Source organism: Panthera uncia, chromosome B4 (assembly GCF_023721935.1).
Source record: "Panthera uncia isolate 11264 chromosome B4, Puncia_PCG_1.0, whole genome shotgun sequence".
NCBI lineage: Eukaryota > Metazoa > Chordata > Mammalia > Carnivora > Felidae > Panthera > Panthera uncia.
This window is the reverse complement of record NC_064809.1, coordinates 61938031-62010119: the sequence shown is the minus strand read 5'-3', so window position 1 is coordinate 62010119 and position 72089 is coordinate 61938031. Positions and strand designations below refer to the sequence as shown.

The window sequence follows — 72089 nt, the reverse complement described above, 5'->3', positions numbered from 1 at the left end:
TGAAAAACAATAGGATGAGACTACCTAAGAAGGGGGCCTACGGACTGAGATCAGAGGAACTCCTTACACTTAATTGTTTGGTACAAGCCAATGTGTTAACAGTGGAGACTGAAAAGCTACCACCAGGCAGTGGCAGAAACACCAAGAGCGTAGTGCCACAGATTCCAAAAAGAGAATGTCAGAAGGAGCCACTGGTCACATGTATGAGTGGCTGAGAAGTCCAGTAGGATGAGGATGGAAATGTGTATTGGCAAACAGAAGGACTTTTGATGGACCTCATAGAGAGTTTCCCCAATGGAGCCTTGAGGGCATAAGCTAGACTGGATGGGATGAAAAGTGAATGGGAGGTGGGCAATGGAGTCAGCATGGGTAGACAATGCTTTCAAAATCTGTATTTACTGTGGGGAGTAGAACAATGGGACAGAAACTCTAAAGGGAATGTGAGGTCGAGAAGGGCAGATTTAAAGATGGGAGTTACTGCCACATATGTGACTACAGATGGGGATAATTTCAATTGAGTAAGGGAATAAGATACAAGAGACTGAAGAGGACACACTCTCCTCCAGGGCTAAGGGGGGCAACATCTACCTCCAGTTTCACTCTACTTTTATTGCTGATCCACAACCTTCCCTCTTCACTGACTCCTTCAGATTGACATAAGAATGCTTCACTTGCATTAATATTTTTCATTTTCTTTATTTAAACTGTGAGTCAGGATCTTCAAAGGAGACAGCATATCTTTACATTCATTCCATTGCACGTTGATTTTATAGTTTAGCTCCTTGGAAAGTATTTCCATCTTTCTTAGGTACTATATTGATAAAAAATGTTCTGTCCCAATGTACCAACTCTATTCCATAGGTGATTGCCTAAGTGGCATGATTGGAATAACCTAGTAAAGTTTATTCTTGCCCCAGAGTATCACTCAGTAAGAATTAATAATAATTAATTTAAGGATAGGACTTACCTTTAAAAAGCGTCTTAATTTCATAGATATTACCTCATTTAATCTTCATAAGAGTTGTAAGGTAGGTTTTGTTATCTCCATTTAGAAATGAAGAAACTGACACTATGAGATGTTAAGTGATTTGCAAGATTTCAGAGTTAATAAATGGCAGATCTTGGGTAGTCTACATCCAAAGTTTTAAGAAAAGCTCTAGTTGGATCTTTACATATATAGACCTTTACATACATGAGACCTATATAGATCTCATGGACCTTGAGATTGATGTAGAAGGTGAGATAATCCACAGATGTTCTGGCCACATTCCTCGGCCCTGAGCCACTAGGAGCAGGAGTAGGGAGGGAAAATGGAAGCAAGAAAGCACAAATCTAAAGTTCAGCTGGCTCAGTCAGAAGAGCCTGTGACTCTTGATCTCAGGGTTTTGAGTTCAAGCCCCATGTTGGGTGTAGGGATTACGTAAATAAATAAATTATTATTATTTTTTAATCTGCTCTGAAAGGCACTTTCACGTGCCCTGAATTCATCACTTGGGAATCTTTCATGGATCAACTGTCATTTCACATAATTCAGCTCATGTCCTCACAAGTCAAAATGAGACTGAGAAACAACTTGGTTCCTGTGGACAATCAGACTGAACTCATGCATTTATTAACTGCAATTAACCAGGACAGGCTTATGTTATTCCTCTTCTTGTTCCAGCACATAGGGCGGAGGGTAGAATAAAAATCTTCTGCAACTTAATTTTCTGAGAATGGTGTTTGAAGTTGGGATGAGATAATGGATACGAAATCTCCTTGAAAATGATACCACAACATTGCTGCGTGATGCAGTCTTGGTGGTGTTGGAAGGGATCTGGCAGCTCATTGTACGATCTCAGTGTTAGGACCTTGTGAGCCAGTGACTCTGTCTCCTACAGAAGGTGACAGGGATGTTGTGGCTCCTGCATCCCCCGGCTGCAGAGCTCCACTTGCCAAATGACCCACTCCTCTTCCACCACACCAAGAAGATTCAAACAGAAGTCGGTAAAAACAGCCCGGAGGCCCAAGTTGATTCTTCCTTGTTTGTAGTAAGTGAACAAATGTTTGGGGAAATGTCCACTGTGTAGGTAAGCTGTAGGAAGACTCCACACTTAGTGATAGGTAAACCAAGAAGAGGCGTTCCTTTCGCAGGAAATTGCCCTGGTAAACTAGACAAATGAAGGTTTGTAATGCAGCTTGATTAAAGGATCAATATTGGATTCAAAAGGAGCAGAGTACAATCTCATTTCCATCACTTACTAGCTGTGAGACTTTAACTTCATTTCTCTTAAGTTTATTTTGCTCGGTGATAAGATGGGTATGATAATAATAATGCTTAGCTCACGGGGATAAGTAAAGAGATAAAGCAGATGAAAGGAATGATGTAGATGAAAGGTGCCTGGGGCCTTCCGTAATGGGGGCTAATATCAAACATTAATTCCCTCCCTCCTTCACCCCTAGTTTAGCCACCATCTACAGGTGCAATTTAAACACCCTGAGGAAAGGTTGAGGAATCAAGTGAGGTGTTGAAAACAGTTTCTCCAGAGCGGATAAAGCGTGCTGGTCTGGAGACCTGGGACGTAGTGGGTGTACTGGGGGCTTGGTGCCCTTGGGGCTGTAGAAAGCCAGATGCTTGCTGGTTTAGTAAGGTTTAGACTAGAGGCCATGAAGCTTGTGTCACCAATCATTTCTGACACATTAAATAAAGTCTGTCATATTGGCTTCTAAGTTCAAGGTTTTAATTCACCTTGGAGGGCAAAGCATTTTGCAGCTCGATTCATTGCCTAGTCGTGTTCTCTTTCCTGAACTCATGTGCTTCTCATTTCTCGGAACCAGTTTATCAAGACTAAAGACTAATGCCTGTGCTGTTAGCTCCTCTGGAGAAAACAAAACCATTAACGATAGTTAACATATTAATTGCAGAAAGAGCTTCTTTAAGTTTCTGTTGGCAACAAGTTACCGGTCTAATAGAGTAAGTGAAGTGCATCCAGACTCAATTGAAAACCTGGCCAGGCAGGATTTTTAATCTTCATACTTCAGGTTTTCGTTATTACAGTTGCCAAAACGCCAAGCTTGTAATTTACAAGTAGTACCCATGTGTCACTTAGAAAGAAACCCAAACCTAAAAATAGAAATGAAACTCAGGAAAACACCAACCCAGATAAATAAATCTTCTGTCAAATGTAGAAAGCTTGTAGACCTGTGCTCAAGGTTACACCAATTGTTTAAATTTCAATGGATTAAAGCAAGTGCATTGACCAGTCGGCATGGTGATGCCCAGGGGAACGTGACAATTTTTTTCATGTTTCAGAAAATCTTTTCACATCATTTCTTGCTTTTTTTTCTTCTGTCTGATTATTCAGTTCTTCAGTAACAGACTCTTTTTCTATAACAACCAGGTTAATACTTCTATTGGGACTTAATTTTACCTAAAGCATTGCACATACAGGACCAAGGCCATTGACCATCCCCATGTAGACCTTTGTTACCTTGCCACACATTGCATCCCTAACCCCAGCTAGTCGTTGGAAATGTGTGTGCCATTGTTAAGGATAGGACAGAAGTGAGATGTATAGTTGGTAACCATTGACTCCAAGCCTAAAATTTTGGACTTCTTTTACTCCCATACCCCAGCCAGTAACCAAATCCTGCTAATATTTTCTTAATCTTTTTTTTTTTTTTTTTTGATATTATCCATCCTTCCTTTCTCTGGTGTGATGGTTAGTTTTATGTGTCAACTTGGCTAGGCTGTGGTACCCAGTTATTTAATCAAACACTAATCTAAGTTTGTGTTGCCGTGAAGATATTTTGTAGATGTGGTTAACCTCTACAATCAGTTGACTTAAGTAAAGATTATCTTTGATAATGTGGGTGGACTTCATCCAATCAGGTTAATTAAAAAAAATTTTTTTTTGATGTTTATTTTTGAGAGAGAGAGAGAGTGTGTAAGTGGGGGGAAGGACAGAGAGAGAGGGAGACACAGAATCTGAAGCAGGCCCCAGGCTCTGAGCTGACAGCACTCTCATGAACCACAAGATCATGACCTGAGCTGAAGCTGGACACTTAACTGACTGAGTCACACAGGCACCCCTTATCTAATCACTTGAAAGTGTAGGAGAGGGAAAGAATTTTCCCAACCCTCTTAGGGCTTGTATATAGGAGCTGCAAATTAAACTGACAAAAGACAGGTGAACAGGAGGGAAAAAATGGGGTTTAATTACCCACTCAATGTGCATATAGCACAATGATGAGACCTCATTGATGAGTAATTCATAGGAGTGGTTAGAATTTGGGGCTTATATACCATGATGGGGGTGAAGAGGATTGGGAGAAAGGCACTTATGGGGAAAAAAAAAATGACTTTTTGGAAAGATAAATGTGTTTTCAGAAGAATAAACAGGAGATAAGAAAGTTTGTGATAATGTTTGTCTCTACAGGTATGAGTAGTCTTTCTGTCTCCTTCAGGGCCATAAAAAATCTCCTCTGTACAAGGGGTTTGTGGTAGGTTTTTATTCACATTTTCCCTTCTGGGAATAGATCTGCCCTGAAGAGAAATTCATGGTAGCTTTTTATTTCCCAAAAGTTGCTGGTGTTAGGGGGAACTCTGAGAAAGCTTTTTCTTTGTCTCTCGAATCTCAAGTATCTTCAGCTTATGATCATCTTTATACCAACTCTAGGATTCCAAATGGGTCCCCACAGAAGACTGTAAGAGCAAAAACTAAAGTTTCCCAGAAAGGAAGTAATTCTGCCTCAAGACTGCAGTGTCAACCACCACATAAGTTCTGAGTCTCCAGCCTGCCTGCCCTACAAACTTCAGACTTGTCAGCCCCGCACGTGCTGGGCCAGTGCCTTAAAATAACTATCTGTCTCCTTCTCTGTAGGTACATAAGTGAGAGAGAGAGAGAGAGGGAAAGAGAGAGGTCTCAGTCCTCTGTCGCTATCATTTCTATCATCTATCTATCTATCTTTCTATTTATCTATCATCTGTATCTCATCTCCTATTGCTTCTGTTTCTATGAAGAACCCTGAAAGATACACATTGCCACTATCCTTAGTCAAAGACTATTGGAAACTTATCTAGTCTCTGTATTTGAAGTGTTTCTCTGCTCCAAGTCTTACAAATCAACTTTAAGTTCCTCTTCCTTTGGCTACTCCCCAAAGCCTGCAGGACATGGCCCAACTCACAAAGGAGGTAATCTAGTCACTCAGCATTTTGGTGCACCCTACCGATCCAGCCTCATTTCCCAGCATGATCTTTTGTTCTAGAAAGCTAGTTTTCTGGTTCCTGAGTGTGCTGTGGACATTGTCATCCTCTCCCTATCTCCATTTTTTATCACCTATTGTCCCATCCCCTCATCTTTGCTTGTACATATCCTACCATTCTTCTAAGGGCCAGATTTTCTGGCAAATCTTTCACGGCTTGTATTAGTTTCCACTTGCTCTTGTAATAAATTACCGCAAACACAGTGGCTTAAAACAACACAGATTTATTCTTTTCTAGATCTGGAGGTCAGAAGTGAAAAATCAGTTTCTCTGGGCTAAGATCAAGGTGTCAACAGGGCTTATTCTTTCTGGAGGCTCTGAGGGGGAATCTATTAACTTGCCTTTTTCACCTTCTTGTGGCCACTTATATTCCTCGGTTTGTGGTCCCTTCTTCCATCTTCAAAGTGCATCACTCCAAGCTCTGCTTCTGTCATTGTCACATGGCCTTCTCACTCTCTCTTATAGTAAAATCTCCTTCTGCCTCTGTCTTATGAGGACACTTGTGATGACACATAGGGCCCAACCAGATAACCCAGAATAATCACTCTGTCTTTTTTTTTTTTTTTTTAAAGTAAACTCTATTACCAATGTGGGGCCTGAACTCATAACCCCGAGATCAAGAGCCACATGCTTCACTGACTGAACTAGCCAGGCACCCCTAATCTCTCATCTTAAAGTCCATAATTTAATCTCATCTACAAAGTTCCTTTGGCCATATATAGTATCATTCACAGGTTCTTTGGCATAGGTTATCTCTGAGGACCATTATTCAGCCTATCTATCCTTTCTACTTCCTTAACTCCAGCCAACATGGCTGACTGTTGCTGTCTCTCCAACATCCTCCACTTCTTTGTATCCCTGTTTTCTCTCCCATCTAGCCTAGTAACTTATTGTCTCTAGAACTCCTGAATCCTGCCACAAGGGGAAAATTAGGCAACTACAGATCATCACCACTACCAACTTATGATGTCCCAACTCAGCTGAATCCTCAATCTCCTCAACAACCCTTTGAAAGCACTCTCTCCACTCCACCCAGTGATGGCTCCCTCACCATTCTTCTCAATCTACTCAAGTACAGGAATTTGGCTCTTACACAGACTAACTGGCTTCCATTTCATGGAGAGAAATCAAGGTCATTAAACAACAGATACTCGATTTCACCTATTCCTAAACATGTGGCTTCGTTTTCCAGCGTGGCTTCAACCATTCCACAAGTCTCAGAGAATGAGATATCATTCTCCTGCTGCAGACTCACTCATCCACCTTTGCTCCTGATTCAAGTCCCTGTTGTTTTCCCCAGGACCTTACTTTATCAGACATCCTCTCTCTTTATCTCCAGGTTCTTCTTCTCAACTCACTGGTCCTTGGATGTTAGCCTATGAGCATGATCAAGTTATTCACACACCAGAACAGAACAAAACAAAACAAAGCATATAAACAAAAAGCTTCCCTTGACTTTTCATCCCCCTCTAGCTTCTACTCCTCTTTCCCCTTTTCAGATCAGATCTGATTATCTTATGCTCTAAACCTGTTCATTTCCCAGTTCTTGTGACCATCATTCAAATTAGAAACAGGGGACTTATTCTAGACTTTGAGCTCTCCTTCATATACATCCAGTCAATAACCAAGTACTTGTTTTCCCTCCTTGGAATCTCCCAAATCTATCCTTTTTTTGTTCATTCCTATCCAATTATGGCCCTTACTGAATGTTGCCTAAACTACAGTGTTAAAAGCTTAAGTGATCAGCCTGCCTCCAGTCTTATTTCTTTTAATCCATCCTCCACACTGCACCTAGAATTGGATACTTAAAAACATAAATCTAATCATGTCACTCCCCTGCTTAAATGCTTTTAATGGTTCCCATTGCCTACAGCCTAAGTCCAAACTGTTTATTAACATGGCTCACAGGCCCTCCATAACCTGACCAGACTTATTCCCCATAAATCCCAATCATGCACGTGACGCTGTAATAATTCTGCGTGTTCCTTCAACATGGCATGCTTTTTTCCACTTATGGGCTTTTGCTTGTGCTGGTTCTGCAGTGTGGAAAGCCCTGCCCATGTTTGCTCACCTGTCAACCTCATATCCATCCTTCCAGATCCACTCAAGCAACATGCTTTCTCTGAATACCAGACTGGACTAAATGCTCCAGCCTTGTGTGCCCTTAGGACCTTGCACATACTTTATCATGTTATGCTGAAATCTATTAACCTATCTGTTTCCTTACAAACTCCTTAACTTGAGGGCACAGACCATCTGAACTCATATAGTAATAACAGCAAGTATATGTCATGTAATATTGAACTTGTATTACTTTATTTTGAGTGGGTATTTACTTTTTATGTCGCTGTTATGTCTCCCTTACGGGGCTGGAAGCCCATTAAGAGTAGGAAGTATATTGTATAACATTGTGTACCCTTATCATATAGCAGATTATATGCATGAAGGTATTTATTAATGATTATTATGGTGAACGTGATGAAAAATAACTCAAGCATACACTTTGTTGATTGTGGGTCAGCTCTATCATCCCTGTGTAATAACAACAGCCCATTTCTGGCCAAATCTAATTACAACAAATTCCAACAAGATTTCTAAATCCTTATACTGATAGTTAATATAATACATGTAGATTTTTGTTGTTGTTGTTGTTGTTGTTGTTGTCGTTGTTGTAATTATAAAACTGTCTGGCTAAGAGGCAGACATATTAACAAAAATAGTTTCCCTTAGTGGGCAATTCCTCAGGTGAGGAACACCATATTTTATGAGGCATATGTAGTCAGTCCTGTTTGACCACATTCCTGGTGTAGTCCCCTTAAGTCCTTTTCCCCATCCCAGATAAATTCATCCTTTTTCAAATCACTCCCAGCACTAGCTAGTCCTCTTTTGCTATCTTATAAATTCAAGGGAATTTGGGGGAGCCAAGGCAAATTCTTTATTTTTCCACCACAGTACAATCAGTTTTATTCAAGCGTGATATGGATCAAATGAGGATGTCTTTCAAAGGAAAAGAAAGAGCAAAGCCATCATAAAGGGGCAATATGTAACCTGAGGGAATGACCTAAAAGCCTGTTGTCTTCACTCCTTATGGCTGTTTTGGCTGTTTTTGTGTTAACATCTAGGGTGTGTTTGAGCACACCTCTCTGCCCCAATTGTTTTACCTTTTTTCCTCATATTACACTACGTCCCTTGAGCTTATGCTACCTGATTCTTGCAGTGTCCTCTCTTCACCCAACCACTTGGAGTTGTCTTCTGGTAAAGACAGCTCTGATTCTACATTTGGATTTAAAAAAATCATTAACGATTATGAGTAATTTGACAAATATTTATTGGATATCTGTTTTTCACAAGGCACTATGAACATTCAAAGATGAATCAGGTGTGGCTGAGCATAGCAGTCCTCAACTCTTGGTGTGAATCAGAATGACCGATGCAGGTTTTAAAACATGCAGTTAACCAGATATCAACTCTAGAAATTCTGATTCCATTGGTTAGTGGTATGAACATTTTTTAAAAGTTCATAGGTATGTCGATACCGACGTTAGACAAAGACACTATAAGTAAAGAAAACTACAGCGAAGCATCCCTTATGAACATTGATGCAAAAATTCTCAACAAAACTCTAGAAAACTAAATTCAGCAGCATATTCAAAAGTATTATGCACCATGACGTAGTGGGGTTTATTCCTGGAATGCAAGAATGGTTCAAAATCATTTTAAAAAACAAAACAAAGGGGTACCTGGGTGGCTCAGTCAGTTGAGCATCTGACTTCCACTCAGGCCATGATCTCACGGTTCATATGTTCAAGCCCCACATTGGCCTCACTGCTGTTGGCACAGAGCCTGCTTGGGATCCTCTGTTCCCCTCTCTCTTTGCCCCTCTCCCACTCACACACTGTATCTCAAAAATAAACAAACATTTATTTAAAATAAATAAAGGGACGCCTGGGTGGCTCAGTTGGTTAGGCGACCAACTTTGGCTCAGGTCATGATCTTGCCATTCGTGGGTTTGAGCCCCATATCAGGCTCTGCACTGACAGTGTGGAGCTGGGAGCCTGCTTCAGATTCTGTGTCTCCCTCTGTCTCTGCCCCTCCCCTGCTTGCGCACGCTCTCATGCTCTCATTCTCTCTCGCTCTCTCAAAAATAAATAAATATTAACATTTTTAAAAGTTATAAATAAATAGCAAAACAAAACAAAACACATGATTATCTCAATTGATGCAGAAAAAGCATTTTGATAAAGTTCAACTGTTTTTTTAATGATAAAACACTCAACAAACTAGGAATAGAAGGAAATTACCTCAACATAATGACAGCCATATGTGAAAAACCCACAGTGAGCATCATACTCGATACAAAAGACTGAATGTTTTTCCTCTAAGATCAGGAACAAGGCAAGGATGCCCCACTTTTGCCATTTCCATTCAACATGGCACGGGAAGATCTAGCTAGAGTGAATAGGCAAGAAAAATAAAAAAACATCCAAATTGGAAAGGGAAGAAGTATAATTATCTCTATTTGTAGATACAGGGAAGAAAAAGATTTCCCTTGGCCCTCCTAGGGTTCCTAGCTACATTTGAAAATTGAATGAACAAAGATTAAGGGGAGAAAGCATACAAATTTATTTGTTATGCAACATGAGAGCTTTCATAAGAAGACCCCAAAAAACAGTTAAATCTGAATATTTTATGCTAAGTTTGATGAAGAATGGACAATCATGAAGAAATACGATAGGTCAAAGAATACAAGGTGAGTGTAGTAAACTTAGCAAGGTCTGCTTGTTCAGATTCTTCTTAGCATCTCTTTATCTTTGGAAATAAGGATGTTCCTTTCCTCTGGTAATAGGAATGGCATCTCTCACATGAGAGTTTTATGATCTCTTTCAGGGGAGAAGGATGGGAAGGAGTGACCTTCCTGCTTCTGCCATTCTATCAAATTCCTTTAGCTTGAAATATTCAATATGCCAAAGTGCCATATTTGGGGCAGTGGGCCTTAAATTTCATCATAGATTATATGATCTTATGTGTAGAAAAGTCTCCACAAAAAGAGTTATTTATTAGTTAGAGCTAATAAATGAACTCAGCAAAGCAGCAGTATACAAAGTCAACCTGCAAAAATCAGTTGCATTTCTATACACTAACAATATACAATCTGAAAAGGAAATTACAAAAATACTTCCACTTATAATAGCATCAAAAAGAATAAAATACTTATCAAGGCACCTATGTGGCTCAGTTGGTTAAGTGTCATACTTCAGCTCAGATCATGATCTCACAGTTTGTGAGTCTGAGCCCTGTATTGGGCTCTCTGCTATCAGCATAGAGCCTGCCTCTGATCCTCTGTCTCCCTCTCTCTGCCCCTCCCCTGCTTGTACATGCATGTGCTTTTTCTTTCTCTTAAAAAAATCAACGCTAAAAAAAATAATAAAGTACTCATGAACTAAGTTAATCAGTGGAGTGAAAGACCTGTAATAAAAACTGCAAAACATTGTTGAAAGAAATTAAAGAAGATATAAATAAATAGAAATACATCCCATGTTCATGGATTGGAAGACCTAATATTGTTAAGATGTCAATACTACCAAAGTGATCTACAAATTCAATGCAATCCCGACTAAAATCCCAATTTTTCAGAAATAGAAAAACCCATCCTAAAACTCATCTGAAATCATAAAGGACCCCAAATAGTTAAAACAATCTTGAAACCTTGAAAGCTGAAGGACCCAAATTTCCTGATTCCAAAATTTACTACAAGGTTACGGTAATCAAAACAGTGTAGTACTGGCATAAAGACAGACATATAGACCAGTGAAATAGAAATGACAGCACAGAAATGAACCCTCACGTATTTGGTCAACTGATTTTTGACAAGAGTGTCAAGACCATTCAATAGGAAAATGACAACCTTTACAACAAATGGTGCTGGGAAAACTAGATATCCACATGCAAAAGAATTAAGTTGGACCCTTTCCTAACACCATATGCAGAAAACTCAAAATGGATCAAAAATTTAAATTTAAGAGGCGCCTGGGTGGCTCAGTCAGTTGAGCATCCGACTTCAGCTCAGGTCATGATCTCGCAGTCCGTGAGTTTGAGCCCCGCGTCAGGTCCTGTGCTGACAGCTCAGAACTTGGAGCCTGCTTCGGATTCTGTGTCTCCCTCTCTCTGCCCCACCCCTGCTCATGCTCTGTCTCTCTCACTGTCAAAAATGAATAAATGTTAAAAGAAATGTTTTTTTAATTTAAATTTAAGACCTAAACCTACAAAACTCTTAGGAAGAAAACATAGGGCAAATCTTCATGACATTGGGTTTAGCAATGGTTTCTTGGCTATGACAATGAAGGCATAGGCAACAAAAGAAGACATAGGCAAATTGGACTTCATAAAAAATTAAAACATTTTCTGTATCAAAAGACAATATCAACAGAGTAAAAAGGCAACCTTGAGAATAGGAGAAAATATATGCAAATCATGTATCTGATAAAGGAGTAATATAATATATAAGGAATTTCTAAAACTCAGCAACAAAAAACAACCTGATTCTAAAGAATTTAAATAGCTATTTTTCCAAAGAAGATACACAGGTGGTCAATAAGCACGTGAAAAGATGCTCAGTTTCAGGGGCGCCTGGGTGGCTCAGTCGGTTAAGCATCGGACTTCAGCTCAGGTCACGATCTCCCGGTCCGCGAGTTCGAGCCCCGCGTCAAGCTCTGTGCTGACAGCTCAGAGCCTGGAGCTTGCTTCCGATTCTGTGTCTCCCTCTCTCTCTGCCCCTCCCCCGTTCATGCTGTGTCTCTCTCTGTGTCAAAAATAAATAAACGTTAAAAAAAAAATTAAAAAAAAAAGAAAAGATGCTCAGTTTCACTAATCTTCAGGAAAATGCAAATCAAAACTACAATGAGATACCAACTCACATCCATTACAATGGCTACTATCAAAAAGGCAGAAAATAACAAATGTTGGTTAAGATGTGGAGAAATTGGAAATCTCATGCACTGTTGTTGAGATTGTAAAATAATATAGTTGGATAATAGTATAGTCGTTCCTCAAAAAATTAAAAACAGAATTACCATATGATTTAGCAATTCTACTTTTGGGTATATACCCCCCAAAATTGAAAATGGGATCTTTTTTTTTTTAAGTTTTATTTATTTATTTTGAGAGAGAGTGAGAGATAGAAGAGAGAGAGAAAATGAGTGGGGGAAGGCAAAGAGAGGAGAGAGAATTCCAAGCCAGCTCCACACCAGCAGTACAGAGCTCCACTTGGGGCTTGAACTCACAAACTGTGAGATCATGATCTGAGCTGAAACCAAGAGTTGAATACTTACCCTACTGAGCCACCCAGGTGCCCGGAAAACAGGGTCTTGAAGAGATAGTTGTACACCATCTTCATAGCAGCACTATTCACAATTGCTAAAACACAAAGCAACCCAAATATCTGTTGGTAAGCTAAATGAGGTATATACATACAATAGAATATTGTTCAGCCTTACAAAGGAAGAAAAATTTCACATATTCTACAACATGAATGAACTTTGAGGGTATTACACATGTTAAATAAGGCAGTCACAAAAAGATAAATACTGTATGATTCTACTTACATGAGATACCTAGAGTAGTCAAAATCATAGAGACAGAAAATAGAATGGTGGTTCCCAGGGGCTGGGGGGAGGGGAGAATGGACAGTTATTTGTCAATGGGTCGAGTTTCAGTTTTACAACACGAAAAGAGTTACAGAGATTGATAGTGATGATTTGTACAACATAATAAAGGTATTTATTATCGTTCAATTGTACACTTACAAGCATTAAGATAACACTCGTTATGGTATATGTATTTTACCACAATAAAAATATTGGAAAAAAGAACTTCACAGGTGATTTTCATGCCCTCCAAGGACTAAAACTATTAGACTTAATTCTCATCATATAGAGATCCAAGCTGCACACGAATCACTGAAATATAAAGCAGAAATTGATGTGTGTCTTAAGATGTACTGACAACATATTAGAGGAATTGAGAGGAGGAAAATACTATTTTCTGTTAATGGAATCAGGGCAAAGTCCATAGAAGAGAACAGGACAATGAATCTGGAATTCGAACTCAAAAGACCTGGTTTCCTTGCACCTCCCCACTTACTATGACATGTGACACTGATTAAGCCTCATAACTGCTCAGGCCCATTTTTTCATAAGTAAATGAGGAGGACTGACATCTATGTCACAGGATTATCACGAAGACTTTAAACAATGAAGAGAGATGAAACATGCACAAAGAGTGATACTAGATCAGAGGTGGCAATCAATAAATGATAATTATGTCTGAACCTGAGCTGGCATTGAGTCAGGCCTTGAAGGATGGGTAGGATTTAAACATTCAGAGATGAGGGGGGAAGAGAATTTGGATAGAAAAAATAAAGAGCATTTATGGCCTGTATGGTTTTATAGCTATTTATATGCACACATCATAAAAAATATTTTGGAAGCTTTAAAGCCAAACAGGATATGGCTCTTGAGTTCAAGAAGCTAACAGTTACCTCAGTAATTTGTCAAACTAATATAGGCACTTTTTCTTTTTTCTTTTTTTAATTTTTAATGTTTATTTTTGAGAGAGAGACAGAGACAGAGAGACAGAGTGCAAGTGGGGGAGAGGCAGAGAGAGAGGGAGACACAGAATCCAAAGCAGACTGAGCAGTCAGCACAGAGCCCGATGTAGGGCTCAAACCCATGAACTGCAAAATCATGACCTGAGCCCAAGTCAGATGCTTAACCGACTGAGCCATCCAGGGATCCCAACACTTTTTCTTTTTATATTCCTAATGTGCTACATGTGTTTTAATAGGTGTTTTTCTACCTTAAAATTTTACATTATAAAAGTAATTGATGCTCATAAAAGTCTAAAAAGGAAAAAGTTATATAAAAATAATATAAAATAAAAAATACATAAAATAAAAATCACTCCTCCCACTTTCTTTCTAATTTCTGTCTTCAGAGGTAACTGTGATTAACATTGTGGTATGTCTCCAATCATTTATTATGCATGTACAAACACATGACATCTATATCTATAAATGTCTCTATATATGTACATGTATATACATATACACTCTATATATTCTTTTTTGGTCTTCAAATGAAATCATACTTAGCCTACTGTTCTGGAAATTTCTTTTTATCCACATAACAGAGTGTTAATATCTTTCTATGCCAGTATGTATAAAGCAATCTCATTCTATGTAATAGCAGCATAGAATTCCATTTTATGAACGTTCCCTCATTAATTTAACCAGTCCTCTATTGATGCATTTGGATTATTTCCATTGCAAATAATACTGGACTGAATAACTTTTTTTTTTAATGTTTATTTAATTTTGAGAGAGAAAGAGACAGAGAGAAAGGGACAGAGCATGAATAGGGGAGGGTCAGAAAGAGAGGGAGACACAGAATCAGAAGCAGGCTTCAGGCTCCAAGCTGTCAGCACAGAACCCGTCGCAGCCCAAACCCATGAACCTTAAGATCACAACCTGAATCTCATGGTTCATGAGTTCAAGGCCCTCGGAGGCTCTGTGCTGACGGCTCCAAGACTGGAGCCTGCTTCAGATTCTGTGTCTCCCTCTTTCTCTGCCCCTCCCCCACTCACACTCTGTCTCTCTCTGTCTCAAAAATAAATTCACATTTAAAAATTAAAAAAAAAAAGAGCTGGATACCCAACAAACTGGGCCACCCAGGCACCCCTGCATTCTATTCATTTTTTTTATTTTTTATTTTTTAAAGTTTTTATTTATCTTTGAGACAGAGACAGAGCATGAGCAGGGGAAGGGCAGAGAGAGAGGGAGACACAGAATCTGAAGCAAGCTCCAGGCTCTGAGCTGTCAGCACAGAGCCCTACGCGGGGCTCGAACTCACAGACTGTGAGATCATGACCTGAGCTGAAGTCGGATGCTTAACTGACCGAGCCACCCAGTCGCCCCTCTATTTATTTTTTTAATTTTATTTGAGATACAGAGAGAGAAACAGCAGTGGAGGGGCACAGAGAGAGGGAGAGAGAAAGAATTCCAAGCAGGCTCCATACTGTCAGTGCTGAGCCAGATGCGGGACTCAAACGCACAAATCATGAGATCACGACCTGAGCCAAAACCAAGAGTCAGACGCTTAACAGAGCCACCCAGGCACCCCAAGAATTCAAATTCTTAAAAATATATATTAAAATTTTTAAAATTAACTATAAGCAAAATATTAAATTCTTCTAGACTCCTGGATATTTTGTTCCCAAAGCTCTTAGAAATGGCAACCCAGCATGTTTCTCCGACTTTCTGTACCATGTGTCTGCTTTCTCTCTTGACTGTTGATGATGTGGCATGCTGACCTTCAGTAATGATTTAAATTATTAGAACAGAGGTTTTCCCAGGAAGTGGACTCTATGGCAGGAGGATCAATTTCTTATTGACATTTAGAAAAACAAATTTTCATAGAAGAAAAATATATTGATTAAACTGATTACAATCTAATCATGTAGGATTTGTCTCTTGAATACTTTTGGCATGCAACTGCTTCTAACTCAGTGTAGGTACTTCCAAATCCATAGGGCTTAAACCATGATTTCTCTTCGTCTCCAATACCTGACACCTGCTTTTTCCTTTAACAGGATTCATGTATGACTTTTATTCAATCACAGACATGACTCTTATAATCATGTCTTTCCCCACCACCCCAAGTACCATCTCTAAGAACTTATTCCTGATGTTGCCACTGGTTCAGTACTCTTTCCACTCTCCAATTCTCCATCTTAATCCTGATGATAATTCAACTTTACTTCCTCAAAGACACTTTTTCTCACTTCCAGTTTAGATCAGATTCTCTTGCCATACATGAGTAGGCTCACAGTACTTTTTTTTCTTTTATTTCTCACAGTTCATAATTATATTTGTGTGGTTATTTGGAAAGGCTGCCTCCCACATTCCATGAGCGACAGTTTCTGGTTTCTGCATTAGCTTATCATTTTATTGTCAGAGACTGATATTTAGTAGAGACTCAGTATTTGTTGAATGAATGAATGAATGAATGAAGTCCAAGCTCAAATCCCATCCTCTCCAAAAAGACATTCCTAACCTCTTCAGCCACAGTGATAAATCCCTCTCATGATTTTGAGGCACTTATTGATGGTACCACTCATTTTCCCCATGAAATCATAGATTCATAGAGTTCTATAGGAATTTAGAGGTAGCAATCTTTATATTGTAAATAATGCAATTCATTGAAATAAAATTTTTGCTTTTATTTTTGTGAATACCATCATTAGTGATGGAGGGTTGACTTCTGAAATATTTTGAACAATCTTTGGATTATTTGTATGTGTAGAAATTGTTTCTCATGTTTAGCACAAATCTGTTTTGTGATTTTCACAACAAATTTGGTTCCTAGGCATAAACAAATGAGACCATTCGTTCTTCTAAAGATGGTCCTTCAGATAGTCAAAGATTGCTCTCTTGCACAATCAAAACACAACTCCTCCTTCAATTATTGCTATTATGCTGTGGTTTTCAGCCTCTTTCATCATCCTGATTTATTCTCTTATGAATTTATTCGAGTTTGTCAATGTCCTTCTTAAAATAAAATTAATTTTGTTACCAGTAATTTTATTTTTTTAAAGTTTGCTATTCAAATGTCATGAGATAGTATAAGACTTTAAAATTTCTATACATTTAGAGGTTCCTTTTTCTAAAAATAAATTTGTGACAATTCGTTTCTTTAAGTTCAAAAATTTGAAAAGCTTATTTTAATTAAGTAATAGACACCTTTTCCTAGAAGCTGTCAAATGGTTGTTGGAAGATTGCTTAGATCACATAACCAATTCTATTCTTATAGCTTAAAATTATCTGACTTGCTCTGACCACTTGCTAGTTGAACTTAAAAAGGCTTTAAACAAGTAAGTAACCAAATACTGTGCTTGTTTTGGTGTGAGGAAAAAATTTAGTCCTATGGCTATTATCTGCTAAGGAACCAAACCCAAGGTTTAATAATAATAATCAGCTCTTTCCTGCGCTCAACAAAATGTTTTGATGTGGTTGGTACCAGCCTCTGATGAGGGTATTAGCCTCCATTTAAAAAACAATCATTAGTTGGAGTTAGCATTAGAAACGTTACTAAATTGCTGATAATATCCATCATTACCAGGTAAAAATTGACATTTTCAGTCCCTTACATATGATTTATCATCAATGCAAAGAATATTATAAGAAATTGTAAAGTTGCTCAATAGTTAAGTCTCAAAAGAAGGCAATAAATATTACCAAAGAAAAAGTAGCAAATAGAATGATACAGAAATAAGTCAGAAGAGGTAAGGAGGGCTTGAGCTCCTCTACTTCTGAAATGGTTTTACTATCTGGCACATAGTTATGATCTTTAAATGTTTGCTAAATGAATAAAAATGTTCAGGCACTAGGGATAATTCTACGGTGGGGACAATATACTATAAGGAGGGTGGTTGGCTTAACCAGAGTATCTAGTAACTTATTTTCAATTTCAATTTTTCTATATTTTCAGTTTCATTATTTTTGAGAACTCAGTGTGAGTTTAACATAGCACTATAGTCATTAAAAAAATACTCAAATACTTTTAACATTGTGTAATTCAATCTAGTATAATCCAAATTTATGTATTATATTTTTCACTAGTTACCTTTAATATAAAAAAAAGAAGGAAGAGAAAAAGTTTTAAACGTTCAACGATGGGATGTTCTTTGAATAAATTGCGCTAGAGCCATATGTACAAATTTGTAGAAATTAATTTATTGACGTAAAAAGATGTTCATGATACTGAGTAAAGAAGAGCTAGTTACAAATAATATTTAAGGAATAACAACAAAATACACAAGAGTGAGAGACTGGAAGGGGATACAGTAACATGTCAGACAGCTCTGGGTAGTGGTTTTTTATTTCTTTTCCTTTTTCTCTTCCTTCCTTTCCTCATTTCTCTCCTTTCCTTCCTTCCTTCCTTCCTTCCTTCCTTCCTTCCTTCCCTCTTTCCTTCCTTTCCTTTCCTTTCCTTTCCTTTCCTTTCCTTCCTCCTGCTCTCTCTTTCTTTCTTTTGAAAAAATCACTTGGGCTATTTATATAACAGTATTTTAAAGTAGCCCATAAATGAGCTCTTGGCCCAGGATAGAGACAGCCATAACAACATGTTCAAGTAACAAAATGAACAAAAGAACCTTTGGAATGCACCTGGTTGTTAAAAAATAACATGTTCTTTTTTTTTTTTTTTTTTTTTTAAAGATTCTAAGAAACTCAACTTTTTCTTTAAGGACTTTTTTGCTACCTTTCCTACAAAAACTACCAGATTACTTCTTGACCTCTACTTTGAGACCTCTACTTTGAGGAAGTCTTGCGGTACAATATTGACTTAGTAGCTCTGACGCTTACAGGTACTTTTTTATCTGAACATTATATCCTAAATACTGTAATTCCTGTATTGCTTACATATTTAAATCTATTCCATTCCTGAATTACAGTATATATTCTTTACATAAACTTTCAAGAGAAAAGGCATTCATGATACAATTTTATATTATCTATCTGTCTATATAAAATATATAGATATATCCTATAAGCAATAATTGAAGTTTGAAAAATATTATCACACTTGCAATTTTCATACTTGCAAAAAGCATGTGCTAATTTGAAATTATTTTCAGAAGATCTGTCATAAACCAAATAAGTACGTGAGACAACCCAGGACAACTTCCTAAAATTTTCTTCAAAACGAAGGTAGGTGTTTACGTTGCGGGTCCAACTTGTTACCAATGAAAGCCTAGCAACAGCTAGTAAGCCTACTCCATTTTATTTATTATGATAGGAACAGGCATCATAGACATCATATTAATTGAGGTGAGCACTATAACTTCCAAACTCATTTTAGGTTAAATACAAAAATTCTACACTAAAGTAAAGCTGTTTTGATTTGAGCTAAATCTATAATAAATTTGGAAATGTCCATGTATTTAATACTTTACAAGCAATTATTCAGAGTCCATTATCTGCTGTGCTCTGTTTTAGGCATTGGAGTACAAAAATGAATATAATATAAAATTCTTGCCCTGAGGGAGCTCACATTTTAGTGAGGGTGTTGTTTTTTTCTCTTTTGCAGGTATTTAATATATGGTTTTCATATACAGATACAGAAATATTGTGTTACAGGACCCAAAGAAAAAGAAGAAACATTAGTTGCAGACTTTAGAAGTGGGTTTGTCTTGCATGTATTATGAATTGGTTGTTGAATTAAATTAGTGGTTCAGAAGTATCTATTTAAATCCATATTGTTGACATTACAGTGAAAGCAGTGAAACTTGTCAGCAGATGATTAAGTTTTATGGTTGATGTCCACACTTTTGTAGCTTGGGAACAATATCAAGTTTCTGGGAAAAACATCCTTCCTCTCTCCCCACCCTCCCTCTATCATATTAAATCAGGGTCTCAGCCTATTGTTGTTAGTTGTGTTCTCCAAATAAAGATGTATCAAAATCATTCTTTTTTCATTTTCCACTTTATATGAGAAGAGTTACTTCAGGTTTTTTTTTTTTTTCTTTCCTCCTGGGACAGGAAGCGTTTAGATTGTTGGTTTATTATATATTCCACCAGGGAAAATCTGCACTTCCTTGGCTACTTTTTCCATTCCCAAGACCACCAGTTAGCGGTATTATTTCTGGTTGAATGGAACACCCTTTACAAGCAGCTGGAGGAGGTGTGCATGTTCCTAGATTACTGGCTTTCCACTGACTAGTCTTTTAGGAAAGCTACACTGTTCCCACGGAAATTAACAACCATTCAACTCTTAAGGCCAAAGTTGGGGGGGGGGGGGGGGGAAATTGGATCGTTATGGGTTGGGTTACTGCTTGAGGAGGGCAGGCGGGAGTTTGTGAATGGATAAAATGTCAAAATGGGACTTTATTAAACGACTCATTAAAACTGCACGAAAAATGAGCCTCCTCTGGTCCCAAAGGATTTAAAAAAAAAAAAAAAGCTTCAAAAACCCAACTTCAAACAAAATTTAGGAAATGTAGGAGGCATAAATTCCGTCTGGGTGCTTGCAAGACCACCTCCCCTGTCGCCTCAAGCCAAAAACTGGGCATAGGTGTGAGAATTTTGCAAAAACAGCTTCCAAAACTATTTTTCGATGCGAAATGGTGCGCCCCAAGAACTTCAGGGTGGAAAGCAAGTCAAGCAGCCGAACGTTCTCCCTAGACTGCTAACCTTTCCGCCTTTCCCACCCCGCCACTCCCCCTTCGCCGCAGCCTCCAGCCAGGGGGCGTTTGTTTACGTGACGTCAGCCGTAGTAAGCAGTCCCCGCCCCCGTTTCCCTCTGGCCGCCTCGTTTCCCGCGCCGCGGCGCTTCTCCCCTTAAAAGGACAATAGAGGCCCCGGGAGCGCGCGCGGCCGCCGGGCCTTCTCCCCTCCCAGCCCTCAACGCGCGCGCGCCCGTATGCAAATAAGTTCGATTCAGGAGAATTTTGTACCAGGAGACGCGCGTGCGCAGAGAGAAAGCGGAATCTACACCTTCCCGGCCAGCGGTAGCAACTGCAGAACTGCAGGAGACAATCTTTCTAGACAAGGCAGTTGAGGAGGAGGGAGCGATTAGAAGGGGGGGGGGGCTGGCTTGGCGTGCACTCCAGACCTCGGGAACGTTATTGTGCGTGGAACGGCTGATTTTGGAAGGTGAGTGACTCTAACCATTACTCTGGTGCAAAACTGTCTCACGAGGCTTTGATTTCAGAGTGTTGTTTTTTTTTTCTCTTTTCACCTCCCCCCCACCCCCCAGTCCTTCCACACACACACACACACACACACATACACACGCACGCACAGGAAGTTTTGTCTTGGAGATGGCATTGCTGGGAGCAATGTTCTCGTGATCTTCAGACCCCGGGTTCTTTTGTATACACGTTTAGTTTGCCTTTTCTAATGGGGTAGGGTAGTGGAAGCAAACCGAAAGTCTTGGGGTGGGGGAAGTGAGTGGAGGCTGCAAACGACTGAGGAGTCGCCGGAGTTGAGGGATCCACGTTGAAGGTGACAATGACTTTTCTTAGCCGTAGTGTTCTCTGGCGAAAAGGAGGCGGGTGGCTGGAAGGCCCAAGAGGAAAACGACTTGCTGGCAATCGCGAAGGGGCCCCGGGCCGGTGCATCCGCGTGGGCGCGCGCCTCGGGAGTGGTCGGGCGCGGTGGTTGAACCTCGTGGCTTAGTTTCGTTGCAGCCCCCCTGCGCCTGTTTGAGAAGGGTGGACAATGAGCGCCGTAGGCTCGCAAACTTAAGTTGCCGTCTACTTGCGAGCTGGCGGGCGTGAGAGGGTTTAAATCGGCCTTTTGGGTCAGCGCCGGGGGTGGCCGGAGTGCACGCGGCGTGGCGTTGTTTGCCGAACTCCGGAGGGATGCGGATGCGACAATGAGAGCAACACGCGGCCGCTCTGAAGCAGCCCGGCTCCCAAACGCCCCCCCCCCCCCCCCACCTCCCGGACCGCGCCCAGGCAGCGCGGGGGGCCAATGTGTCTGTGGAGCCTCAAGTTTTGTTCGCGATTTAGTCACCTGTAGCGTAGATGTGGGCGCCACGGTGAGGGGTTTCTGAGGCGACTGTGTGCGGCTTAAGATGGCCAGTCATAGCCAAGTTGACTTGGGGATGGAGGCAACGGCGTTGTCTGCGCCGAAGGAGTGAGAGAACTCCGGAGGGCACTGCTTTTTGTGCTCAACATGACAGACCACGTGCTTGGGGCTGCGACCCTGGTTTTCGCCGGAGGTCTGTGTGAGTATCCAGATCCGGGCCGGCAGCGAGATGCGGGCGCTGTCGGGGCCGGCCGGCAGGACAATGTGATTTGCTGATGATGGCGTCTTGCCAGTTTAAAAAGCAGAGTGAAAGTCGCCAACTCTCCGCTGATGCGGGGCGGGCGATCGGCGTTTCTCATCAAGGACACTGCAAAACTTTGATTAAATGGGCCTGCTGCTGAGGGGAGGACGGGGGGAGAGGCTCCGGACTCTCGGGGAGCGGGGTCTGGACCTCTCCCCGGGGTGATCGTCAAGTGTCTCGCCTCTGAGAAACAATCCGACATCCCTGATGCTGCACGTAGGCAGCGCCCGGCTGGACAGAAAACAAAGAGCTGCATGTGCCCGTGCGGGCCCCGCCGGCGCTCGGGGCGGCCGCCGGGCGGAGGGCCGTGTGGGCCGGGCCCCCCTAACTTCGGGCGAGTTTCGAGAGGGGCTTTTGTCCCTCAGCCCCTCGCGGGGAAACTTTGGCGGCGGTGCTCGCATGAGGTGCCATGCTGGTGCGCGGAGAGGCGGCGTGCTCCGCGCTCCGGGCGGGCGGGGAGGCGGCGGTCTCGGGGCCCCCCGCGCTTCAGCACGGGCGTCGAGGGCCGCGACAGCCGAGGGGCCGGGAGAGCGTGGCCCCGACTTCTTGGCCCGTTACCCGTGGTCCGGAGCTTGTGTCTGGGAGGTCTGTGGATTCGCCTTTGAAGTCGAACTGTTGCCATGTTTGAATTACGTCAGGGCAAAGCCATGAGGAGGAACAAGCCCCGGCAGCGCGGCGTGCGGGAGGCGCGGCCTGCGGGAGGCGCCGGGCGGGCGGGCGGGCGTGCGCGGGGGCCCGTTGTTCCGGCGCAGGTGAGGGAGGAGGCGGCGAGGGACGCGGGTCGCCTCCTGCCGCCCTCGCCCAGGCGAGCGGCTCTCCGCAGGAACTTTCTTCCCGACCCAAGTTGTTCTATTTACCAACAAACCCACCGGGGAGCGTTTCTATTTGCTGCCGTGGTGCCTCTCTCGGCCGTCACCGCTTGCCCGAGGGGGAAGAGCGTTTGGGGGGGGGGGGGCGGCGGCGAGGGCCGCAGGAGGACTGGGGAGAGGCATTTTGCTGCTTTCGTGGAAGCCGGCGCATGCGGCGAGCACCCCCAAACCCTCGTAGCCGAGCCGTGGCTCGCGCTTCCAGGGGACCTAGCCCCGACGACACACGAAAAAACCACCGTGGGGAAGTTTCGGGGCTCCCCGTTGTCCTACAAAGGGAAGTGAGGACTGTGGCTGAATTGTGCGTGCTGTTGTTTTTCTTTGTGTGTTTACGTGTGGGAGGGGGATCCGGGAGGGGCGAGGTTTGTTTTGGTTGCGGGTGGGGTTGGTTTATTGGGGTGGCAGGGCGGTGCAGAGTTTGTTCTGGTAACGAGACCTAGTAGATTTCTTTGTTTTTATTTTCTCCGTCTAACCTTGGGTAACTACAGACAAGTGGGAAGACCAGGAATTAGTGATTAGAACAACACGGATCCTGTGCGAGACAGTTTTACCCCAGCAATACTCCCCCTGCCCCCACACCTCGGGTTGTCCTAAGGAAGATTAAAAAGCAAAAAACTTTTTTCTTCCTTTTAATTTTAGTAATTAAAAATATGAGTTTGACCTTGTCATTAGAAGTACACTGAAAGCACCTGTTTTTGTACTGGAGTTTGCCAGACTTGAAAAGCCTTTTAATAATGTATGTCGCAAAACCGAACACGTTTTTTTAGTTGCTCAATCTAAATTAAATTAAAGTCTGGGAGTTTGTTTCCGTAGGAGTTGGAGAAAAGCCTGATGGCATTTAAAATATTTATATAATGATTTGGGGAAGGGGAAAATCGCCCCTTTGCCCTAAAGGTATGCCGGCTCAATGTTTGGTGATTGTTCACTGCTTTATCTTAGGATGACCTTGAAGAAGCTAGCACGTGGAGAATTGGGCCTTGGAGATTTTCTATGGGGGTTGGGAAGGAAGCTGCGGTGGGGGGGGGGGGGGGACAGGGTAAAGGGCTGGATGTCCCTGCTAGCTTCTTCCTTTTTCCTAAAAACTGGGGTTGCCTTTTGGGTTCCCCCTTTTAGTTTTTTTTTTAAACCCAATTTTTTTTTTTTTTTTGGTATGTGGCCCCAGGCATAGCTCAAAAATTTTGCTGGTTTGACACATGGATGCTTCTTTGGTATTTGGGGTTTGCCTGCAGTCTAGACATCCGATAAGCAGCACTGTATCTGCTGCTGCTTTCCTGATTTCTCCTGCATTTGGATCATGTTTAAGGGTTAGAATCTAAAAGTGGTCGTTACCAGAAAATAGTATCTTTAGATGCCACACCCAGACCAAAAATCTGTACAGATTGTGCTTCTCATTGTTTTGTTATTAAACAGACATGTTTCTCCCATGTTTTGGTGACCAAAGTACAAATACTTAAAGGCAACTTTTAATACTATAGTAACAGTACATATCTGCGGTGGATAGAAAGAACATGTCAAGAAAGTGAAAAACTTTGTATGTAATAAGTTTATGGCTTTCCCTTTGGGCATTTATTTCTCTGTGATTATTTAAGATGCATAAGATGTTTTGTAAGCACACTAAGATTCGTTCATTTGTTTTTCTTAATCAGTATTTTATACCTGGGTTTACAGCTAGTTTCAATATCCTGGGAAATTTCAAATACAATAGAGCTTAATTTTTGTTTTAAATATCACTTGATATGTGCAACGGAGATTTGGTTTATCAAGGTGAATGAGTTGAGAGTGGGAAAGACCAATAGACAAGGTCTACTGTTTTCCTTCTTGCATTACTTTTTGCGGGAGTTCAGTGATGAAAAGTTCAATAGGTAGTATATTCTAGAACCTTGGTGGGCAGCAGGCCTCAAGACTGCTGTTGCATAGTTTTCTTAACTGTAGGTCTGGAACCTGGATGGCTCGTTTTTTTTTTCCCCGAGTTGTAATGAGACCCTAGAAAAAAGCTGGCTCATGGGGCTCAGACTCTAGCAGATTTATGTGAAAAAGCAATTTGATAATGATTTTCCATGTAAAATCAGTTTTTCACTGGTGAAAGCTTAAGCTTAATTTGAAATCTAAACCAACTTCATAAGCTTTATTAGGACAAGTTAGTTAATTTACCATGCCAACACATAGTAGGTTGCTTCAAAAATACAACTTTTTTTCTTCCTTACTGGTGCTGGGAATATAATTGGCTGAGAAAGAAGGGAACACCTTCGTTGAAGTACTAGTTAGTTTGCAAGTCTTGAGTTAAAATGCCTAGGTTGCAAGACTGTGCTCATGTTAAATAAGTCACTTTGTGGTCATCTGCAAAATAGCAATACCTACTTCATAAGGTTGTAAATAATTAAGCAGGTAATATGCTTGGTAAATACTGGCTGTTCTCACAACTTTGGGAATAGACATTTTACAGGAGACAAAACTGAGGCCTGGGGCCAGTGACATTGCTGGGGGAAATATTCAGTAAATGTTGAGTGGAAAGAATGAGTATCTTTGGCCCTCTTCCCCACCTTCAGAAACTGGTTCTGGGAAGACATTATTCTGATTCAACCATTTTACATCAAAAACTCTTGTGGAAATGGAGAGGATGCCATTTTCTGTTTTCCTGATTTCTCTTGTCCACAAGAGACCTGGATTTCCCATACTTAATTTTGACTCCGGGAGGTTATAAATTGAAAATATTTCATTGTCTTTTAGCTCTTCAGTTTCTGTTTTAGTTGAGTCTGCAACTAAGATTTTCTCTATTATGGAAATGATCTGGAAATGCATCTAGTCCAAGAGAAGGCAGTTTGTTTTCAAGGGAGGTTTTCTTTTTGCACCAGAAGTACGAAAGTTGCAGTTAATCTAAAATGATGCGTTTCTAGCTTTGTATTGTTTCCACCTATTATAAGTTTGATTTGTTTTAATGTTATTTTAATTTGGTTCATGTTAATGTATGGTGAGTTTTAACAGCTCTCGTTTTGAGATTTATTTTGCCCCTAATCTTTTCCTCCCCACATACTTGCTTCAAATAAGCAATAAGTATTTTTCTACCAGTTGTTATGAAAGCATTGAGTTATTTATTATTAATCTTCTCTAATTAAAGTAATTCACTTGGTTTACATTTCCTGTAAAGCTTTGAGCCTCACAATTTTTTTTATACAAAAGTCTCTAGGCTAAATGTTAAAGAAAAATGACTCCATTAAATTAAAAACACTAGTTTTTAAATACACCTCTTTATTGTGGACACTGTTTCCCATTCTGTGCATTAAATATACTATTCAGATCTGTTTTGCCTATCCCAGTCTTCAGGTATTAACAAATTCTGCCAGTGTCTGTATACCATGTACAGTCAGCACCTGGTTGTAATATAAAACTTAGTTCCTGCCTTGCAACAGTTTACCATTGAGTAGAGGAGATAATATAGCAAACAAGTATGTGAAAATCTTGTGTTAGGTGTTAAAATACACATATAGACAGATTTTGTTAAAAAATTTTAATTCCTGAGTTAAGGGGATGAGGGAGAAACCATCTCAGGTAAAACAACCTGAGTAGAGATGTGGCTAGTTAATAAAGTTGGTTTGACAATCCTGGAATATCAGGATTCCAAGTTCGGAGCAGCTGGTAGGCAGGGTCAGATCCTGAAAAGCTTTGCATCTTCTTGCCAAGAAGTTTAGATATTATCCTGAAGCCCGTGTTGATACTTTGGAAGAGATGATTATTTGAGCTTTAGGAAGGGATCCCCTGTTTGAAGGTTCTGAGGAAGTCGGTTATGAGGCTCCAGCACCACAATGAAGGACAAATAGGCAGCAGGGACAGAAGGGACATGGACCAGAGAAGTGAAGGAAGAAACAGAATTTTTAAGGATTTCATAGTGGACATGTTGAGGGTCATGCAGAAGATGAGAAGGGAGAGCCCAGTTGAGTTCCAGATTTTTTGTGTGACTGTATATGTGATGACCAAGGTTAGGTGAACACTGGAGGAACATGTTTGGGAGAGAAGATTATGTAATTAATTTAGAGTGTTTAAAGGTTGGGACTTGCCAGGCCTTGTGTTGGTGCTTTACAGATCGTACTCAGAAGAGTTGGGATTTATCCTTATTTTATAGGTGAGGAAATGGAAGGGTCAGACAGCTTAAGGAAATTTTCTGCGGTTTGGGTCAGACCAGATATGTATGGCTATACCCCCTTTCTTAACATTTTTCTCAAGTTCAGAAAGGAGAACAGCTTCACAGAACGAATATAGTCCAATTTCATGATGTTAAAATCTCCTAGAAAAGACCCAAGTTTCTCTTCGCACAAACCGGAACTTAAAAGAAAGCCTTCAGAAATCAGGATTCTACCCTTAGTTTAATTTGTTGGACATATCCTGGGATAGTGTTTATATATTTTTAAAAAATGTTTATTTATTTATTTTGAGAGAGAGAGAGAGAGTGTGAGTGTGGGAGAGGTAGAGAGACAGGGAGGGAGAATCCCAAGCAGGCCCCGTGCTGTCAGTGAAGAGCCTGATGTGGGGATTGATTCCACGAACTGTGAAATCATGACCTGAGCTGAAATCAATAATTGGACACCTAACTGACTGAGCCACCCTGGTGTCTTGAGTTTATATTTCTGTGTGTAAGTCCTATAAGTTCAAGGGAATAAGTGGTATATAGACACTGGTATTTTCATATTCTTGATTCACAGCATCCCTGGAAAGTGGAAGTGAGATTTCACCCTAATATTGCAGAGGGGCAAATAAAATTAGAAGTGACTTCCTAGTCAGTTGTAAAGACAAACGCAGAATTAGACTCCCAACTTGACTCATTATAGTGCTTTTTTCACCAGACTCAACAGTAGTTACATTTCTTAACTGATTATTTGCTTAATCATCTAAGAGAAGATTAATACTATCTCCCCAACCTTTACAGTTTTTTCATCCACTGGAATCACTCTTAATCTAGAATCGGCATACCCAGTGTTTTTTCACACTATCAAAATGGGAGGACCTAGTATTTTTTTTACACTGTCTGGAACTCCAGAGACCTGGATTTGTGATTTTTTTATTTTTAACCTATGCTATTTCAGTTGAAGACTTTATTTCTGAGTTTGACCTCTTTCCTGTAGGATGAGTTCTACATTCTTCTGCTAAGTGTGGGTTTTGTAGACAGCCATAATAAATACTTTACCGTATAATTTCTCAGAGACTAGGTGCATTTTTGGAGAAGCCATTGGCAAACAGGTGGGGTCTACCATCCTTTCTCAGTTTTCCTCTAGGCAAGTTAAAATTTGTCCCTTAAAAATGAGTAAAGTAAATTCAGAACTTCTGATGCTGGGATGTGGACTGGTGTCTGGAAACAGGTAAGAGGAAATAATCGTGTTCAATAGCTCCGTGACTTTCCTTAAGCGCTGATGACACAGGTCTTATTGTTAGGGCACATTGCAACCAAGTGGCCTAGCAGCAGAACACAAAACACACTTAGTCCTGTTTGACTCTTTATGTGAAGTGTTGCTCCAGTTACACTGTTAGTGTTTACTGGATCCTGTACTTACAGGTGATTAAAGATAGCATACCACTGACTAAAAATGGTGTCGCGGGTGGCATTAAAAATTACAGCAACTAAGGGTTGCTCATAACTTTTGATCATGGGTGTTTTTTCGTGTTTATATCTCTTTCTTTCCCATCATCCTGTCATTTAAAGTTCAGCTCTAAAGAAATGCCATCTCCTTCACTTCAAAGTTGTCTTTGGTTGCTTGGTTCCTTTTGTCTTTGTTCACTGCTGCTTCCTTCCCACTTTACAAATCTTTTGCTTGTCTCTTTGCAGCTTCCTTCCCATTCTACTCTATGTCTGTTCTGTACTCTCTGCTGTGGACTATGTTTCCCACTGGGTATCTCTCCATCTGTATGTCTTTGAGGAAGTTTGTTTAAGCTCTCTGAGCTGTTTCAGCTACTACCACTTTGGTTAAGTCAAGGTGTGCGATCATAACTAAGGTTTTGGGACATGGTGCTAGAAAGGAGTAAAGTGAAAGTAATCTTCCTTCATTCTTGCTTCCCTCAGAGGCAACCACTAGTTATTTGTTTTTAAAAATATATTTTAACAAGTCAGTTTATGTACTTAAAGTCCCATTTAAAAAACCCATTATGGGATTGTACTGTATAGTTGTTACTCAAGTTGCTTAATATTACAGACAAGATATTTTGGATAGTTCCCATGTGCACATGTTACATATCTATTGCATTCTTTTTTTTTTTTTTTTAACTTTTTTTAATGTTTATTTTTGAGAGAGACAGGCAGAGACAGAGACAGAGCACAAGTGGGGGAGGGGCACAGAGAGAGGGAGACACAGAATCCAAAGCAGACTCCAGGCTCTGAGCTGTCAGCATGGAGCCCGACATGGTGCTCAAACTCACAAATTGCACCTGAGCCAAAGTCAGACACTTAACTGACTGAGCCACCCAGGTGCCCCTATTACATTCTTTTTATGGGCTGAAATGGTATTCTGTAGTATGAAGACATAATTTAACAACTCTAAGAATCCACTGACATTTAGGATGCTTCCAGTATCTTGTGTATTTTTTTAAAGGTCTGTGTCAGTGTTTTTTTTTTTTTTTTTTTTTTTTTAAGAAAAAGTGATCATTAGAAGCTGTAGGATTTTGGTCTACTGAAAACTAAAACTAAAAACACTTTAGGAATACTTTTTGCGAGGTTGCACTGTTAATTGTGTTTATCAGAATTTCAGTTCCCAAGGTGGTATGGAGAAATTGTGACATTAACTATAAAGTTGATTTTTCACCCGTGGCATATTTACTTCTCTCTCAGTTTTCCTCCGTCCAGTCCATGCATTGGCATTTTGAGTTGTTTTTTGTTTTGTTTTTTTTAATGTTTGTTTATTTTTGAGACAGAGAGAGACAGAGCATGAACTGGGGAGGGTCAGAGAGAGAGGGAGACACAGAATCTGAAGCAGGCTCCAGGCTCTGAGCTGTCAGCACAGAGCCCAACGCGGGGCTCGAACCCACGGACCGTGAGATCATGACCTGAGCCGAAGTTGGAAGCTCAGCCGACTGAGCCACCTAGGCGCCCCTTGCATTTTGAGTTTTGAAAGGTATTTTTGAAAGTAAGAAAAACTTTACATCCTGAAAGGAATCTAGAAAGTGGAATTGGGAAGTTATTATATTTAGGAGGAACTCTTGGTGTCCTTCAAAGTGTACCAAAAAAGGTGAGCCTATTGGATGTTGTATTTATCATAACAAAATAAATCTCTGTTTTCCTTGATGTTAAATTATCACCCTTGTAAGATTTAAAAGATAAGACAGTACTCTGCAGAATTAAGTTCTTCACCTCCCTGTCTCCAATTCCATATTTAAAAGGGTACTTAAAAACTTTAAAATTTGCATTTTACTACTCTTCATACTGTTTCCTTGTTAAAAAAAAGTTTTATTTATTTACGTAATCTCTACACCCAACATGGGGCTCGAACTCCTGCCCCTATGATCAAGAGTTGCACGCTCTTCTGACTGAGCCAGTCAGGTCCCCCTTTTGATACTGTTTCCTGATTAAAGTCAGGCTTAAAGTGAATTTAGTGTTGTTAAAAGATGATCTTTAAACTTAGAATTAAATATTATACCTTCAATATTAGCTATTGCTGTGAAGATTCCTTTTGTTTCCGTTTATATTACATTGCATTTAGTAAACCTATGTGTGTTGAATTAAGTGTAAAATATATCATCCCTGCTCTTTGGCTTCATAATCTCTTTAGATTAGAATTGGTCCTTTTTTTCCTCCTTTATCATTTTTTTTTAATATATATTGTCAAATTGGTTTCCAAAAAATAAGCAACGCTTCACAAATTTGCGTGTCATCCTTGCGCAGAGCCTGTGCTAATCTTCTCTGTATTGTTCCAGTTTTAGTATATGTGCTGCCAAATCACACTAGAATTGGTCCTTTCGATGGGGCTGCTGGCTGGCTCAGTCAATTGGCAAGAGCATGAGTTCACGCCCCCCATGTAGGGCCTACAGATTACTTTATAAATAAATAAAGAATAGATTTGCTCCTTTTTTTTTTTTTAAACAGTTTGCCCCCACACTTTCCTTGTTTTAACACTAAGGTTGCATTCCCCATCCTTTCGTTAATTTGATCATTAGATTTATATGAAATGTACAGCTTTAAAGTGAAAAAAACCAACCAATTAATCATATTTTAGAATTAATTATTGCATTTTCAAAAATTCACTTTTTGTTGTCTATGTTACAATATTTGCCCATATAATTACAGTTATTTCTCTTCTAGTTTTTGCTGACTTAACCATTTAATCTTGTTAACTTTGGGAGATTGAATTAATTTGGACAGAACAGTAATTTAGCTGGTTGATTCGTGTTTGTTACAGTTTTTTTTTTTTTAATATTGAGAGTATGCATGCGAGCAGGAGAGGGGGCAGAGAGAGAATCCCAAGCAGGCTCTGCCCTGTCAGCGCACAGCCCCATGATGTGGAGCTTGAACCCACAAACCATGAGATCATGACCTGAGTCGAAATCAGGAGTCAGATGCTTACTTGATTGAGCCACCCAGGTGCCCCTGACTGTTTTTTTAAAATTTGTGGTTGTTTTCTGATAGCAGCCAAAGAAATGTTAATGAAAGTGCCTTGTAAAACATGAAATGTTGTATGAACAACTTTTTTAAAAAACAACTTTTTAAAAAAGTTGAATCAGCACGTTTATTGAGTACCTACTAAGTGACTGGCATTATTCTAGATGTTGAGGTTGCAAAGATATATAAAGACAGGAGAATTCGTAACCCAGTCTGTTTCCATTTCTGTTTTTAAAGTTTATTCATTTATTTTGAGAGAGACAGAGACACAGGGTAGAATCTGAAGCAGGCTCTGAACTGTCAGCACAGAGCCTGATTTGGGGCTCAAACCCATGAACCCATGAGATCATGACCTGAGCTGAAACCCACGAGTCAGACACCCAACCGAGCTACCCAGGTGCCCTAGTCTATTTTCTTTTCTTTCTTTTCATCTTTTCTTATTAATTAATTAATTTAGAGAGATTAGGTCTTTTTTTAAAGATTTTTTATTTTTATCATTATTTTTAATATAATTCATTGTCAAATTGGCTTCCATACAACACCCAGTGCTCATCCTAACAAGTGCCCTCCTCAATGCTCATCACCCATTTTCCCTCTCCCCCACCCCCCTATCCACCCTCAGTTTCTTCTCTGTATTTAAGAGTCTCTTGTGGTTTGCCTCCCTCCCTCTCTGTTTGTTACAGTTTTTTCCCCTTCCCTTCCCCCACGGACTTCTGTTAAGTTTCTCAAGACACACATGAGTGAAAACTTATGATATCTGTCCTTCTCTTACTGACTTAATTCACTCAGCATAATACCTTCCAGTTCCATCCGCATTGCTGCAAATGGCATGATTTCATTCTTTCTCATTGCCAAGTAAAATTCTTTTGTATATATAAAACACATCTTTTTCATCCATTCATCAGTTGATGGACATTTAGGCTCTTTCCATAATTTGGCTGTTGTTGAAAGTGCTGCTACAAACTTTGGGGGTACATATGCTGTTGTGTATCAGCACTCCTGTATTCCGTGGGTAAATTCCTAGTAGTGCTATTGCTGGGTCATAGGGTAGTTCTATTTTTAATTTTTTGAGGAACCTTCATACTGTTTTCCAGAGCAACTGCCCCAGTTTGCATTCCCACTGGCAGTGCAAGAGGGTTCCCATTTCTCCACAACCTCCATCCTCACCCGCTAGAGACTTTTTTTTAAATGTTTATTTATTTTTGAGAGAGAGAGTCCTAGAGTGAGTGGGGGAGAGGCATAGCGAGAGGGAGACACAGAATCCAAAGCAGGCTCCATGCTCTGAGCTGTCAGCACAGAGCCCAGTGCGGGGCTTAAACTCAAAAACCTTGAAATCATGACCTGAGCTGAAGTCAGATGCTTAACTGACTGAGCCACCTAGGCATCCCTATTTTCTTTTCTTTTTTTTTTTTTTTTTTGTTAACATTTATTTTTTATTTATTTTTGAGACAGAGAGAGACAGAGCATGAACAGGGGAGGGTCAGAGAGAGGGAGACACAGACTCCGAAACAGGCTCCAGGCTCTGAGCTGTCAGCACAGAGCCCAACGCGGGGCTCGAACTCACAGCCCTCATGGACCGCGGGATCATGACCTGAGCTGAAGTCGGCCGCTTAACCGACTGAGCCACCCAGGCGCCCCCCTATTTTCATTTTTAAAAACAAGCTTACTGAGATATAATTCACACACTGTAAAATTCACTTTTAAAGTATGCAATTCAGTGGTTTTTAGTATACTTACAGAGTTTTGCATCCATCACCATTATCTAATTTTAGAAGACAAATGGCAGTTTTTAATAATCATTTTAAGTCTTTACTCATTTTTGGCTCTATCTCAAAATTTAATTTTCTTCTGTTTTCCCCACATGCTTAAGAGCGAGATTGTATGTGTCCACTCTCTTCTATAATTATTCATCAATTAGGGAGCAGATGGTAATAGCTTCCTTCTATTAAAACTGCTGAATTAGGGGCGCCTGGGTGGCTCATTTGGTTAAGAGTCTAACTTCGGCTCAGGTCATGATCTCGCGGTTCGGGGGTTTGAGCCTGGCGTTGGGCTCTGTGCTGACAGCTCAGAGCCTGGAGCCTGCTTGGGATTCTTTGTAACCCTCCCTCTCTGCCCCTCCCCCACTTGTGCTCTGCTCACTCTCTCTCAGAAATAAACAAATATTAAAAAAAAAATTTTTAAACTGCTGAATTAATGTGACGCCTATGAGAATAGATACAAAAGTCACAAATGGGGCGCCTGGGTGGCTCAGTCCATTAGGCATCTGACTTTGGCTCAGGTCATGATCTTGTGGTCCCTGAGTTAGAGCCCCGCATGGGGCTCTGTGCTGACAGCTCAGAGCCTGGAGCCTGTTTCAGATTCTGTGTCTCCCTCTCTCTCTGGCCCTCCCCCGTTCATGCTCTGTCTCTGCCTCAAAAATAAATAAACATTAAAAAAAATTTTTTTTTTAAAGTCACAAATACTTTAACAGTTTACAGTGTCATTTGAACAAATAAATTGTTCTGGAGGAATCATTTAATATTGTACATCTGTGGAACTAGGAAAGAAGTATTCTAAAGAACCACCAGGTTTGTTGAAATAACGAAGTCCCAAGTTTAAAATCAAATTGTATCTTGCTTACCTACCTCCTTCTTGATATAAAAAGTAAGTTAGGGGGTGCCTGGGTGCCTGAGTTGGTTATGTGTCTGACTCTTGTCTTTGGTTCAGGTCATGTTCTCACAGTACGTGAGTTCGAGCCCCACATCAGGCTCTGCTGACAGCACGGATTCTGCTCGGGATTCTGTCTTCCTCTCTCTCTCTGCCCCTCCCTGCTCATGCTCTCTCTCTCAAAAATAAACATTAAAAAAATACTAAAAATCACTTGCTTTCAGAGTCATTTTGTGCCCTTAATTTTCCTCTGGAGATTAGGTAGGGGTTTTTCTTGTTTGTTAGTTTTTAACACATGTAGGTCTATAGATTCTGTGAAAATGCTTTCATTAGTCTCTGGGCTCCGCAAAGCTCAAAATGGCTAAACACCAACCACTGCTTAACTGGGTTGCTGTAAACAAAGCCCAAAATGAAACCCCTGTGTATTTGCTGCAGATTCCCAGGTGCCTCTCAAGTGCAGGAATAAGCTCAGAAAAGGTTTAATAAGTTTATTAAGTAATCATCCATTAAAAGGTTCATATGCTACTTGTGTGTTGCATCAGGGCAAGTGCCTTGCACCTTACTGCATTTAACACTGCTTGGAAGAGTGTGGACCCTAGGATTTTGACCACTTTCAGATATTTAAGCTGAATTTTATTAGGACGAACGTAAGGTCACAGAGCTGCATAAAGGATCAGTCAGAGGATACCAGGCTATTTTATTTTGCCTGGTATGTAAAGACGAATATTATTAAATCTGAAGAATGGGATGTCTTGCAGGGCTGTTGGGTAAGTTTTGTGGAGATCCCCACCAACAAAGAAATCATACTGAAGGGGCTCTTGGGCTCAGGTCGTGATCTCCTGGATCGGGAGTTTGAGCACTGATGGTGCCAAGCCTGCTTTTGATTCTTGCTCTCTTTCCCTCTCTCCCCCCCCCCCCCCCCCGCCCCTAAAAAATAAATAAACTAAAAAAAAAAAGTATTAAAGTAAACTTAAAAAAATCATATTGAAGATGAACACTTGATTCACAATAGCTGATTATAAAAAGGAAAGCCTCAGTATTTAGCTATAACCCTAACATTTCTTAGGGTTACGATTAATCCAAGCATAATGACTGGCACAAACTGGTTTCTTGGTCAATCCAGGCAGTATTTCCTACCCGAATGCTGTGGTTTTTTGTTTTGTTTTGTTTTTCAAATACTGTTTGGTTTTGTTGGCATGCTTATTTGTGGAAAGGGTAGGGGATTGTGAGGGGAGAGATAGGAATCTATCTGTTGTAATAGGATTTGGTCTGTGTATTAATGGAATGAACTGGCCTTTCTTGCTGTACTTCCTTTGTCCTTGCTGAGAAGGGAGGCTGAAGTTTTCTAGAGTCATTGATGAAGCTGTAAGAGGAAGTGTGGACTTTTGACCTTCTTGATGGTAATGGAGAATGTTAGGGGAGTTTGGGTAGCCCCCATATTAGTGCGAGGACTGGAAAGAGTTATGGAACATTTTGGCCTCAAAACGGGAATATACAAATTGAAGCAATAACTTCTGCTTTTCTACCACTTTTTTTTTTTAATTTGTATTAATTATCCTGTGTCATTTGACATTATTTTTTTCCAAAACAACACAACCATTTTCATTTATCACTTGGGTTTATTTGAAAAAAAAAAAAACAAAAACAAAACTGTTTCATTTCACAGGCCTTCCCACACCTTTTCCTACTATGGAGTATCTTCATTATTTTTTTTCTCTCAAAATCAAGTTCCCAACTACTCCACTGAACAAAAATAATCAACTGAGAATATTTTCTTGTTTTAACAATTCTTAAATTGAAGAAACTTTAAACTTAATTTTTGAAATGCATCAGTGGACTTCTGCCCCACCCATCTCCCTTCTTTGCCTGCTTCTCTCACCAACAAAAACATTAAAGAATACTTGATAAACAATAGCCCTTGTTTAAAATGAAAGCTTCAGTGTTTAGCTGATTGTTTGCTAATAAAATATTTTCTTAAAAACAAATCAAAAGTCCTTGCCCATATTTCAGAATTCCTCTATCTCAGAGATACATACACACAGCCTGGATATTACATTATTTCTCTGAATTGCTTTCATAAGTACTTGCTCTGGTATACTAACCAGAACTGAGGTGAAATGGGATCAGATGAGAGATCATCCAAAGTACTAAAGTTTTTGTCTTACTCCTGTATTTCAGTGTATTTCTAAAAGAACTTTAAAAGGATAGTGTTCTGTGGTTATAACTCCTAACACTATAAGCACCAATCTAATTGGTATTAGTAACTTATTGATGCTGTATGTGATGCTTTTATGATGATTTTTAGTTGGATCCTTACATACACTTGTCCATTGGGGTTTAGTTTGTATATTCATTGCCTTTTTATTCCCTCTCTTAGTCCAGATGTTCTGGTGAAAATGGCCCTTGGTTTGGATTTTTTTTTTAATATTTTTAATTTATTTTTGAGAGAGAGAGTGGAGGAGGGGCAGAAAAAGAGGGGCCGGGGACAGAGGATCCAAAGCGGGCTCTGCACTGACAATAGGGAGCCCGTGAGACTCGCTCCAACTCATGAACCATGAGATCATGATCTGAGCCGAAGTCGGATGCTCAACCGACTGAGCCACCAAAGTACCCCCAGTTTGGATATTCTAAATTTCTTCTAAGGCGTGTATTTACTGCCAAATACATTTTTTTATACGTCTAGCTCTAGGACTGTTTCTTCCTTCCTTGCATGATGTTGAGTTTTTTTTTTTTTTTTTTTTTTTTTTTTGATCATGAGAATCAATAGTTTATCTCACCCTACATTTCTTGGATATCTGCCTCTCACTGCTCAGGCACAGGACTTCATAGAAGAGCTCTAAAAACCTCTGTAACAACTGAACAGACCAATGGTCAGGAAATATGAGCTTGTTTTTAATCCATTTTGATGATTTTATAAAATTATTATTCTTAAATCCTGACTTTGGATTTTTGTGAATTTTACATCCTCCTTTCAGTCAACTTGCCAGCTTAGAACTTCTCTTTATCACAGAAGAAATCCCCTCTAAACTTCCCATAGGGCAAGGTATTATGGGTTGATGACTATTGAGCTACTTGTGTGCTTAATGTCAAATAGTGGTCATGGTAAATGCTCAAAACTTCCCCAGCTGGGAATCACTTCAGTGTAAAGGTGCAAAATAGAAAGGGGGTGCCTTACTTTACATTTTAGGATGTGTCCTTTGTTGTGCATGATTCCATCATTTTATAGTGCGGAGACTTTGTTACATTTTTTGCTTAAAAAGTTGATTTTTAAAAATGCCTCCCTCCCCTCAGTTTTAGAATGAGTGTGGCCAGGAGGGTAGAAGGAGGTGTGATAGAGACCGATCTTGTTAAAAAACAGGTATTTTTTGTGTTTTATACACTTGCCGGGGTAGTGCCAAGAATGGAGGGAGATCCAGGAGGACTTCCCCACAGCCCTTCTGTCTGGCTTGGTCATGTAATATCAAGTTGCCGGGGTTGGGGTGGAGCAGACAACTCTCTTTTAATGGTTTCTTGTTATAGCCCTCATAAAGCTGTGTCAATTCCCCTGGCTTTACAGACTATTGCCCAGAAGAAAAGATGTTTGGTTTTCACAAGCCAAAGATGTACCGAAGTATAGAGGGCTGCTGTATTTGCAGAGCTAAGTCCTCCAGTTCTCGATTCACTGACAGTAAACGTTATGAAAAGGACTTCCAGAGCTGTTTTGGGTAAGATCATCTGATGTTTTTACCATTCTTAGAGTGAAAAAGATCATAGCTTACGGAAATCCTTCCAGGCGAGGCAGGCAATTGGAGCAATGTGCTAATAAATTAAAATCACTTACATTCTCATCTAGGCTATTTTAAGGTTCTTGCTTTTAAAACAAATCAATACTGACAGCCTACCCTTTTCCAGATTATAAGGAACTACAAATTGTGAAGCCCCTTGTAGTTATAATCAAACTCTTTTTGTTTTTAACATCAAGATATAAAAGACTTTTAAGAAATTACTCTTATTCTCTCTTATACTAGTTGTCCTCTGGTAGTTTTCTGTTCTTTGCATTGTTTTTCTAAATTATGGTAATGTATTTTAACCCATCCTGCTGAGGATGCTAATAAGACTTAATGTTCTGCCCTGAGATCTGTCAGGGTACATTTCATTTTATAATTTTGTTCTTTATTTATCTTTTGACAATAAACCTGCTTAATAAAGTGGAATTTACTTTCCAACAAATACTTGGATAAAATAGAATAGTTCATGTTGAACCATTTCCCATGTTAGAAGTTATTTTTACCACTTTGTTTCTCTTATCAAAATACTTGTTGATTACTTATTGTTAATCCTGGATTTTGTGCTTATTTTGAAGGTTGTCAAAAAGAGTTTCTGCCAACTTTGCCTTTTTAAAAAATTACATTTGTCACTTAATGTCTTCATTTCCAATGGTATACGTGATAAAAGTTACCAGTATTTTTCTGTATGTATTTATAATACAGGAAAAGTGTATAATGCAAGTTCTTCAAAGATATAATTTATAAAGAGCTTGGTTGACTAGTGTTACAGATTTTCTTCCCCTTATGCAGATATAATCATTTTTTAAAAATTACGGTGCCTCTTGGGTTTTGTGTGTTGTAAAACCAGAATATCATGACACAGTATTTTATGTAAAGAGTGGCGTTTTGTTGCTTATGGAAATATCTACACACTTCAAAAAAGATTAAGTGGACAACCTTGTTTTAAACCATAGTGACCAGGATCTCCTCTAGCTCTTAAATTTTATTATTATTTTATTTTAAAATGACCAAATTGCAGTACATAGAATTGGTTCATTGGATCTAGGAGTTAATTATATTTCTAAAATGTACTATAGAAACTATGTAACTGTATCGTCCAGGACAATTAGCAATAGCATCTATAAACTGTAATTGGATTTTTTTCCCAAAAGAAATACACTTGCATGAATTCTTAAATATAAATGAGTCTAATAAAAGTTTGATTGTTTTCTTACTAGGTTGCATGAGACTCGTTCAGGAGACATCTGTAATGCCTGTGTCCTGCTTGTGAAAAGATGGAAGAAATTGCCAGCAGGATCAAAAAAAAACTGGAATCATGTTAGTTCATCTTTTGTCTTTCTCAGTTATACCTCTATTACATTTATTTGTTTTGAGAGAGAGAGAGAGAGAGAGAGAGAGAGAGAGAGGGAGGGAGGGAGGGAGAGAGAATCCTAAGCAGGCTCTGCACTAACAGACGCAGTGTTCAATCCCATGAACCGTGAGATCATGACCTAAACTGAAATCAAGATTTGGGTGCTTAACTGACTGAGCCACCTGAGTGCCCAGATAACTTCTATTACATTTAAAGTAACATTAGTTTTCACCCAATTTAGGAAGTAGTACGTTCCTCAGATGGAAAAGTGAAAAGAATAAAGAAAAACACAAGTTGCTGCTTAGATATAATTACTTAACATTTTGGCATGTTTAGAAGCAAAATTTTGAGTAGTGTATCATTTCCCTAAGGCTGTATCCAGTATCCCCATTTTAGAGATTCACAGTGTGCATTTCATCTATTTCCTAAGGTTAATTAGACATGGATCCTTTTTTTCATCTCGGGAACATTTATCCTAATTCCTGGAGGTAGTATAATGAGCACATAGGGTTTAGCACCAGAACTGGATTTGAATCCTGCCTTACTAGTTGCAAATTTTGGGCAAGTTCCATTTATTTATAAAATGGAAACATAGTAGCTATCCCACAGAGCTGTTGTGAGAACTGAATGAGATTTATATATAAAATATAACACAGTGATCAGTTATGTGGAAGCTATTCTTACTCTGTGTATTTAAATCTAGTTGAGATTGTAGTGGTATGTAAATGTGTATTCTGTTTGCCCTTTGTCATTGGTTTTCAGTGATCAGAACAGCACTGTTAAGTCTTATGCTAGCTTTTAAAACATTTATGGCATTTATACAAAATACTTATTTTTAAGTCAGCATGCATTTATTCTTTATCTTTTTTCCCCCTAATACTAGTATTAATTAGCCTTACATTGTCCTTTGGTTACGGTGTTACATTATTTTGATAGGTTTTTGTGGGTCTGTTAATTTATAAAAAAGGGAATTTTCTTTAATAGTTTGTCTGGAGAAGTTGAAAATTGTGATTTTGAAGGTGATGACAACCTTTTTAAGGGTACAAATCTGCAAATAGTAAATGTGAATAAATTTGTAAGAAATAGTACCGCGTAGGTCTAGACCAATGGCCATGGTAGACTATGGGAGAACATGCCATTGCCATCATGTAAATGACCTTAGGGATTAAAGCGTATGGTGAAAAGAACATAAAGCATAGTTGTGAAAACGTTAATTTGAGTCTTGTATCCCTCTCTACCCATTCTTGCCCACTTACTAGTTTAGTGAAATAAGGCAAAAGATAATTTCTTGTTTTCTTTCACCCTAAATTGGAGTTAACAAATAGCCCCCTTACTGCTTTGTAGTGAAAGTAAACTCAAACGTGTATGAAAGGGGAGCCTGGGTGGCTTAGTTGGTTAAGCATCTGACTCCTGATTTTGGCTCAGGTCATGATCTCACCATTTGTGGGTTCAAGCCCTGCCTCTGGCATAGCACTGACAGTGTGACAGCGTAGAGCCTGCTTGGGATTCTGTCTCTGCCTCTCCTGGGAGCGTGTGTCTACTCTCTATTTAAAAAAAAAAAAAGTATGAAAGCTTTTTGCAAACTGCAAAACACTGTCTGATAGAAATGTTAGTTGTTGTAAGTCTTGATTTTCTTTAACCTTTTGGGTCATTCTTACCATATATAAATCTATTTAAGTTTTTTGTACAGTATATTGTTACTATTGCCTGCTTTGAAGAAAAAAAACCCATGAGATAAATTATTCTTTAATACCATGTGATGATTAAAAGTGCACATGGGCTCTCAAACACTCTAGTAGAAAACTGCTTCTCAATTTAGGCTCCTTCAAATAGGCATTTGTCTGAACTAAAGGAATACAAGAGGTGTCATTTTTTAAGTGGTATTAAATATTCAGTATATTCTTCCAGGTGGTAGATGCAAGGGCAGGACCCAGTCTGAAGACAACATTGAAACCAAAGAAAGTGAAAACTTTATCTGGAAACAGGATAAAAAGCAACCAGATCAGTAAACTACAGAAGGAATTCAAACGTCACAGTAAGTTTGAGGTTTTGATATTGAAATAAGAGTAGTTAAGAATAGTTGTTTGGTTTTTATTTTTACCTGGGGGTGGCATATGGTATGTATAGATTTTTAAAGTTATTTTCTTTAAAGTGTTGCAAGGCATTGTCAACGTGGTAGAGATATTTCTATGAAATCTTTTAAAATTTTTAATGTTTATTTTGTTTTGTTTTATTTTTAATGTTTATTTTTGAGAGAGAGCATGAAGGGGAGGAGAGGGGCAGAGAGAGGGACACAGAATTTGAAGGAGGCTCCAGGCTCTGAGCTGTCAGCACAGAGCCCGACATGAGGCTCAAACCCACCAACTGAGAGATCATGACCTGAGCTAAGCTGGGTGCTTAACTGACTGAGCCACCCAGGTGCCCCTTGAAACTCTGTCTTTAGTCCTGATGACATAAAAGTAATTTGACTAGCTGACCACTTCTTCAGATTGTATGGAGATCGCTCTGACCACTCTGATCTGTTTATTGACCTGTTAAGTTCTAGAAGATGAATTTTTCAAGCTTGTTTACTTGATTTTTATGCATAAGGAAATAGAGGTCTGGAGATGTGCAGAAAGGTATGTAAATAATATTAGTGGACAGTCTGAGACTAAAGCCCAGGTTTTCTGGAAAGTAACTTTAGGAATCATAACTTACATATTGCGGTAAAGCTAGCCTCAGGACTTTCAGGTTTCTCGGACAGTGTGTGTTGTGTGGAGTGATGGAATGGGAAAGGAATGATAAATTAATATCAGGTTCATCTACTCTTAAAGGAAGTTGTTGAGGGGGAGAGCAGCTGTAGTGGTACTTCTGTATTTCAGAATTTAGATTTCAGCTTTTGAAAAGGAATTGCAGTGCATATAATGTTGTTTGTTATATGTAACACAATGAGGGGAGGGTTTCTGAGGCAAAACAACTGAAATCAAACACATTAGTATTTCTGCCGTAGAAATGTAGTCATATTCACAAAGGTGGAATAAATAAAACTTGCATGGGCTAGTCAGGTTTGGCTACCCTAATGTTATAGTTCATTCATGTCAGGCCAGATTTTGTGGCCAAATGGGTTGGGAATAGACTCTGTTTTCAGAGCTTTTTCAAAACTGTAGATGAGGTTGTGGACTGGTCAGAGAGTTTTCAGGATTATAAAAACAATTTGTACGACGCTGTTAGACAAAATATCATCAATGCTTGTTTTAGAAAAATGGTAAAAGAGAGTTAAATACACTGATAAGGTAGAGTGAGGAAAGGAAAACTGTCATCTCTTGGGACATTTTGGTAGATGTACCAAGTATTTTACATACATAGTTATCTCAGTAATTTGTTTTAGAGATTAGGATAGGAAGTAGAATGGTGATTTAACCTTGAGCCAGGTTACTTAGTAAAGACGATAGAGATGAGTTTGACCTCAGGTTTGTCTAACTTCAAAGCTGTTTGCTCTTTCTGCAACACCACCCTGCTCCTTGAGGTAGTATATAACCAGTGCCCACGACTCTGAAGGCTTTGCAGATCATCTGCTAACTTTCTGCTCTTTTAAGTAGGTGTTACCAGTCCATAGTTATTCTGATGATACATTTAATCTTCGACTAAAATATTTTAATACTTTATAGTAAAATATTTAGGTGATATGAAATATGTATGTATTTTAACTATACATGTTCTTTAAAAGTTTTTTTCAAGTTCTTCTTTACATTCCAGTTAACAAACAGTGTAATAATAGTTTCAGGTGGAGAATTTAGTGATTGATCACTTACGTACAGTACCCGCTGCTCATCACAACAAGTGTCCTCCGTTAACCCTCAGTTTGTTCTCTGTAGTTGAGTCTTTTTATTTTCCCTATGTTCATGTTTTGTTTCTTAAATTCCACATGAGTGAAATTACATGGTATTTGTCTTTCTCTGACTTATTCATTAGGCATAATCCTCTCTAGCTCCATCTACTTCATTGGAAACCTTTTTCTTTTTGAATCTCCTTTTTAATGGCTGTGTAGTATTCCATTGTAGACGCTCCCCACCCCCACATCTTTATCCATTCATCTATATAGATGGACATTTGAGTTGCTTCCATATCTTGGCTATTGTAAATAACACAGCAGTAAACACAGGGGTGCATAGATCTTATCAAAAAATTAGGGTAATAATATGATCAAATAATCATTCTACTTTTAATTTTTTTTTGAAATTTTTTAAATTTATTTTATTTTTTAAAATTTACATCCAAATTAGTTAGCATATAGTGCAACAATGATTTCAGGAGTAGATTCCTTAGTGCTCCTTACCCATTTAGCCCATCCTTCCTCCCACACCCCCTCCAGTAACCCTCTGTTTGTTCTCCATATTTATGAGTCTCTTCTGTTTTGTCCCCCTCCCTGTTTTTATATTATTTTTGTTTCCCTTCCCTTATGTTCATCTGTTTTGTCTCTTAAAGTCCTCATATGAGTGAAGTCATATGATATTTGTCTTTCTCTAATTTCACTTAGCATAATACTCTCTAGTTCCATCCACGTAGTTGCAAATGGCAAGATTTCATTCTTTTTGATTGCCGAGTAATACTCTATTTTATGTATATATACCACATCTTCTTTATCCATTCATCCATTGATGGACATTTGGGCTCTTGCCATACTTTGGATATTGTTGATAGTGCTGATATAAACAGTGGGGGGCATGTGCCCTTCGAAACAGCGCACCTGTATCCCTTGGTTAAATACCTAGCAGTGCAATTGCTGGGTCGTAGGGTAGTTCTGTTTTTAGTTTTTTGAGGAACCTCCAAACTGTTTTCAACAGTAGTTGCACCAGTTTGCATTCCTACCAACAATGCATGAGGGTTCCTTTTTCTCCACATCCTTGCCAACACTTATTTCTTGTCCTTTTTTATCTTTTTTGGATAAATGTCTATTAACATCCTCTACCTATTTTGTAACTGGATTGTTTATACATGTTCCTTTCTTAACCAGCTATCACCAGGGGAAAAGAAAAAGACTGAGCCAACCCTCCATTCTCACTAAGTGTTTTAATGAACATTTGAGAAATAGTAATTTTCTTCTACCACTTGAAGGTTAGAGGAATTGATTATTCATATGTATGCTCTTAGCTCCTCCCTTTAATTATAGGAAAAGTGAAACCTGACTAAATTTCGCCTTACCTAAGGGAATATGTCCAGTGTAATTTTAGATTTTTATTATAAAGCTGTGTTGTGGAAGGAGGGATTGGAGACTGAAGATAAATCCCTTTGAAAAAGGTGTGTGGGCTTTGGAGGCTTAGACTGAAACTGGGTTTTCCAATGTGCATTGTGAATTGCTAGCACCTGTGTGCAACACAACAGTTTTGATATACTTCAATTTTTATATACATCAGCCACTAAATGGTGTCCCTGTCTCTTGTTATATATTTGCTTTCCCTGCATCCTGCGTTTACCTGACTTTTTTTCTGAGATATTCTTTCCTTTGGGTGGTGTACTGCAAAGGCATTAGACCTAGAGCTTGAAGATCAGGATTTGAGTTACCATTCATGAAATTTAACTTCACATAGAACCATAATTTTCTTATCCGAGAAAAGGGGATAATCAACTAAAAATATTTTGTAAAACAAAACAAATTCCTGTATAAATGTTAGTTTATTCTTTTTGTCATTCTTCCTAAAATCTACAATGAATTCTTGTTGCTATGGAATAAAGCTGAAAATCCCTAGTGAGTCTTTGGAGGTCCTATTTTAGGCAAAGAATATTTGGGCTGAGTCCATTCCCTTCCTGTGCATAGTGTGTTCTGCTTCCACTACCCCATGCTTAGCTAATTACTCCTTTGTGCCTTTTCAAATCCCACAATTTTTAAAATCTTAAAAATTTTTGAAGAATTTCCAGGCCTGCATTCCAGAAGAGTTTTCTTCCTAACTGCTTTTTATATAGTTATATTCTAGTGTCTCAAGTGTTAGATTAAACCATTAGAAACGGCCATTTTTATAGGTAGAAAATGATCTAATAACTGCTGCTTCAAATGTTCCATAGCTATTAAGCACTTCCTTGGATAGTGAGTTTTCTTCTCCAGCATAGAGCTGACTGCTGCTGCTGCTAATTGTTTGGGAAGCCTTTTAAACATTCCAATAGACTTATTTCTTTAAAGCCTGCTATTCTTGAGGATTTTACATGTAAAATTTTGTTAATACAAAGCATTCTACGGTCTATCCATAGGTTTTCTTTGGTCTATTTCTTCCCATGTAGAGTATGACATGGGGTTTGAGGTCTAGTAGATAAGTACTTAATAAATACTTAATTGCTGGGGCGCCTGGGTGGCTCAGGCGGTTAAGCGTCCGACTTCAGCTCAGGTCATGATCTCGCGGTCCGTGAGTTCGAGCCCCGCGTCAGGCTCTGGGCTGATGGCTCAGAGCCTGGAGCCTGCTTCCGATTCTGTGTCTCCCTCTCTCTCTGCCCCTCCCCTGTTCATGCTTTGTCTCTCTCTGTCTCAAAAATAAATAAACGTTAAAAAAAAAAACAAAACAACTTAATTGCTTCTTTGAATTGGAGGGTTGCTCTATCCACTTATCCTGGGGGCGGGTGGTGTGTGTGTGGGGGGGGGTGGTAATCTCAACCCCTATTTGTGATACTGCTGTCACTGTAGAATAGCAGTTTGATAGCCTTAGAGCATGGTGACCATCCACCAAAAGACTCATTTTCTGGCTAGTAAATTTATATGGAGTCTTCTAAGGGCAAAAGTACTAAATCATGTTTAATGTTTAGCTTGTATCTGATGAATTGCCTTTATTCCTTATTAAATCAGGATCTGTTGTTTTCCCTTTATAGGTAGGGTGTTGTTTTTGGTTGCTTTTAAGATTTTTTCCTTTATCTTTAGTTTTCAGAAATTTAATTATCAACGTGTCTTGGCATTGATTTCTTTGAGTATATCCTGTTTGGGGTTTGCTCAGCTTCTTGAATCTCTCTATAGGTTTGTCTCTTGCCAAATTTGGCAAGTTTTCAGCCATTATATTTCCTTGAGTATATTTTCACTTCCGCCCTCTTTCTTATTCCAGGACTGCAATGACACGAATGTAGATTTTTTTGTCATAGTCCCAGAGGTCTCTAAGGCTCTATTCATTTGTTTTCTCTGTGTTGTTCAGGTTGGATAATTTCTGTTGTTCTTTCTTCCAGTTCATTGATTGTTTCCTCTGTCCCCTCCATTCTGCTGTTGAGCTCCATCCACTGAGCTTTTTATTTCATTTTTTTCTTTCTTTTTTTTTTCGCAGCTCAAATTTCAGTTCCACTTGGTTCTTCTTTATAACTTTTATTTATTTTTTTAAATTGAGACGTGTTTGGGGGGCCTGGGTGGCTCGGTTGGTTAAGCGTCTGACTTCAGTTCAGGTCATGATCTCGCGGTCCATGAGTTCGAGCCCTGTGTTGGGCTCTGTGCTGACAGGTCAGAGCCTGGAGATTCTGTGTCTCCCTCTCTCTCTGCCCTCTCCCGCGCTCGCTCACTCTCTGTCTCTCTCTCTCAAAAATAAATAAATGTTAAAAAAAAAAAATACATTGAGACCTATTCGCTGATAATATTTTTGTTTCAGGCATGTTCACAATGGCTCACTGAAGCATTTTTGTCATGATTATGTTAAAATCTTTGTTAGATCATTCTAACATCTCTGTCCTCTTGGTGTTAACATCTACTTCCCTTTTCACTCAGTTTGAGATTTTGGTTCTGGATTTGAGGGACTTTTTTTTTTTTTTTAATTGAAACTTGGATTTTTAAAAATTATGTTATGGATCTACTTTAAAACTTTGGTTTTACTGTCTTTTTTTGGACACCCTTTTATCAGGGGCAATGAGACAGAGGCATTACTTTTTCACTGTGTGGTGGTGTTAAAAGGTTCCCCAGTTAACCTTCATTGACACCTGAGGTGGGAGAAGCTCCTCATTGCTGTGGGATGGGGGTGGGAGTTGAAGTTCCCACATGGTGGGGATACTGATTTGTGGTGGGCCATGGCTAAAGTCCTGACTTCTCAACAGGCTTCCTCTGACAACCTGGTGGATGTGTTGGTGCTTTGTAACAGTCTTATGAGGATGGAAATCTTAGGCTCCCCACTTGGCCTCTGCTGGAGTGGGTGGGATTGGGGCCTCTGTTTTCTGTGGTGTTTGGCTGGAGTAGAGTGATTATTACTCTGATAAAATTATTACTCTGATAAAAGTTTCCTGTCTTGCTTAGGCTGCCACTTTGCTGCCCCTTTGACTAGAGAGCAGGGTTTTGTTGGGTTGTTTTCTTTCTTTCTTTCTTTCTTTCTTTCTTTCTTTCTTTCTTTCTTTCTTTCTTTCTTTCTTTCTTTTTTTTGTCTATACCCATCGGTATTTCTGTGCTGCTGGCTCCTCTAGCTCGAAGACTGGATTTATGAGGCAAAAAAGAAAACCCATAAAAACTAGAGAACGCACCACCATGTCCTTCCTTAGGTCGAGCTCTCTAGCTGTTGCCAACTTTCAGAGTCATTAGGTTTGTTTTATATGCAATACCCTGGGTTTTTAGTTGTACTTATTTATTAGCAGGAGGAATGGGGAAAGGTATGTCTACTCCTATCTTCCTGGAAGCTTACGACCTCATTTTCTTTTTAGAAACACTTGTACAAATATCTTCAAATATCAGTAGTGAATAGAAAATAAATTCTTTTTTTCTTTCTACTAACTCACAGTTTTTTTATGCTGAGCCTTAGTTACATATAATGAAATTAAATTATAATTTTTTTCCCTCTTTATTGCAGATTCTGATGCTCACAGTACCACCTCAAGTGCCTCCCCAGCTCAGTCTCCTTGTTATAGTAACCAGTCAGATGATGGCTCAGATACAGAGATGGCTTCTGGCTCTAACAGAACGCCAGTTTTTTCCTTTTTAGATCTCACGTACTGGAAAAGGTAAAAGCAACAAAATATCTCTCTAACCAGCAAACCTTCTTAATTACAGGCGATGGTTTCCCACTTCCTTAGCAGTTAAATGGCATTTGGCATACAGCTGGTAGCACACATGGTTGGAGGTGGATAAGCAAGAATTGAGCCGAGAGCTGTGATTTATGTGCTTTTCCTATTAAAATTGATTTAAAATAAAAATCATGTTAGGGAATGTATGTTTCCTGTAATGGAGTAGACTGGGTATTTTTTCTGACCAACTCTCACTGAAAAAAGTAAAAGCTAGAAATGCATATTTTTAAGTCTTTAAAAGTCACATTGATAAGTGAGCAAATTAGTAAGGAATAATCAAAGACCAGGCCAAATGCTAAGTAAATGTGGAACCCCAAAGTCGAAAAGAGGTAGTAGATTTGGAAAGAGAAAAGCAGCTAAGGATTTTATTTTCTATTTCACAGATTCGAGAAGACTAACAAATTAAAAGTGAGATAATAAGCATTTATTTTATGATAGAATTCACGCATAGATGATTATATGAAACTATGGAACATGAAAGACAAAATAGTTCTTTAACAGTGAGAAAAAATAAAGACTATTTTCAAAGGAACAGCACTGAAAGCTGAGTTCTCAGTATGGACAAAGGAAGCCAAAAAATAATAGATTAATATCTTCAGTGGGCCAAGAAGTAGTAACTCTCAACCTAGAATTATATATATGTGTAGCAAAAATATCCTTTGGAGGGGGTGTGCTTGGCTGGTTTATGGGAAGAGCATGTGACTCTTGATCTTGAGGTATGGAGTTTGATCCCCACATTGGGTGTAAAGATTACTTAAACAAACTTACCTTTTATGAACAAGGGCATAAGACTTTGACTAGGAAAAAGGTTGAGAATTTGTCATCAGACTGACCCTAAATAACAAAGTTCTACAGGCAGAAAAAGAGATCCTAGATTAAAATTCTGAGAAGGATAGATAAAGTAGCAAATATTTAGGTAAATTTAAACAAATTGCTTAAAATAATAATAGTTGTGGTGGTAAAAATAGTTACGAAACAGTAGCATGTAAATCAAGGGAATAAAAGGGATAGGAGTTAAGGTATCCTAACATCCTTTGCCTTGTTAACTATAAATATGTTGAATAACTTTGGGAGTTGAGTAACTGTGTCCCCACTCATAGAATTAAATAAAAAGAGTGAATACCTCCAGAGTCAAGAAGGGAAGGGCAGAAAATGTAAAAATATGCTTAAAAATATACCTAGCAAAACAAAATGAAAATAGAAACCATGGGTCCAAGAAGACAGTAGACTAAAAATTAGGAAATCTTTATAACTAAAAAAATAACTGAAAAATACCACAAATCAAAACATGGTATGAAATTAAAAAGAATTGGAGGAAAAATTAATGCTTTCAATGCTTAGAAAAGGAAAAACTAAAAATATGTGAAATGATAAGCATTCAGTTTAAAGATAATGAAGCCCAATACAAAGAAAAATAAAAGCAATGAAGTCCTAAAGATACAAGTAGAAATAAATGGAGTAGAAAACTGGTAAGCAATGAACAGGATCTGTAAAGCTAAGAGTTGGATCTTGAAAAAGACCTGACCAAAAAAATTAGTAGTGATGAAGCAGATAAAAAGAGATCATATTCATAAGCACCTTAGACAAAACAGGGAGATTTATCTATAATTAAGACAAATGTAAAAGACAGTAGGACATGAAAACAACTGTATGCTAGTAAATTTGGACATACAGATGAAGTGGATACATTAATAGAAGAAGACAGTTTTCCAAAACTGTCTCAAGACAAAACAGAAAACCTGTATAGTGTTACAATAGAGAAGTTGATTCAGTGGCCAAAGTCTTCTCTCCAAAAATCCCAGGCTCATCTTAGGCACGTTCTCCCAAACAATCCAGAAACACATGATTCTGATCTTGCATAATGTTTTCAGATTATGAATAAAAGAGGGCATAGGCCCTAAGCATTCTATGAGGCTAATATATATAACTTTGATACCAAAAGAGTATATCATGACCAGGTTGGATTTATTCTAGGGGTGTAAGATTGCTTTAAACATTAAAAGTCAACTGATAGAATTTGCCACACTGACAGTTTGTAAAGGAAGGAAAAAAATGCCTGTCATCTTAGCAGTACTTTGAAGATGTTTGATATATTTGAATGTTCCTTCAAGGTTTAAAATAAAACTTTTAGTAAATAGGGATAGAAGGGAACCGCATTAATAAATAATTGGCATTTTCGAAGAAACATGAACATGTTTCAGTTCCTATATACCAGCCACATAACCTAGAAGAAAAAAATGTTAGACGCACATTGATGTGTACAGCATGTTTATGGTAGCAAAAGTCCCATCAAAAGGAGTGTGAATAAATTCACATGGTGGAATACTATACACAAAACGAAATAAAACTTTGACAATGGGTTTGAACCTCAATGTTGAGAAAATTGCAGCAGTAGAGTATGATTCCATACATGTGTTTCTTTTAAATAGGAGATAGTTGAGCAATATATGAAGAGATGTAGACTTGTTTTAAAACTGAAGTGTAAAGAAAAAAGGCACTGATAGGCTTAAATTGAAGTTGGAGTGAATGAGATTGGGCAGGATGGGACTGGAGAGAAACATACAGGGGGACTTCACAGGAAATGATTATTCCCTTAGAGTATGTGATCCGTGGGTGTTTGGTAGTCATTTTTAATGCCTATTTGTATATTTGAAACAGTTTACAACTTCAGGAGCAGCCTCTGAAACTGCTGTCTCTCAGAATGATCCCCACACCTTAATCTTTGATAAGGTTCCAGTGTGGAATTTAAGGGACCTGGGTAATTCCCATTACCCAGTTAATTGGGGTCTCTCTAGGAGTCTTTCAGTTGGAATGTGATAAGACTGTAAAAGTAGAACCTTTTGATCATGTTGTACTAGTTACAATTATGTAGATTTTTCTTTCTTTCTTTCTTTCTTTCTTTTTTTTTTTTGTTTCCTTGTATTGCTAGTTTTCTACCTTATTAATATATTCCTCTCCCATTTTTTTCTTTTAGACAGAAAATATGTTGTGGGATTATCTATAAAGGCCGTTTTGGAGAAGTCCTCATTGACACACATCTATTCAAGCCTTGCTGCAGCAATAAGAAAGCAGCTGCTGAGAAGCCGGAGGAGCAGGGGCCAGAGCCTCTGCCCATCTCCACTCAGGAGTGGTGACTGAGGTTTAGGTAGAAGGGGAACAAAAAAACGATTTAAATTTTGGAAAGAGAACAAAGCAACAAAACCCTCCTATTTTTAACTTGGATACCTGCTATTCTGCCAAAAGACACTTTCTAGAATAGTTTTGAATGGGTTGTTATTTCTCCTCCAGTTCCACAAACTCTGAAGCCAGTGTCTAGCTTACTAAAAGAAAAAAAGTGTACATAATATTTAAGATGCTGAGTATTTCATAGGAAAGCTGAATGCTGCTGTAAAGTGCTCTTTAAGTCTTTTTTTTTTTTTTTTTTATCCCCTTCTAATGAATGAATCTAGGGGAATTTCAGGGGACAGAGATGGGATTTGTTGTATGATAAACGTATGTAGTTTTAGTCTTTCTATATTGAGAAGCAGTGGTTGGGGCATTTTTAAGATGGCTGGCTATACTTGTTTTCCTTCATGATAAGAAATTTGTCATAACTCAGTAACGTGGACTTGCCCCAAGAGGTAGTTGTTAATAATTTAAGGTCTTGCCAAGGTTCTGATGATTCAAACCTGTACTACTGAATATTAAGCAGGACAGACTAAGCTCTCTGGTGCAAATGCCTTGAAGGAATAGTTTCTAAACATACAGAGAGGTAACTTGAGTGTATATGTTGCATCCTCTGTCACCTCCCTCCATATTCATTTTTGATAAAGATTTTAATCTATATTGAAACTTCTAAAGCAGAATCAAAGCTCCTCTGGGGAAATGTCAAGTTTTAGGATGAGCAATCCTAAATGAAGAGAACCAAAGCATTACCGCATGGTAGAGATCACATTCTATTAAAAATGTTAAATTATCTTTAAAAATGTACAAGTCTTCAGGATGGCACACACAAAAAAGCAAAGGTTAATGCTTCTTGGGGCACATTTCTTAGAGGGCTTGCCTAGTGTGTAAATAATTGACTTTTGTTTGTGTTACATGACTGGTGACTTCATTGAAAATCTGCGCAATTCAGTTTTAGCTCTGGATTACTTCAGTTGACCTTTGTGAAGGTTTTGTCTGTGTAGAGTGGTTGTTTGACTGGTTTTAACCTATTAGGGTTTGGGGTTTTTTTTTTTGTTTTGTTTTTTTTCCACTCTATATTAAAGTAAAATTCTAAAAGAAAAGAGGTGTGTGTTAATGCTGAGTGGGCTGGTTTAGGTTTGACTTCTTTTAGTCAGGCTTTGTGAACATTGAGATGTTAGATGATGCATCCTGAACACGGAGCTCTTCGATTCCAAAATCTTCATTTGAAGCCTTTTTACTTGAACCCAAACCAAAGTACTGTCATTGCCTCTTTTTTAAACGTTCAGGAATAACCTATCACCGGTTCAGACTTCTCATAATTAGGGAGGATCATTTGCCTACCTTATAATAACATGACTCAGTGCTTATTTTTAAAACTGGATTTTAAAAATTAGATAGTATAAATAACAGTAAGGAGTGAGCCACTTTTTACGGGCACCATATAGTTTTATAATTCTTAATCTAAACTTAAAATTTTATATTTCTTCCTTATGGCAAAAACTACAAGCCACCATGTGCACAGATTACACCGTGAGTTGGGTTGGCTCTCCCACAGCCTCTGAGGTGAATTACAAGAGTCCCAGCCATTATCATCTTCCTCCTGTTGTTTTGAAATGGTTTTTTTCTTTTTTTTTTTTTGTACATTTTGGCTACAGTATTGGTGGTAGAATATACTATAATATGGATCATCTCTACTTCTGTATTTATTTATTTATTACTAGACCTCAACCACAGCCTTCTTTTTCCCCTTCCACCTCTTTGCCTGTAGGATGTACTGTATGTAGTCATGCACTTTGTATTAATATATTAGAAATCTACAAATCTGTTTTGTACTTTTTATACTGTTGGATACTTATAATCAAAACTTTTACTAGGGTATTGAATAAATTTAGTCTTACTAGAAAATAAAAGAAGATGTTTTGTGGCTTTGTTGAAAAGGTGTTCTTAGGTAAGAATGTTTTGACCTTCACAGATACGCAGTTTTAACCCTTTCGTATTATAACAAGCCCTGAGAGAAAAAGGCCTCTTTACCGAGAGATACTTTAAAATAAAAGATGTTTTAATTGACATGCCCAATAATTGACCTAGTAGATAAGATGATTTTAACAATGAAGGATAAAGTCTCTTCAACGGTTGGTTGGTTTATTTCATTTCTATTTTATTTTAACTTAATTTTATTACTTTTTAAATGTTTCCAGTGTTTTAAGGTCTGTGTTGTGGTTTTATTATTACTGTCTATGGGCATAGTGGGAATCGTCATTGAGACTTTAAAGAAATTATAAAAATTGGTTATAGGGAAAGCTGGATTTGGGCATTGGGGTCAGACCTGGTCTCTGATGTCTGGCTTTGCCCCTTTATTAGCCATTTGAGTCTCTTTGCATTTGTGAGCCTCCAAACTTCTGTAAAATCATTTACTTTCCAGAATTATTTACTTTATAGAATTATGAGGAATCTAAAGGGATGTATGTAATCCATATCAAAGTTTTAAAAACAGATTGCTTATTAGTTGGGAAAAGTGGATCCTGTGGGCCAAACTTTCTGTACTATTGTTAGGGCTTAAATTTGCTTTGGGATCTTGCAGATGATTTGCCAGTACCTAATTTAGTTAACGGTGAAGTTACCAAGTTACCCTGAAGTTAAGCTCAGGTTGTCAGCAGCATCTGTGTCCTGTGGCTTTAGGATGGAGAGTTCAGATTCCTTATTGGCTGTAGGGCCCCTTGGCTCATTACCACCTGGGTTCTCCTGACTTGGCCGCTTGGTGCATGGAGCCAGCAGGTCTCCAGAGCCAGTTTGCTGGTGAGTCGGAGTGTCCTCAGGTCCTTCCCACATTCTAATGAAGAGGGTTACACAATGAACACCATGAGGTGGGGTGTGGGGCCCATGAGGAACATCTTAGAGTGTTGCCTGCCACAGCACCTCATTTTCTTTTCTAACTTGAAATTGGGCCTCTTTGCCCTACATTACAAGTGCTTTCTGTAGCAAGTACAAAAAAAAAAAAAAAAAAAAGTTCTCCTACGGTGGGTCAGGCACTTTTAAACATTGTTTAAACAACTTTGCAAAGTTTAGAAAAAAACACAAACCTGTTCACAGGTGAGTAAGTAGAGGTGCAAGAAGGTCATGTAACTTAAATAAAATCAACTTTCCTGATTCCAAAGCCTTTGCTGTCTGAATCGGCCCCCGTCTCTGCTGTCTTAACCTGCATTTGGAGGTGGTCTCCTTGCTCTCTTGAAGGATGAAAATGGGAGGCAAGTTTTACCCTGGCTGAGAGGTTAGCTGTTAACTGTCTAAATCAGTTGTTCAAGTTTTGTTTCTTAAGTTTGATGTTGTGCCTATTAATACACTGTCTTTTTGTGTAGAAAATAGTCTTCAGGCAGTTTAGTGAAACAACTGGGTATTCTAAAAATAAATGAAGGTGTCCAAAGCTAACTGCTTGCTCTGCAGTGAAGAATGGAAGGTACCCAGGGAGGCTCTTGATCCATCGTCCCTATGACAGCTTCCTAATGCTCCAGATTTAGCATTGTGGTACTTCTGGCAGTCATTTTGTGTGATGTTCAGTGAACTGGGAAAGGGGGAAAAAGCCAAATTGGATCAAAGATAATTTCACAGACTCATGTTCTCAAAGGGATCTGAGGGTTCTAACAGTTTCTCGAGCTGTGGAGTTTGGTTACTCATTGTGATCATGAGAATGCTTTAGGTTTCAGATATCTTGCACCCTGGTTAGAAACTGCTTGTTACTGTATGCTGGGTTAGGGAGTCTTGGACATACATAGTTGCAGGCTTTAGTCTGAAAGAGCCTAATCTTTCAGTTTAGAGAGCTGAAGAGATTTTGGCAAAGCCTGTCCTTTTGTCTCAGTGCTTGAAAGGGAAAAAATCATTTACTCCATTGTAGAACTTCAGTTCTCTATACTTAACAGCTTACTAGCTTTAACATTATCCATGGTTTTTGCTTCTGCATTTTTGTAATGACAAGAGAGTGGTGGTTTTTAAAAACTTTTTTTTTAAGTTTATTTACTCATTTTGAGAGAGACATCATGAGTGAGGGAGGGGCAGGGAGAGAGGAAGAGAGACAATCAATCCCAAGCAGGCTGCACACTGTCAGCACAGAGCCTGACGTGGGGCTCGAACTCACAAAACCGTGAGATCATGACCTGAGCTGAAACTGAGAGTCAAATGCTTAACTGACTGAGCCACCCAGGTGCCCCAAGAGTATTTTTTTTAATATGAAATTTATTTCCATACAAGGAGTGGTTGTTTTAAATATCAAAAATTAAGTCTCAAAAATCTCAAGATTACTCAGCAAGTAATTGGTGTGATTAAAATAGGAGCCTGAACAATTATGCATCCCTTCCCGCCTTTAAGGTAACAAGTGTATTCTTTATCAATCAGGGTGCTGGCAGGAAATAGATGACTTACTACAATTTGATAATTTAAGGAAAGTTTAGTAAAGGGACTTTACAAAACTGTGTGCACAAGGTAAGGAAACCCCAGGGGGGAGTGCAGTTCTCAGGCCTGGTTGCACTGGGACTGGTAATGATGCTGTTACCACCTTTAGGTCTGAAAGGTTGAGGGGGAGGAGTGGTAAATGGAACCAGGAGATGGGCTATGTAGGAAGGGTGTGAGGTTGTGGAAAGCACCAGGAATAAATACTCCTGTCACTTTCCAGGTTGTCCAACTCCATCATTATTAGTTCCTTCACACATACTGTTCCCCCTGACCCGTCTCTCCACCATCGTCTGGCTGGGCATCACCTGCTTACTCTTCAGGTTCTACTCACTTGGAGAAGCCATCCAGAACAGCCACTGTACCCCGCCCCCTCCATCACTCACACAGTTATCTGTTAAGTAGTTTACATGGAAGCTGGAACCCTCTCGGCTCACCATTATAGCTCTGAGAGTCTAACGCAGTGATTATTAACATAACAGGAGCACAATACATATTTATCGGTTATAATTTTGTAGTTTCAGAAGTCATTCATAGAGTTGAGTTTATGCTATTGGTCTTGATGAATATCAAGAATTTAAAATATATTTGAACTTGAAAGGGCAGTACAAGAGTATAACCTCTCCCTAGATCCACCAGTTGTTAACATTTTACCACATGTATTTTATCTAATTTGTCTTGCTGAATCATTTGAAAGTAAGTTGTGACAAAATGGCACTTCCTCCCTGTATACTTACTCATCTCCTGTATTCATCTCCTTGGAATAAGAATTTTATACATGAAGCCACAATGCCATTGCCCCACCGGAGACAATTAACAATAAATGAATAACATCTAACATAGATTTGTAGGAGATAAATTGCCCCCTGTTGTTCCAGAATATCTTATTAAACTTTTTCCTCATCCAGGATCTAGCCAATGAGGTTTTTGTATACATTTTAATCTGCAAAGTCCTCTGCGTTCCCCCCGCCCCCCACCACGACATTGAACTTTTTGAAGTGTCCAAGTCCGTTTTACAATGTCCCATATCCTGGATATTTTTCTGACTTTTTTAGTAGATTTGGGTTATACTTTTTGGTAGGAGTATAACAGGCTGTGTGGTTATCTCTTACTGTGTCATGAAGATGTACACAGTGTTAACTTGGCACTGTTTGGTGATGCTAAGATTGATCATTTGGTTAAGAAGATGAATGCCAGATTTTTCCATTTTAATGTACATTTTTTTTTCCTTTTGTAAATGAGCAGTCTGTGGAGTGGTACTGTGAGTTTTTTAGTTCAGTGTTTATTTCTGAGAAAGTATGTGTCACTAGTGGGAAAGGGGCAGAGAGAGAGGGAAGACGGGATTCAAAGTGGGCTTTGCGCGGACAGCAGAGAGCCCCACGTGGGGCTCAACCACACGAGCCATGAGGTCATGACCTGAGTAGAAACCTTGACCTTAATCAACTGAGCCACCCACGTACCCCTGTACTGTGAGACTTAAAAAAAAATTTTTTTTTTAAGTTTATTTTTGAGAGACACAGAAAGCACTAGTTGGGGAGGGACAGAGAGAGGGAGAGAGAGAATCCCAAGCAAGCTCCGTGCCACCAGCACAAAGCACCACACAGGGACTCGAACCCACAGAATTGTGAGATCATGACCTGAGCCAAAACAAGAGTCGTATGCCTAACCAGCTGAGCCACCCAGGTGCCTGGAGACTTTTCAAACAAACTTTCAAGTATTCATTGAGCACCTATGTCCCAAGACCCTATTAAATATCCTAAATAGTTCCTTACACTTGAGAAGTCATGCAATCCTTAAGTCCTTTGAGGATCTTAGCTCACTGAAGGTGTTGTGCTTATCCTTGCCCTTTAGTTGCATTTAACTTTTGTTTTCTTGATTTTTCTGTGGTTTTCATTCAGAAGTAAAGATGTGCGTGGTGTGTAGGGGCTATGTTTGGCACACGAGCTTATTAGTAAATATCACCAGGACATAGATGAATAAACAATGGAATTAGAGGCTGAAGACTTGAATTCAAATCTTGATTTTGGTGCTTTCTGGCTATAGGATCTCAGATCATTTCTCTGAGCTCATTTCCTCCTCTGTAAATTGGAGGAAATATAGCAGAATTTCAGTAAGAATAAAATGAGAGTGCATCATAAAAGTCCTGGCCTCATGTAAAGTGGAAGGTTTGTGCCATCATTTGTTATTTTAATCCTTGAGGTCTAAGTGGATACAATAGGAATGAAAACTTTTTATCATCTATAGTTACGGTGAACACAGAAAAGGTCTTAAACATTGTACATCAAGACACCTACCCCTTCAAAAAAAATCTCTATAAAGCTTTCTTAAGTTTCAGTGCTTAAAGGAGAAAATGTATTCGCTACAAGATTATTATGCTTTGGCAGCCCATGAATCCCAGGATTGAGAAAGTGTATAGAGGGCATGAAGTGGTGCCAGATATACAGTAATTAAGCTGTGCAAAAGTGTGCTGAAATGCAGGGAGTGGCCAAGATAGGCTCTCGGGATGATTTTTGAAGGGTAAAATTTGGCTGTGTTTAACAGTGGAACCAATTCATAAAACATGCTGAAATAATACGGCATACCTCTTAGCCTCGAGGCCCAAATCTGAACAGTTTAAGCCAGGCCAATTGCCTGCTTCCACTAGCCTCGCCTGCTGGAATAACTCCAAGGGAGTACCATTCACATTGTAACCAAAGTGCTGCCCTCTTTCCCTGGTTACTCTGCTGCCCAAGACCATGGTACTGGAGTGCAGAATTTCAGAGCTGCTTTAAGCTCCTGCAGCTCGAGACTCTGCTTCTTAAAACTCTGCATTAGACAGATGTCAGATTTCTTTGTAATCTTTATTTTCCAAATAAGCCAGTGATGAGGGAGGAAGGCAGTAGGGAGGTGTTTGGCTGTTTCTAGAGCATCCTGGGGGTGTCAGTCTGTCAATTGGTAGAAGGAAGATACCTGTCATAGTTAAAAATTATAATTTTAATTTTTTTTCTGAAGCACTAAAGCCATTCCTATATCCCTACTAAACTGAATTATTGAGGAGGGTGCCATATAGAACTACCAGGAAGAACTAAGCCCTTTACTATTATTTTAACCAGCTTTCCTATCCTGGCCATATAGCTCCCCTTATCAAGATCCACGGGGTGATGCTAGTCACACATAATACTCTGAGGATGTTTTAGGATCATCCAGTTTTGTATGCTCATTTTACAAATGAAGAAATTTGCCTGTGGCACCTGGGTCACTCAGTAGGTTGAGTGTCTGACTTTGGCTCAGATCATGATCTCACAGTTCAGGGGTTCGAGCCCCGTGTCGGGCTTTGTGCTGACAGCTCGGAGCTTGGAGCCTGCTTCAGATTCCATGTCTCCCTCTCTGCCTGTCCCCTGCTCACACTCTCCTCTCAAAAATAAACATTGTTAAAAGAAAAAAAGAAATTTGCCTAATGGTCACCAATGTAGTTAGTTATTGGAACTAAGACTGGAGTTAATCCATTGCATCATCCATAGCTAAGTGGTCATTCAGGTTAAATGTAAGCCTTAGTAAGATTTAAAATGTTTGAAGAATCTATTTGTAGATTCTAGATCTATTTTACCAAGACAGTTTTTTTTTTTAAATGTTTATTTATTTTGAGAGAGGGGTAGGAAGGGGCAGAGAGAGAGAGAGAAAATCCCAAGCAGGCTCTGTGCCACATAGGTGCCCCACCCAAGACAATTTTCATCTTTAATAAGAACTCAAAGCCAGCCCTACTGTTTTCTGCAATTAATTTTAAATTATTATAAGGGAGAAAGAAAGTATTCTCCTCTGCATGTCTTTATCCTAGAAGACTGCCATTTCTATTTATTTTTGTCTTTCTTTTCTCTTTTGTATTGATGTATAATTGACATGCAGTGTAGTAGTTTCAGGATTCGATATTTATAAAGATTGCAAAATGATTACCACAGTAATTCTAGGTAACATCTGTCACCCTTCATAGTTACAAGAATTTTTTTCTTCTGATAAATTTTAATATGTGTTATGTTTTATAGTATACATAATATCAGCACAGTGCTACATGTGCGTAATATGTAAAAATGAAACAGGTACATACTCATTTTTTTTACTAATGAAAACTAAAAAGATGAGAAAGGTTTAGGGAGTTGTGTGCTTCTCTATGTGTATTACATGTCAATAAGAAGTTTAAAAGTATTTGAAGATCAGTGCTCTGGAAACCATAGAGCCATGGAAGGTTGGGGGTGAGGGCTGTTTATTTTCAAGTCCAAGAGATAATTTTGATGAAAGTAGGTTTGTGGACCTTTCCTAGATTTGAGGAAGGAGGAATGACAGTTGCCAGAACTGTTTTATAATACATGCTTATCAAATGGTTGTTTCTTCTCCCTTCCCTTTATCACGTAGAATTGTGTGTTTTCAGAATGGGACATCCTGCAGGAGTAAAGTTATTAAGCATACCGTCTCATCAGTGGAAAGGAAACAAAAGCCTGGCTTTACCTGGGGACTTCTAGTTTCTGCCTTTGCCATTAATTGGACACCTACAATTCTTAGCCCCAGATTATTTTTTCGTAATCATGTTGAAACGTTGTAAAAATTAGTGGGAATGACCAAACTGGCTTATTCATTCATTTAGGCCAGAACAGAAAAAAAAATTGCTACTTGCAGAAGTTTTTAAGGAAGGTTGAGAGTGAAGGGTAGAAATAAGTTATTTAGATTTAGCAGTTGTAAAAATGAAGGTCTACAGCTGCCCTAATATGACAGGTATAGAAAAATATGAGGGAATAGTAGAAAGAGGTTCTCTTGGAATAGAATCAAGTCAGAATATTTTGGGAGAAATTATTAGTGGATGATAGAAACCAAGAGCGCTGTTTCAAGGAAACTGAATGTAATTCTGTAATTAAGCAATAAAATAGATGTTGCGACGTGTCCGAAATTTATATTCAATCATCTATTTAATAAATAAATAATAAGTGCTTATTCCATGCAGATGCTGAACTAGACTCTGGGAATATTGTGTACTGCACAGTATTCCTGCTCTCAAGTGCCTCACAGTCTTGGAAACTAGACAGTAAGAAATATTAAGACAGGGATTAGTACAAGATGCTGTAGTAGCCACATGGGAAGGGTTTCTTAACCAGTCCCACTGGTTTAGAGGAAAGTATTAAGTTACCATGGAACATTTTGTGCCAGGCTCTGTGCTAAGCACTTTTAAAAATCACACTGGCTCTGGGGCACCTGGCTGGCTCAGTGGGAAGAGCATGTGACTCTTGATCACAGGGTTGTGAGTTCAAGCCCACATGGGGTGTAAAGATTACTTTAAAAAAAAAAAAAAAACCTAAAAAAAAAACCAAACAATAATCACACTGGCTTTTATTTTTTTTTTAAAGTTTATTTATCTTTTTTAGTAATCTCTACACCCAACATGGGGCTTGAACTCACGACCCAGAGATCAAGAGTTACATGTCTTCCCTCTGAGCCAGCCAGCCAGGCACCCCTAAAAATCACACTGGATTTTATTTTATTTTTAATGTTTATTTATTTTTGAGAGAGAGAGAGAGAGACAGAGTGCAAGCAGGGGAGGGGCGGAGAGAGAGGGAGACACAGAATCTGAAGCAGGATCCAGGCTCTGAGCTGTTGGCACAGAGCCCGATGCAGGGCTTGAACTCACGAACTCTGAGATCATGACCTGAGCTGAAGTCGGATGCTTACCCAACTGAGCCACTCAGGAGCCCTCGCACTGGCTTTTAAATTCTACTGTTATCCTCATTTTACAGATGAGAAAACAGAGGCTCGGAAAGGCCAACTGGTAAGAAACAATTTCGATGCCAATACCAAAAATTCTGTAAGTAGAAATCTGAAAAACTAAAAAATAATTTGAAAAGCCTTTATAGAGAAAAGAAACATGTTAACCCCGCAAAATTTAAGCTTCCTTAGGTACATTTATTTTCAAACTTTTCATCAAAGTAAAATACCTGAAAAGAAGGGCACTGTCTTAAATGTAAAGCTCAATGACTTTTTTTTTTTAATTTTTTTTTTAACGTTTTATTTATTTTTGAGACAGAGACAGAGCATGAACGGGGGAGGGGCAGAGAGGGAGACACAGAATCCGAAGCAGGCTCCAGGCTCTGAGCCATCAGCCCAGAGCCCGACGCGGGGCTCGAACTCACGGACCGCGAGATCGTGACCTGAGCTGAAGTCGGCCGCTTAACCGACTAATCACCCAGGCGCCCCAAAGCTCAATGACTTTTGATAACTGAGCACACCATGTAACTTATGTCCAGTTTAAGAAACATAGCATTACCAGTTTTTCAGAAGCCCCCTGTGCTCCTTCCTAGTCACTGCCTTCCCCTGACTTCCAGCAGTATAGATTAATTTTGCCTGTTTTTGTACTTTATATGGATGGAATTGGATAGCACGTATTCTTTTCTATCTGGCTTTTTTTTTGCTAAACCTTGTTTGTGAGATTCATCTATGTTGTTGCAATAGTTTTAGATCACTCATTTTCCTTACAGTGTAATACTTCATCATCTGAATGTACATTAACTTTTTCTTAGATAGCTAGGTAGCTTTGATGAACATTGCAGTACGTGTCTCCTAGTGAACATATAGATGCACTTCTGTTGGGTATATAGTAGGAGTGGAATTAATGTATCATACAATATGCATATGTTCACTTTTCAGAGATACTGGCAAATGCTTTCCCTAAATGTGTATACCATTTTGTATTCCACCAGCAGTGTATGAGTATTCCATTTGTTCCATATCCTTGCCAACAATTGGTATTTAGCATCTTATCATTTTAGTTATTCTGGCCGCATGTTAGTTTTAGTCGACATATCCTTGATGACTGATGAGTTGAGCAGTTTTCAGATGTGTTTTGGACATTCGCATATCCTCTAATGACATATCTGCAATGTCTTCTCTTTTTCTATTTGATTGTCTTTTTAAAAATTGGTTTGTAAGAGGTGTGTGTGTGTGTACATATATGTATTGCAAATATTTTCTACCACTCTGTAGGTTGCCTTTTAGATCTCTTAATGGTATCTTTCGAATGTTCTTAATTTAATTCGTGTAGGGAGGTGTGCCTGGCTTGGTCAGTTCCAGGTTTAGAGGAACTGAGACCTAAGAACTATTGAGTTTTGGTTTTTTTAAAAAAGTTTTTATTTTTATTTATTTTGAGAGACAGAGAGAGAGAGCAAGCGGAGGAGAGGCAGAGAGAGAGGGAGACAGAATCCCAAGCAGGCTCCACACTATCAGCACAGAGCCTGACGTGGGGCTTGAACCCATGAACCATGAAATCATGACCTGAGCCAAAGTCAAAGAGTCAGACCCTTAACTGACTGAGCCACCCAGGTAGAACTGTTGTGGTTTGTTTTGTTGTTATTGTTTTTTGTTTTGTTTTGTTTTTTGTGGGTTTTTTTTTGAACTGTTGACTTTTTTTTCAAGAATTTTTTTTTTTTAATGTTTATTTATTTTTGAGAGAGGGAGACACAGAGTGTGAGCAGGGAGGGACAGAGAGAGAAGGAAACACAGAATCTGAAGCAGGCTCCAGGCTCTGAGCTATTAGCACAGAGCCCGATGTGGGGCTCGAACTCACAAACCTCAAGATCATGACCCAAAGTCGGACACTTAACTGACTGAGCCACCCAGGTGTCCCGTGTTGAGTTTTTATAGTAATTCCAAATTCTTTCAAATACATAACTAGGGTAGGAATATTGTGGGTTTTTTCCCCCACCTTTACTGAGGTATAATTGACAAGTAGCATTGTAAGATATTTAAAATAGACAATGTTTTATATATATATATATATATATATATGTGTGTGTATATACATATATACATACATTATACATTATATAAAAGTTTTATATAGTATATATATTTATGTTATATATTATATATTTATATATTATATATCATTTATATATATTATATATTTTATATATTTTATATATATACATATATATACACATATATATGTATATATGTATACATATGTGTATATATGTATACATATGTGTATATGTGTATATACATACATGTATACATATGTATACATATGTGTATATGTATATATATGTGTGTATATATGTATATGTATATGTGTATATATATATATATAGAGATAGATAGATAGATAGATAGATGTATATATATATGTATATAGGACTCCCCAATTGATTAACATAGATCATCTTCATCGTCATTTTAATACAAACTACTTTATCATCTTTTTCTTTCATGGTTATTTTGTTTAAGTCCTGTTTGAGAAATCTTTGCTACAAGGTATCCTGTGAAATGGACATTATATGTAATGGAAAAGGAGGCTTGCCATTGATAGGAAGTAAGGGGAAAACAGTATCATGTGGAGTGGTCTCTCTCCAGTCAAAGGAGGTCAGAAAGCAGCACTGCTTGGGATTTAAAGGGTCTGAAGTGAAGCTGCAAAGTGCACTCTACAGAAAATAGTGCCCACTTGACCCTTGTGCATATTCCCGGTATTAGCCTTGCCAGACGGCTTAGAGAACCAAGCTGCTTGATTTTTACTCATCTGAGGAAGAGAGCTTTTAGACCTTAACTATGTTTATTTTTAAACTATAAAAAAAATGTTTGTTTATTTTTGAGTGGGGATAGGGGGAGAGAGAGAATCTGAAGTGAGCTCTGTGCTGAGAGCAGAGAGCCCGATGTGGGGCTCGAACTCACGAACCATGAGATCATGACCTGAGACAAAGTCAGATGCTTAACCGACTGAGCCATCCAGGTGCCCTAACCTTAACTTTCTTTAAAGCCCACATTTTAGTTATTTATTTTTTCACATTGTGAGAGAACTCAGTTATTACTTGGTTAGATACAGGTTTCTACTTTTGTTGATTTAAAAATATATATGTATGTATTAGGTGCATAAGTTCACACAGTTTTTCTTGACTGCCGATATTCTCCTCAGGTTATGTAGGGTGCAATTGGTGTGTTGAACATTACTCTCCTTGCCTCTGAACAAATAACCAGAGCTACAAAGCCAAGCTGTATTCTCATTATAAAGATAATGGAACAACATTTTTATTTTTACTTTTTACTTTTTTTTTTAATGTTTGCTCATTTTGAGAGAGGGAGAATCAATCCCAAGCAGGCTCCGTGCTGTCAGTACAGAGCCCGACCTGGAACTTTATCTCAGGAACTGCGAGATCATGACTTGAGTTGAGATCAAGGGTGGGACGCTTCACTGACTGAGCCACCCAGGTGCCCCCAAACAACATTTTTTTTTTTTAATTTTTTTTTTAACGTTTATTTATTTTTGAGACAGAGAGAGACAGAGCATGAACGGGGGAGGGGCAGAGAGAGAGGAAGACACAGAATCGGAAGCAGGCTCCAGGCTCTGAGCCATCAGCCCAGAGCCCGATGCGGGGGCTCGAACTCACAGACCGCGAGATCGTGACCTGAGCCGAAGTCGGACGCTCAACCGACTGCGCCACCCAGGCGCCCCGCCCCCAAACAACATTTTAAAAAACAAACTAAAAAAATCACTTGTCAATCCAACTTTCCATTCCCAACCCCAGTTTCCAATAGCCTTGTCTTTGTCCTCGGCTGCGGAGCTCCCGATCTAGTCCTGTTCTTTCCCAGTGGCTGTTTATGTTTCCCTGCTACATAAGCCATTTTCCACGTGAGCATGTGGCAGAAGAGCTACAGCAGCTTTTTCCCTATGGTTTTATCTTTTTTTTTACCCAACATCTTTTTTTACCTGACATTTACCCAACCCAAATGTCACCCAAATATTATTCAGCCGTAAAAAGGAATGAGGCACGCCATGATTCCTATGGCGCTGAAGTGCCACAACCTGCACGAATCTTGAAACGTGTTGCTAAGTGGAAGAAACCAGGCACAAAGTGCTACATATAGCATAATTCCATTTGTATGAAATGTCCAGGATGGGTAAACCCATAGAGACAGTAAGTAGGTTAGTGGTCGCCAGGGGATGGGAGAGAGGGGAATTGGAAGTGATTGTGAATAGTATGGGGGTTCTTTTTGGGGTGATGGAAATGCTCTGGAACTGTGGTGACGGTTGCACAATCTTGTGAATTGTACATCTTATCTTAACACAGTTATAATGGTAAATTTTATTCGTGAATTTTATCTCAAAAAATTTACAAGAAAATTTGGCTACAAGGATTCACTAGTTTTTTTCACTAGTTACTTTTAATATAAAAAAGGAAGAGAAAAAGTTTTAAACGTTCAACGATGGGATGTTCTTTGAATACATTGTGCTAGAGCCATATGTACAAATTTGTAGAAATTAATTTATTGACGTAAAAAGATGTTCATGATACTGAGTAAAGAAGAGCTAGTTACAAAATAATATTTAAGGAATAACAACAAAATACACAAGAGTGAGAGACTGGAAGGGGATACAGTAACATGTCAGACAGTTCTGGGTAGTGGTTTTTTATTTCTTTTCCTTTTTCTCTTCCTTCCTTTCCTCATTTCCCTTCCTTCCTTCCTTCCTTCTTTCCTTCCTTCCCTCCTAGTATTCTCTGATTTTTCCACAATAAACTTAGGATGTATTTTTGTTGTTTTGTTTTTATGTTTGGGAGAGAGAGAGAAAAAAAAAAATACGAGAGGGGGAAGGGGCAGAGAGAGAGAGGGAGACACAGAATCCCAAGCAGGCTCTGTACTGTCTGCACTGAGTCGGACATGGGGCTCGAACCCACGAACCACCAGACTGAGACCTGAGCCTAAGTCGAGTCAGACACAACCGACTGAGCCACCCACATGCTCCTAGGATGTGTCTTTTAAATTTTTTTTAATGTTTATTTATTTCTGAGACAGAGAGAGAGACAGAGCATGAGTGGGGGATGGGCAGAGAGAGAGGGAGACACAGAATCAGAAGCAGGCTCCAGGCTCTGAGCTGTCAGCACAGAGCCTGACGCGGGGCTTGAACTCACAAACTATGAGATCATGACCTGAGCCGAAGTCGGTCACTCAACCGACCGAGCCACCCAGGCGCCCCTAGGATGTGTCTTTTAAAAGTTATGTTAAAAATAGGGGTGCCTCGGTGGCTCAGTCGGGTTAAGCATCAGACTTGAGCTCAGGTCATGATCTCACGTTTTGTAAGTTTGAGCCCACGTTGGGTTCTGCGCTGACAGCGTGGAGCCTGCTTGAGATTCTCTGTCTCTGTCTCTCTCTCTGTCCCTCCTCTGCACTCTAGTTCTCTCTCAAAATAAATAAATAAACTTAAAAAATCATTAAAAAAAAAGTTATGTTAAAAACAAAACAAAAGAGCCAGAAGAATTACATTTCATGCAAAGGTGATCCCAACTCTAGGTCTAAAATTTGCTTCTCTAGGTTTCCTCTACCCTTCTTCTTTCCCATGACAGATTGTGGTGAAAGCATGGGCAAGAGTGGAGGAGTCTGGAATTCTGAAGGCCCGTGCCACCTGGGCTCTCCAGCTTGCTTGCTCCAAGCAGTGTTTTCCTCAGAGTCCAGAAAACCTGACAATTGAAGGGAGAGAAGGGTCTCTAGATAATAAAGAAATAGATTTAGAAAATGTCATTAGGCAAATGGTACCTATCACTGCTAGACTGCCTGCTGCTTGACTATTTCCTCTGGCTCTTCCTACCTCCCTCGTGAAGGAGACAAGACACCAGTGTGTTGGCAATAAAATAGTAATAACAGCACCTGGGAGTGCTACTGTAATGACGGGTCTCTGAGCACTTTCCTGCAATTCCAGTTTTCAGATGTTTAGAACTATCTTGTAAACTCTTCATCCACATTGAAACTTATCACCTTTGACTGAAGCCCAGAGATTTAATTGTTAAAAACAACACCACCTTTTGACTGAGGAGAAAAGGAAAATAAGATTTAAACATTTCTGGGCCTTGGAATATATTCTCCCACATCCTTTTGCTTTTTTAAAATGAAAACTGTTACATGGCAGTCTTTTTGTATAGTTAGCAGGTTTAAAAACAATATCAAACATTTAATATTTTGAAAAGGCATTAAAATTTTTTGTTAATGTTTATTTATTTTTGAGAGAGAGAGAGAGAGAGAGAAAGAGCATGAGCAGGGGAGGGGCAGAGAGAGAGGGAAACACAGAATCTGAATCAGGCTCCAGGCTCCGAGCTGTCAGCACAGAGCCTGACGCGGGGCTTGAACTCATGAACTGTGAGATCATGACCTAAGCCACAGTCAGACACTCAACCGCCTGAGGCACCCAGGCGCTCCCTGAATAGGCATTTTTAAACGACTTATTGATGAAAGTTGAACATTTCTAAAAACTTCAATAAACTATAAAGTAATTTTTACTATCAGCCACAAGGAACAGAGGAGACATTACCTCTTTACTCGTTGTGTAACTTCAGGAAATTTACATAACCTCTGTGCTTTGTTTTTCTTTCTGAAAAACGGGGATCATGATAAAACCTACCTCACAGGGGTGGCTGTGAGTTCGCTCAGATTTCCCTGCAGGAAGGGACTTGCTCTTCAGCTCTAAGGAGTGCTTTAGCTCCTAGCACCTTCCGGAGCCACCTTGGATTCTGAAGCTGAGTCGTGATCTTCCCGGATAGCCCCCAGCTAGTGACTGAGCTCCGTGGGGGTTGGGTGTAGGCATTTCAGCCCAGGATGAGACCCCTCTGGTGGGCAAATGTTGCTTCAAGAGTTCCTGATGGTCAAGGCTTTGTCAAACTGCAGCGAGGTCTCAGTGAGGCTCCCCTTATCCAAAGTGTCGCCTCCCCCTTTCCTTTGATAAGTGTCAGATGGCAGTGTGATCTGAAGACTGCCTGCCCAATCCTCCTTTTGAATTTCTCACCAGCATTGTCCCCCAGTTGAGCTCCATGTGCTTCTCAGAGGATCCAGTAGACACACAAATTGGTTGTAAGCCTTACGTGGGGTTGTACATGACAGATGCTAGATGATACCTGGCACATAGTAAGTGCTCAATAAATGTTTGATATTATTGGCACTATGTGACTGATTCTTAATGAGTTTTTAGCTTTGGTTACCACTGTTTTCTCATTTATTCTTGACTTGGTTTTCACTGTCCTTTTTTACTGGTATATAAATATGAGTGCATATATACCGATTCCATTTTTCTTTTATAACAGTTTTAGTGTGGTTTCATTCTGTGAAGAAAAAAATTAAATATTGGCTAGCATTTGGCAAAGAAGTTAAAGACAATAGAACAAAGAGGAGAATAAAGTGTGCATGAAGTGAACATAATATATTCTTTGAGGGCAGAAAATTTTATTTAATGCATTAAAATATTTTTTTTTAATATTTATTTTTGAGAGGGAGAGAGAGACAAGAGCATGAGCAGCAGGGGAAAGAGAGAGAGGGAGACACAGGATCTGAAGCAGGCTCCAGGCTCTGAGCTGTCAGCACAGAGTCCAGTGCAGGATTCGAACCCACGAACCGTGAAACCATGACCTGAGCCGAAGTTGGATGCTTAACCGGCTGAGCTTCCCAGGCACCCCTATTTAATATTTTAAAAATATTTTATGTTGTATTCTCTTAACCACTCACCTGCTTCCTCTGCCCCATAAGAATTCTTCTTTGTCAGCATTTAAAAGTTCTGCTTTTTAAGAAGATTCTCAGGTCTGTAGCTTAAATCTATCAACTATTTTTTTTTTTTTTTTTTGCTAAGCTAGGCATTTTTATTTTGCAGAGGATTTTCCAGAAATATTGTCTTCGTTAGCTTACTCAATTCAAATTTAGGCTTCTTCAGCTTTTAACATTTTCTAAGAGATTAGATAGGTTAGATTTTTCTGTGTCATGCCCAAGCTTATTGACCATTTATTTGAGGTCGTTTTCCATCATTTTCTATATTAGAAGCACCTACTGGGTACTGATGAATGGAACTGGCCATCAGAGATTTGAAAAATCTTGTGTGCCTCTTGGTAAATCCAACAGGCAAATCCAACATTTAAACAATGTAAATAACCGCCGCTTGTTTGCCATGAATGTGCGCATGAGTCTGTCTCTTTTTGATGGTAGGACACACTATGAATAATATCCATCAGAGATGTTGGTTGGACTGGTTTTTGCCCTGAACATCCTTGGTAATTAGTTGGAATGTCAGAAATATTGTCTCCAAAAATATAACCGTAAAGACCATCAGATACAATTTTGACTCCTTGAGTCTTTGTGCCTCATTTTAAATATGGCTGGCATTTTCACATTATTTGTCAACCTAAACAGTGTCGATTATTTTATTCCTGGCTCTGTTTAGTTTGTTTTCTATAAGATGCTAGTTCCTCCTTGCCAGGGTGGCTACTCGTCAGAAAAGCAGTTAGTTTACTTCTTAGTGAAACAGAGCAGAGTGAAGGTTACTATGAGTCTATAGGAAAGGCACAGCACTCTAAGCTTAAAGGTAATTATTGTTATATGTGTAATTGTAGTTCCCATAATTCTCAGAGTTAGTGATGTGTGCATATCTCTAAAAACAAATTTAGGAGGTGTGTTCAAATATATGTGTTTGTAAAATTTGGAGTGAGCCATAATAGTTTATTAACTTGCATTAACTTGCATGTGCTCAATGTAAGGTTAAATAAAATGTATAAACCCACAAGATGTGGATTTGATTATCTTAAACATGGTAAACTCCTGGCTCTTTTGGTATTATCTGTTTTGTAATGTTTGTGAAATCTTCAGCTTTGTTATCAAGTATTTTCCAGGCTATTACAAAGTTGCTGAAATGTTGCTTTCAGCAACTAGCAGAGTTAAAGATGGCCCGCGTTTGCTTTGCAGAGGAATGAGCACCTGTGTCCTGGGGGTGGGTACTAAGAGGCTGGTCAGGGATGTGACAGTAGGAATAGATGACTGCTCAATAAACTATTATAGGAAACACATTGCCTATCACCTTGCAGCATTCAAGCCAAAACCAATCGGCCATTTATTAGAATCCCAAAGTGGTGATTTGTAGGTGAGAATAGGACTAGCGGAAAAGACTGCTAATTAGAAAGAACTGTACTTGAGAATTGGATTCATAAAATGAATAATGTTTAATGCTTCATCAAGGGCATTCTTAAGTGAAACAGACTTTTTGTTTTGGTGAGTGCCTGGCAGGGCAAAGTACAATGGCGTGAGTACAGTTTGGTGTTGCCGCCTTGACTTGGGCTAAGGGGCCAGCAGCAGTTTTCCCACCACTGCCTTTTCCACCGTCAGTGCAAGTGTCAACAGAGTGAAAACGACAAATAATGTCTTACTTTTATTATAAAAACAATCATTTTTTAAAAAAATCCAGCCTGACAACCATTCTCTTTTAGTCTGTTTACAATTAATGTAATTACTAACACGTTTGGACTTAAAAATAACATCTTACTATCTGTTTTCTATTTTATCAGTGTGTTCTATTTTTCCCCCTTCACTTCTTCCTTTCTTTTGAAGTAATTATTCTTTTTTTTTTTTTTTAATTTTTTTTTTTCAACGTTTTTTATTTATTTTTGGGACAGAGAGAGACAGAGCATGAACGGGGGAGGGGCAGAGAGAGAGGGAGACACAGAATCGGAAACAGGCTCCAGGCTCCGAGCCATCAGCCCAGAGCCTGACGCGGGGCTCGAACTCACAGACCGCGAGATCGTGACCTGGCTGAAGTCGGACGCTTAACCGACTGCGCCACCCAGGCGCCCCTTGAAGTAATTATTCTTTATTCTTTCTTTGCTGCCCACCCCTTTCCCCATTAGCTTGTTAGTTACTATTTTTATTTTTTTTACTCTTCTTTTAGTGGTTATATAACATGAGTTATAACATGAATCCTTGATTAATTAAAATTTTAATGTAAGTACTTTTACCACTTCATGGATAGTGTGAGGTCTTTGAACACTTTTACTCCATTTACCTTCCTCCTATCTTTACAAACATTTTTAATTCTGAAAAAACTTTCAGTGAGTTACGATAACAGTACAATAAACTTCATATAAATTCACCAATTGTTGATATTTCTGTCCCTATCCCTCTCTTTTAGTTTTGCTCTTAAGGCCTTGAACTGATTGGATGAGGCCCACCCAGATTCTCAGGATAATCTCTTTCACTTAAAGTCAACTAACTGTAAATCTTAACCATATCTTAAAACCCATATCTTAAAAACACCTCAGTTAGGAGGGTGGGTGATGGGTATTGAGGAGGGCACCTCCTCAATGGGATGAGCACTGGGTGTTGTATGGAAACCAATTTGACAATAAATTTCATATATTGAAAAAATAAAAA

General features: G+C 39.1%; 1 protein-coding gene and 1 non-coding gene across 4 annotated transcripts; one reads left to right on the top strand and one right to left on the bottom strand.

The window, feature by feature from the left end:
* Positions 1-20782: 20782 nt before the first annotated feature.
* On the top strand, positions 20783-53882 carry SINHCAF (SIN3-HDAC complex associated factor). Of its 3 annotated transcripts, none has more exons than XM_049625241.1 (6): positions 20783-20950; positions 37771-37918; positions 39199-39298; positions 41241-41367; positions 48098-48248; positions 51286-53881. In XM_049625241.1, the coding sequence occupies exons 2-6, from the start codon at positions 37791-37793 to the stop codon at positions 51443-51445; spliced, it is 666 nt and encodes a 221-aa protein (XP_049481198.1). In that variant the 5' UTR covers positions 20783-20950; positions 37771-37790; the 3' UTR covers positions 51446-53881. The 3 variants fall into 3 exon arrangements, with proteins under 3 accessions (XP_049481198.1, XP_049481197.1, XP_049481196.1); XM_049625240.1 differs by lacking the exon at positions 20783-20950 and adding an exon at positions 21023-21301 and having other exon boundaries at positions 51286-53882; XM_049625239.1 differs by lacking the exon at positions 20783-20950 and adding an exon at positions 23198-23297 and having other exon boundaries at positions 51286-53882.
* LOC125920481 (U6 spliceosomal RNA) lies at positions 30810-30912 on the bottom strand. Its single transcript, XR_007457073.1, has one exon. It is a non-coding gene; the product is annotated as a U6 spliceosomal RNA (small nuclear RNA).
* Positions 53883-72089: the final 18207 nt, after the last annotated feature.

Coding starts and splice junctions, on each gene's coding strand:
- SINHCAF (XM_049625240.1), top strand. CDS start 37,791: ATGTTTGGTTTTCACAAGCCAAAGATGTACCGAAGTATAGAGGGCTGC. Junction 37,919..39,198: donor GACTTCCAGAGCTGTTTTGG/GTAAGATCATCT, acceptor TTTTCTTACTAG/GTTGCATGAGACTCGTTCAG. Junction 41,368..48,097: donor GAAGGAATTCAAACGTCACA/GTAAGTTTGAGG, acceptor TCTTTATTGCAG/ATTCTGATGCTCACAGTACC.